The 72089-nt window shown below is 42.7% G+C and overlaps 1 protein-coding gene across 1 annotated transcript; it reads right to left on the reverse strand.

Moving 5' to 3' along the window:
- Positions 1 to 24359: 24359 nt before the first annotated feature.
- htr5ab (5-hydroxytryptamine (serotonin) receptor 5A, genome duplicate b) lies at positions 24360 to 53819 on the reverse strand. The gene is made up of 3 exons (XM_056248391.1): positions 53716 to 53819; positions 34728 to 35847; positions 24360 to 25037 (listed from the first exon to the last, which is right to left on the reverse strand). Exons 2-3 carry the CDS (start codon positions 35433 to 35435, stop codon positions 24705 to 24707), a joined length of 1041 nt encoding a protein of 346 aa, XP_056104366.1. The 5' UTR covers positions 35436 to 35847; positions 53716 to 53819; the 3' UTR covers positions 24360 to 24704.
- Between the last annotated feature and the right edge of the window lie 18270 nt (positions 53820 to 72089).

Below are 72089 nucleotides of genomic sequence, written 5' to 3' on the forward strand. Positions count from 1 at the left end.
ACAATTGTAATAGACCGAATTAAGATGCAATTCCTGTAGTATATTTGCCCTGTGAATGAGTGTGACATGTGTTTGTTCCTTCAGGGCTTGCTGTAGAAATATGCTTTTGCCGGCCTCAAGGGAGCAAAAAAGATTTACATTCAATAAACAATATTTTGTCTCCTCTTTGTTTATAAGTCATTTACATTTAGGCAAACCCTAGAAAAAGGCTTGGTTACACATCACATCAGTATAGCAATCCTTAATGTAGCATTTATGTGTCTTTACGCATTCAGAACAAAATTTTGGACAACAACACTATGAGAACAATAGCTCATCAGCATGAAAAAGTAGCTCAATTGTCACTGCTAATGCCAATAAAATAAAACCTGTTTCTTGGAAGCCATTAACTCAGTTGAGTCACTGGGGCTGAGGCACATAGTTTTGTTCAAACCAGTTTACTTTAACTGATTCAGAATTCTGATGTGAATTACTACTCCTTTGAGTTTTTCAAAGCTTTGAAAAGCAGGTATATTTATAATGTGGCATGAATCTGAAAATGATCTTTAACCACATCCAGAGTATTTCACACCCTCTTGATGATCAGCCATGAGATGAAATTGTGCAAGAACTCTATGCTGACTTTCATCTTTGTCTCTCATGACCATTATGCTTCACCATAAATACTGAGACAGAAGCTGATCTGTCTGCTGCAGTGATGACTCTGACTCTAGCTTCTGACTCTTCTGTTCCAGAGCCTGATATTTTGTCTTCAGCCTGCAATGCAGGTAAGCTAACTCATTAATGTCTCACTTTTCCTGATTCCTTGGCACAGAACTAATTCCAGGATCCTATTTACACTTGTATTTTGTGCCCGGACAAGCCTAGAAATCTAGACGCACCCTAGCGGCAGCAAATTTTATTTTGCAGCCAGGGTGGTCGAGTAACCCCAGAGTGCAGTCTGGACGATTGGGCGGGGTGACACTTTTAGGCGGGGCGACACGTGTCGCTCCGCCCACACCCGATTTTATTGGCTTATAATACAGCAATCTTATTGGCGTAGATGCTTAAGGCATAAGCATGCACATCCCATTATGTACGAGTCTATGGTAGGAGTTTATGGATGATCTACGACGCTGTTTGGCCATAGCCTACTACAGAAATATTAAGTTATAAGTCAAGTCAAGTCACCTTTATTTATTTATTTACTAACTAGAAGGCTAGCTAGACAATATTTTTCCGCATGTCATGCAGGGCTCTGGAATTTTACATCATTCGTAAATGCTTCTTCGTTTTTCCATTAGGATCAGTGAATAAACACAAACTCCGGATTTTACACAAATGTTTTGTGCGCCAGTGCGTAGGCTACAAAAGGAATAAAAACTGTGCAGTGCTGAAATGTGAAAATAAATAAATAAATATTTATTTACTAAAACAGATTTATTATGTCGATCTAGGCTATAGCAAATATTATTATTTATGTGCTCAAGAGCGTATTTAAGAAATATGCCTACATGTTCATATCACTTCTCTGCTGGGTATTTTATTTATTTTATTATAGGCCTATTATAATTGCACAGATTTACAGCAGTGTTTTTTTTATGGTTATGCAGCTAGCCTATATTTGAGTGTTAATATTTGAAACCATTTTTATCCCGTAGCCTATACTACGCAGATTAAAACATGGACACGTAATGCGGGGGTGGATAAATAAATTATAGGATTTGTATAATGTCACAGTCACAGATAGTTGTAGCTACATGTTAACCAGTTGACACTTATTAGAAAACATGAATCTTTTAAAACTATAACATAGGGCTTTACAGAACCAATAGGCCCTCATTTTATTAACAGGTAAACAACAATAAAACATGAGTTTGCCATTAAACATTTTATTTTGCACTTTGTAGCCTACCAAATAATGCACGCATTGGACAACATCTCGTTAAAAAATGACAACAAAAACGGTCGTGCTTTAAAAATTAAAATCAGCTGCTATTAGGCTACATTCTTACAGTGAATTATCATCCTTTGCGTAAAATCCCGAGTTTGTGCTGATCCACCGATCCTGATATAAGTATAAGCCAAGTGAATGACACGCTATAATGTAAAACATCTCACTGAAGTAGGCCTACAGGTGCTGTCACCAAGCGTTCGCACCAATCGACAACTTAATCTATTCTGTGTCTTAAGTACAATAAAACAGCAATAGATCTTAACTAAAATTACCATGGTAAACCGATAAGATAGCCATACGATTAAAGTAAGCATTTAATATTTCTTTAATACGGCCAAATCATTCATAAAATCGTATTAAAAGGAATGCGCATGCTCAGACCTGAATCGTCTACACCAATAAGATTGCGGTATTATAAACCAATTAAATTGGGGGTGGGCGGAGCAACACGTGTCGCCCCGCCTAAAGGTGTCGCCCCGCCCCATCGTCCAGACTGCACTCTGGGGTACTACCATAGACAGTAAAAGAAATGGACACAGCGACCCCATAGACTTCAACGGAGAAAAGTGAAGTCAATTAGAAGCACTCACTTCCTGATTGCCAAGCGAACTGCGCAGGCTCAAACTGAGCTGGACGACGTAGATGTGATGTGAGCAACCTGTCTCACAGTTGTACGTCTTCTAGTAGCTGTGCCAAGCGGAATCTGAATTATGCCCTTCCGAATCTTGCAGTGCCGGAGATCGTGAGTATTAGCTGTCCATGAGCTCGTAGCAAGATCAACTTTACAACTCTCTATTGGCTTCTCCCTTGAGTTTATGCCTCCACGTCTCCCCGATTGTGCGCGAGCTTCTACTTCTGTCTATACGGTAATTTCTGTACTGTGCGACAGAGAGTCGCGTGTTATGACGCAATCGTTAGCCTATTTTTACAAAAACTGCTTCTACGGGGCCATAACGTAAGATACAAGGTAATGGAGCCTTTTATACATTGTCGTGTTTCTTTAGAAATAAATAATGGACAAATTGAGTCTTTAAACGTCTCAGATGTAAAGTTATTCGCTGTCAAAGTGACGCCAAAATGAATGGGAGTCAATGGAATGCTAACAGCAGGTGAAGGCTTGTTAGCCAATGGCGGCTCCCGGGTAGACTTCAGTTTCCGGCTGATGGATTACCCCCTTGGGTACTACGGGTGGTCTAGCAACTCTCCGTTGGGTTTCGAGCTGGAAAAACCCAACTCTAGTCAGGCCAATCACATCGGCGGGCGGGCTTAACATAATGACGACAGAGTTGCGACGGTTCCTTGCTACTTGAAAACAAAGAATGGCTGCTAATGGCGAACAGCGGTCTTTCGAATTGGCTTTGGCCGCGACTCTGGAGGACTTGGAGTTAAGCTTTTCTTTGAGAAAAGAACAAAGAACGGCACTTAAGTCATCCTTAAGTCATTCACCAGATACGGCAAAAGTTTAATCCATCAACTAGCTCCGCTGGTGGGAAAACGCTCTGGTTGGTTGTAGTGCTATCCTATTGCGTGCAGAGGGAATTTGAAAGACAACTGGGGCACATTCAAGTTCAAAATGGTGCGCAACTTTTTGCTACGGTTTCCGGGTTGAACGTCATGTTTCCTGGAAACGGCGTGCACCGGTGTGCAACCATAGACAGTAAAAGAAATGGACACAGCGACCCCATAGACTTCAACGGAGAAAAGTGAAGTCAATTTGAAGCACTCACTTCCTGATTGCCAAGCGAACTGCGCAGGCTCAAACTGAGCTGGACGACGTAGATGTGACGTGAGCAACCTGTCTCGCAGTTGTACGTCTTCTAGTAGCGGTGCCAAGAGGAATCTGAATTATGCCCTTCCGAATCTTGCAGAGCCGGAGATCGTGAGTATTAGCTGTCCATGAGCTCGTAGCAGGATCAACTTTACAACTCTCTATGGGCTTCTCCCTTGACTTTATGCCTCCACGTCTCCCCGATTGTGCGCGAGCTTCTACTTCTGTCTATACGGTAATTTCTGTACTGTGCGACAGAGAGTTGCGTGTTATGACGCAATCGTTAGCCTATTTTTACAAAAACGGCTTCTACGGGGCCATAACGTAAGATACAAGGTAATGGAGCCTTTTATACATTGTCGTGTTTCTTTAGAAATAAACAATGGACAAATTGAGTCTTTAAACGCCTCAGATGTAAAGTTACGTTTGAGATACCTTTTCTCTTGTTTGGTGGGTGTGTCAGAACTGCAGTCCAATCTGCAGCAACATGTATATAAAGCACGCGGTATTAAAGTAAACTCGCACAATGGGTTCAAGGAAAGTTATTTACAAATGTGTTCGATGCAGCTCGATATACACAACAACTGAGGATATTAGAAGACATGTTTGTCGTAAGTTTTATTGTAAAAATATAGGATATCAACATAATGATGTAGTTGTTTATATTTTTTAGCTTCATTGCAAGTGTATGACATAAACTATGGTAATTAAGTGCTTTTCCTAAAAATGAAAAAGAAAACACAGGGTATTAAAACAGTATGAACTACAAATAAAGTCAGTATGTGAGGCTAAATAGATGTGTTTTAGTCTGAATTAGGTAAGATGTGCTTCCATTTCAGTTTCCACAAATCTCTTCACTCGATTGGGATGTTCCCTTTCGAGGGAACTCGCGATGCGTCACTTGACGCTTTGGGAACGCCCCCAGCGTGAATGCGTCTGAGCATCAATGTCAACTAGTCCAATGGAAAGAATGAGCGTCACGGGCGGGTGACGTCATGACCAGGAAGGCATAAGAGCACATCCGGTGAAACGCGGCATTAGCTTCTGTGTCTCAGCAAGCGATCTGTGTTACTCTGTCTCTGTCTATTTATTGTTGTCTGTTCGATATTATTGGGAAGAGTTGTGGCGAAACAACTTTACAAACTCTGTGCTTCTCCCTGCCCGCGTTATTTAACGGGTGGGGACACACACGAGCTTTGTGTAGTTTGTTTGGGAGTGGAGCATGCGGTATCAGCCTCCGAGGGGGCTGATTGCAACATTGTGAGAAGCTTTCGCTTCGCATGCTCCACTCCCGCCTGTCACTTTTCGAGGAAAGTGGCCAGGCTCGCGATCCTCGGGGTGCAGGACACGCGTCTGCCGAGGCAGCGCGGAGAATGCATTCCTGTGGATCGCGAATAGGATCTCGTTACGGGGTTGGAGACGGGTCCGCGGATCTTATCTCCTCCCTTTCCACGAGGGATCCAGTGCTCTCTCTCCGGTCTCGGAAGCCCGCGCTGCGGTCTCTTCCGCCCGGGGAGAGAAATCAATGCTTCAGTGCTCTACCTCCGAGGAGGTAGATGTGCTGGGCATTGAAAGTGTACACAATCATGGGGGAAGTGGATTTGCCATCTCTTCCCCAGCGTATGAGAATTATATATAGCCTATATATATATATATATATGATAGTTTATATATTATATATAAAATAAAGTGTATATATATAAAGAATGTATATAAAAAAATATATATATAATAATAAGCTGGTGGAGGTGTTTACTGAGGCTGTAGATGAATTAAATATTTAATGGCCAGCAGAAATAAGGGGGCACTCGTCCTTAAAATAAATTGAACGAGTTTCCTTCCCTCTATTTTTCCACCTCCATCACGGGGCCTTCCATTTTTCCCGATCTGCACAGCGAGCTGTCTAGATCATGGAAAAAGCCTTACTCATTTTTTAGCACCACATTCATGTATATTCAGATATTTGGGGGTTAAGAGAGTATGGCTATGGGGCAATACCCCGGGTAGAACAGACACTTGCGAGCTATGTCTCCCGGTTCAGTATCGTCCCTGAAGGCGTCGGCTTCTCTCACTAAACCATTAAAGAAAACTATTTTTTAATCTAGTGGGAAAAGCATATATGGCAGTGGGTCTAGCACGAGCCTGCTTGCACACTATAGCAGTGCTGCAAGCATATCAGGCTGACCTGCTGTGGTATTTGGACAGAAGTGAGGGAGTTTGGCCCGATGGGGTTTGAGAACCCCGTCGGGCCTCAGATTTATCTCTCAGGGATGGCAGCCAAAGAAATGTGGTCACTGAGAGACACCTCTGGCTCAATTTGATGGGAATCATGGAGAAAGATACAAGATAATCTCTCCCTCGCTATGTCCAACCCACTGGGGCTGCTGGGCGTGAGCAGCTCCAGCCGGCTAGTTTCTCATACACAACACAGCAGCCAAAGCCTTCAAAGCAGAAGCCGGATCCGAGGACCGTTCTTCATGCTGAGAAGGCTGCGGCTCAAAAGAAAAGGTCTGGCGCTACGGCGTCAGACCGGTGAGGGCAGCCCCAACCGGGGTGGAATGGTGTACACCTCATTATACGGTGCCCTTTCCATCTCTGTGCCCTCAGGGGACCGTTCTGCCAACCCCGCCACCCTTGGTGCTTCGGGGCGCAGCGTTCTCCAGCGAGCTTCTGGCGCAGCGTCAACTCGACATTGCGTCGGACTCGCGCCCTCTGAGGGGGGTTCGAAAACAGTCAGTTCGGGTGGTTCCTGCCAGTATGTTTCAGGTCCCCGAACTGGCTGTCTTTATTACACCAGAGGCCAGCCTCGAGGGGCTGGTTCCCTTGGTAGGTTCTCTGGCAGCGCGGAAGCTACTGCCAAATATATCTCTATGGGTAATGGTAATCTCTCTGGTAATGGAGCAAGGGGTAAAGGCCCTGTTAGCAAAGAAAGCTATAGAGCAGGTGTACTCACCCGACATTGCGTCGGGTCTTTACAGTCGTTATCTCATTGTTCCAAAAAAGGATGGAGAGCAGCGTCACATACTAGATCTTCGTCTGTTGGAGTGTTTGGTGCTGGAACTCAAGTCCAAGATGCTGACACTCAAACAGATCGTGACTCAAATCAGATCCGAGGACTGGTTTGTCACGATAGATCTAAAAGACGTATACTTCCATATCTCCATCCTCCCTCAGCACAGGAGGTTCCTGAGGTTTTCTTTGGGGCAAAGAACACCAGTATCAGGCACTTCCTTTCGGTCTAGCTCTATCACCCCGCACGTTCACGAAGTGTATAGACGCAGCTCTGGCCCCGCCAGGCTGCAGTGTATACGCATTCTGAATTGCATAGATGACTGGCTGATTCTAGCGGAATCAGAACAGTTAGCGGTTCGGCACCGAGGTGTCGTTCTCGCTCATATGCAGATGTTGGGGTTGAGGCTCAATGCCAAGAAGAGTGTTCTTTCTCCAGTACAGAGAACCACTTTCCTTGGTGTGGTATGGGTTTCAGTGACGATGCGGGCCACTCTATCGCCCGTTCGTGTAGCTGCTATCCTGACAGCCACCATAGAGCTAAAGCTAGGCCAGTCACGCACTGTAAAACAGTTCGAGAGACTGTTGGGTCTTGTGGCAGTAGCGTCCAACGGGATACCTTTTGGCCTGCTGTACATGAGACCTTTGCAGTGGTGGCGCAGGACCAGAGGGTTCTCCCCGAGGGGAAACCCACTTCGTATGATCAAGATCACGCGGCCGTGCCTTCGTGCCTTGGTTATATGGAGGAAACACTGGTTCTTAACCCAGGGTTCGGTGTTGGGAGCTCTTTGCCATCGAGTTGCTATCTCGACAGATGCTTCCCTCACCGGCTGGGGAGCGGTATTGGAAGGCCGCTCAGGGCTTGGGAGGAGTCATCATCTCGCTTGGCACATGAATTGCCTAGAGATGATGGTCGTCTTCAATGCGTTGAGACATCTCCTCCCAGACCTGAGGGGCCATCATGTGTTGTTCTGAAACAGTGACTGTTAGGCCTCAGGGCAGCAGCGTTCAATGTGATACCCTTTGACCTGCTGTACGTGAGACCTTTACAGTGGTGGCTCAGGACCAGAGGGTTCTCCCTGAGGGGAAACCCACTCCGTACGATCAAGATCACGCGGCAGTATCCCCGCGCCTTGGTTATATGGAGGAAACTCTGGTTCTTGACCCACAGACAACACGTTGGTGGCCTATTATTTTGGTCCCTCAGGAAATTACGCTGTCTGCGGGCAGTGTATATTCCAGGGGGGGCAGAATATTGGAGCAGACACCCTGTCGAGGCAGGGGCTGAGGCCAGGGGACTCCACCCCGAGGCGGTGGAGCAAATATGGGAGTTTTATGGCCAGGCAGAAGTGGATTTGTTCTCGTCTCAGCAAAAGTACGACGCACTGTCCACTCTGGTTATCCCTCACTCAACCAGTCCCCACGGGGCTGGTTGCTATGGTGCAGACGTGGCTGAGGCTACGTCTGTACGCATTTCCCCCTGTTGCTCTGCTCCCAGGAGTTCTGGAGTGATTCCGCCAGGATGGAATAAGCCTATTTAGTAGCACCACCCTGGCCGAGCTGAATTTGGTTTGCGGACCTAATTTTTCTCCTCGACGGACCTCCCTTGGAGGTCCCGATCAGGAGAGACCTTCCGTCTCAGGCAGGGGATGCAATATTGCACCCCCGGCAGGGGATTTGGAAACTGTGGGTTTGGCCTCTGAGGGGGCCCAACTCATAGAGAGTGGTCTCTCAACCGAGGTTGTTGAGACCATTCTAAGCTCCAGAGCTCCCGCTACGAGGAAACTATATTCACTATTTCGAGAGTTTTTCACTTCTTGGTGTTACCAGCGTCAGTGGGATCCGGTTAACTGTTCAGTAAACACAGTATTCGAGTTTCTGCAAGAACGCTTTGTATCAGGTCTGTGTCCTTCCACGCTTAAGGTATACGTGGCGGCCATTGCGGCTTTCCACGCCCTGGTGGGTAGTACATTTTTGGGTCGAGACCCCCTGATCACTCGTTTCCTTTGTGACACTTTTGAGGCTGAGGCCTGCAACTTGCACTAGGGTGCTGGCTTGGGACCTTGCAATAGTTCTAGAAGGCCTATCTGGGGCTCCCTTCGAGCCCTTAGATTTGGTCTCAGAGAAGTTCCTTTCTTTTAAGACTATTTTCTGCTAGCTATTTCGTCCCTATTAGAGTCAGACCTTCAGGCCCTTTCGGTCCCCTCCTGCCTTGAGTGCACCGGGGATGGCCAAGGCATTCTTACCCGAAACATGGATATGTTCCAAAGGTGCCTACCATTATTCCGAGGCCTATTGTGCTGCAGGTTTCTGTCCTCCTTTTACATCTGCGGACCAGGAAAGGCTGAACCTCTTGTGTCCAGTGCGAGCACTGGATACTTATGTTCATCAGACATCTTCAATGAGGAAGTCCGACCAGTTATTTATTTGCTTTGGATCACCTAAGAAGGGTCTTCCTGCTTCTAAACAGACGGTCAGTAAGTGGATAGTTGAGGCTATTTCACTTGCATACGAGTACTCTGACCAGCCGTGTCCTTTGGTGGTCAGAGCTCACTCTACGAGGGGTATGGCGGCCTCCAAAGCCTTATTATTTGGAGTTTCTCTTCAAGACGTATGTGATGCGGCAGGCTGGTCCTCACCGCTCACGTTCGTCAGGTTTTACAGTTTGGACCTGGATGCTGCCCCAGGTTCTCAGGTGCTTAGTGCTTAGTTCCAACAGACTAACACTCAGGTACTTGGAATTCTGGCGTTTTGGGTATTCTCGTTCCCAAAGCGTCAAGTGACGCATCGCGAGTTCCCTCGAAAGGGAACGCCTCAGGTTACTACTGTAACCATAGTTCCCTGAGAAAGGGAACGAGACGATGCGTCACCCTGCCATACTTCCTGCATCCCTGTGATCGGCTTGCTTCGACTTTTTGAAGCTAATGCCGCGTTTCACCGGATGTGCTCTTATGCCTTCCTGGTCATGACGTCACCCGCCCGTGACGCTCATTCTTTCCATTGGACTAGTTGACATTGATGCTCAGACGCATTCACGCTGGGGGCGTTCCCAAAGCGTCAAGTGACGCATCGTCTCGTTCCCTTTCTCAGGGAACTATGGTTACAGTAGTAACCTGAGACGTTCTCTTGTGTTCTGGGCGGCAAGTGCAGTAACTGTAACATCGGGCATATTTTGTAGTATTAAACACATTTATACCGACTTCATCAGGCTCCGAAAATTCTTCACAAAGAACACAAAGAATTGCCTTCTCAGCTGCCATAGTTGCAACTCTTGCATCATCAGAACAGTGTGTTCAACGCATCACCATTTCTGTTTAAAAAACGTTGTGCAATGTTTTGTCGGGGCTGAACGCAGCCCTGTTTCTCCCGCCCCTCGGATTGAGCTCTGCTAATGGTGAGTTCCCAGACCCAACATCTTGATGTGGGTCTGGCTTGCCAGGCTATGCCCGGACAGGACATCTTGTCCATCTTTGAATATTATTACATATTTAAATAACACAAAACATGGAAGAAACAAAAGCAAAATGTGTAGATAAAACCACATCAGCATCAGGCACTTAAAGGAGGCACTTTTCTCCAATGTGCAGATATTTTTAGTTGCAGTAGGCCTACTTTATGAATTACATAAGTTAGTGTGACTAAATCAGCACATTAGAATATAGTGCACTCAATTAACAGGCAAGGAGGCAGTAAGCACTGTTACATTATATCACTTCACAACAGTTTTATATGAGAGAGGTGTACAGTCACATTAATGAAAAAAAAACCTCATAAAAGTAGCTCATACAACTCATGCTGTAGTCCAAACCTTATGAAGACCATACAATGGCTTGGTATGAGGAATAATAATCGCAGTATAGCTCTCAAATCTTATTTCACATTTCAATACGTAAAATTAGCTTCACAAAACTTGCCGTCATACATTAGTGTGGCACATGGATAAAAGTAAAGTGACTTTCCTTATGAGAGTGTGTTGGATCACTCAAGTCGGGGTGATACTTTTCGACTGTCTCCTTTTGTGGCGAGACAATGGCACTATTTTGTGTCCTCCAATGAAATTAAGTTGCTGTCGAGTGTTATTTGTCTTCCCCACTCCACATGCAACTCGCATGTTTTTGTGTATCTGGTCTCCTGTGAATCTCATGCTCAAGACATAAGTTTTGTAAATATGCAGTTTGAACCAGTGGCGGAGGCAGAAAGTAGATGATGGGTGGGCCTCTAAAAGTGTGGGTGGGCCAGAATAATTTGCATCATCCAATGTTTTTCAACTGGCTTAATTTGGGAGAAAAAAAAAATGATGGGCCAATTCAGTTCAACTCAGTGGCGCCAATTCACTTAAAGTCAAGGTATGGCAAGTTCAAATGATGTTATTTAATCTAACAATATTACGTGACAATATCAATTCAAGTAAGTCAAAAACGACAGATAAGAACAAGACACAACTGCACAACATTAAACAACAGCACCAACCGATTTAAAAACTTAAAAAATATATTTAAAAAAATAATCCCATATTTGGAAATAACCTGGTAACAGGCAGCTATATGAATGAATAAAAATTCCCTTATGATTCTACAAAAAAAAGGTGAAATAGAGATCTCATAAATTAGTGATTTCGGTTGGTTTAAAAGCCCACGTCTCTTAGCAAACAATGTATTTTATCTGTTTAAAGTTTATTTACCCCGTCACTATTTTTCTGTGACTGTCTTTGGGACAGTTCACACAAAACTGGAAATTCAGTAATTATTTACTCACCTTGATGTTGTTTTAAAGCCTTATTAGGCCTACCTTATTTTTTTTCGGAACACAAAAATACATTTAAAAAAAATCCCTTTCATGAAAAAAGAGAGGATTCAAATGTCATAAAATAATCCCATGCAAATCGTGCTATATTTGTTGGTAAATGGACTGCATTTATATAGCACTTTCACAGACCCAATGGCCACCAAAGCGCTTTACATTTTGCCTCACATTCACTGACGGCGGTGTCAGCCATGCAAGGCGCCATCCAGCTCGTCGGGAGCAGCTGGGGTGTCTTGCTCATGGACACCTTGACACTTGGTCAGGTGGAACCGGGGATTGAACCACCAACCTTCCGGTTTGTAGACAACCTACATGAACCACTGAGCCACTACCGTTCTGAATGTATGACGAGAAACAAACCAAAAATGTTAGATCTTGGCCACGCCATTGCTACATACACACGAGCGCGCAGCAGTTCGCGCCAGTGCGCCCAGGAAAAGTTAGCCTATTGCTGCGTCCCAATTCGCCTACTTATACTACCCCCTAAAAGTATGTATTCTTTTTGTGAAGAAAAAGTACATACATTTGAGTGTGTAGCAAAGGAGTAGGCAAGCTTTGGGACATACTACTTCGTCATCTTTAACGGACAGATCTGTCGCGTGCATCCTGTCACCGTAAACTGCCCTGTCAATCATCTCGTCACAGTTAAAATCCTCCATTCAATCTAATATAACTTCTTACCATTTCGGAGAGAAATGTTGTCGCACATCTCTCCTCATGTGTTTGCAATTTGAATATAATAATGCATTTAAAAGTTAATGGCTAAACGTATCTTTGCAAAAGTTCACAATGCTGCTGCAGATGCAATATAATGTGGACAACATTGAATAAATACATTTTTGTCAGGTTAGATACTGATAATTAATCACTCAAACCCCTTTATCTAAACCTCTCTACATAACCTTCGGACTCGCGCGTCCTCCATGTCTGTAGTTTTGTTAAACACTTTTCACTCGTGTTTGTAGTTCTAACCGAATCCTCGTCCAACGTGCGATGGGTTTTGGGCAATATTAGCATTTAGAGTGTGCATCGATCTGCACTTTGGATTCTGATCGGATATAGTAGACCATCCGGGTCTCTTTGGAACACTCATTTCAACATACTACGATTTGGGACTTACTAATTCTATTTTCGAATACTATTTAGGACGGATAGTATGCGAGTTGGGACGCAGCATATGTTTTTTTTTTTTTAGGATTTCAGCTTTAATACATTTTAATTACAAAAGGCTACAGTATAAACCTCAGAAGAGTAGGCCTATATGTGTATTTATCTCTGTTGTGCTCAGTTCGTCAGACAGTCAGAATGACAGTTTCTTGATGCATTTTATTTATAATTATTTTTTTAGCACTTGGGTATGGCAAGGTGGTTTAAGCCCAATTTATACAACTCACGCCGTAGCTACGTCATAGGCTGTGTGTAGCACACGTACCCTTCGGCGTACCCTGACTTCCACCTCTCCCAAAAACCAACGCGTAGTCTATAGCGTAGTAGATGCTCCGGCGTAGGTCCGACGCAGAAGTATAAATCAGCCTTTAGTTAACCAGGCAAAACCCCTTGCTCACAATTCACATGCAAAAAATATTGCATAACCATGCCAAGGCGGGCCAGACTAAAAACCCATAGCTTACCTTGTATGGATGATGTTTGTTCTAAACAAGTCAGAGTCGCCTGGGTTTTGATTTGAAGATGTTGATATCGTCATAAACTAATTAGCCTATCTGTTAGTTCTCTTTTCAAACGACAAAAGTGTCAAGTTGTTACGGCGTCCTGTCATCTTTGTCAAGATTTTCTTTATTAAATGCATCATAGATAATGGTTTAGCCATTTTTGTAATAACATAAAAAGGGCGCTGCTAGTTGAAATCCGGATATTTAAACGAAGAAGAACATTAGTACTGGGCGCTGGCGTGTGACGTATAACTGAAGAGACGAATTACCATTTTCTTATTAATATTAGGATAGAGTTTTAATGCATGAAAAAAACAAATCACATTTACAATAATTATTGAAGAATTGTTTAACATTAGAAAATAATCATTATCAAAAAATATATATTATCAAATTATTATTATATTATTATTATCAAAAAAATGTATTTCCCTGGATCTGACTGGGTGGGCAAGCTGTCAATCCCTGGTTTGAACTTATTATTATTTTTAGGGCTGTCAACGTTAAAGCATGCGATTAATTTTTGTCCAGTTTAATGTGTTAAAATGTTTAACGCAATTAACGCAGCATCCATTAATTTTTGTCATCCTTTGGCTAGCTTTACATTATATGTTCCCGCTCTTATTCATGCAAATACTTTTAAACCATTCAAGCGTGTCAAATCAAAAGAGGCCGTGCTGTCTGTGAATAGGCTTGTTTGAGTTGTAGGCAAGAGTAGGCGGCTGCAGCGAGGGGAGGAGTGTAAAAAGTGCAGGCAAGCCGGACAGTTCTCTCTTCTCGTAGTGGATCAGACCTGCGAGGTTAAAGACGGATATCGCGGGATTTACACTCATGTTGATGTAATTTAAGTTCTGTTGCTTTTATATGAAAATAAATATAATGAACAAGACAACCAAAGTACTGTTATTTCCATTCAAAAGACATGTTTATCAATCAGTTTGACTTTAATTACAGACATGTTTTTATATACATATATATATATATTTTAATAAATATGACTACAATATGACTAATGGTCAAATAACCCATATGAGATCGCACTGTCAGAGAGTTTGGGAATATTCACACTCACACATAATTTATACACATAAAAACATGATATCAGAGTTTTAAAATCAAACATTTTAAAAGAGAACAATACATCACGGTTGTTTAAACCAATGAGCATTAAGCTGTGTTGTCAGCAAGTCGTTTCCCATCGTCCTTTTGATCAGCCCAGTCGGTGGAGAGCAACTGCGCTCGAATGCAGAATCCGACACGTCAGCATGACATCAGAGCAAGGCGGACCACACTCAGACACATTTCTAACCGGCATGCATCTCGCGGTGATCACCGGTGATCGGTTCTGCGCAAATTTTGCTCATCTCAAACAAGCCTAATGTCCTCTTTATGTGATACACATGACGCACAGAAAGATGCGCGTCAGTATCGTGCGCATTAGACAGCGCACCAGAATACAGTTCTCTTTCGTGCTTGAACGAACAATAATACACAATTATGCCCAAATGTCCGTTTTGCCAAATATCCTCATAACATAAGAGCAGTCTTAAAGAGATAGTTCACCCAAAAATTAAAATTAGCCCATGATTTACTACCCCCCTGTCAGGCGTAATTACAACTAGTGTAAAAAATGTAGGGTTTGTTCTGGACACCGATTTAAAAATGGACAAACAAATAAACTCGGTTGTCAGATCTAGTTTCTTTTACCTTCGTCTCTTGGCCAAAACTAAACCTTTTTTATCAACTGTTGATTTTGAGAAAGCAATCTCGGCGGTTGTCTTCTCACGAATGGACTACTGCAACTCTCTTTATTTTGGAATTGACAATAAAGCATTGGCGCGTCTTCAAAAAATACAAAATGCTGCTGCAATGCTTAAGTCTGTCAAAAAATTTTAGTCAATTTCTCCAATTTTAAAATCGTTGAAATGGTTGCCGGTTCGAGATAGAATTACCTATAAGATCCTGTCACTTTATGGAATGAAGACGGGTCGAAAGGGATGGGGAAAGGATGTGATGATTCTTCGTCTGGCTGATCAGGGAGTCTAGTCCAGGGAGACTCAAAGTGGGGCCTTTGTCTCGGTAGGTAGTAAGCTGAGTTACTTGAACACCCCCAAAGGTTTGGATGAGCTGATGCGGGCTTGAGCTTGACGGAGATCGTTAAGATTATTACGGATATATAAGCGGTATGCTTCGGATGACCAGCGGGCTAGGACTCTGATTGTCTCGTCCGAGATGCCCATGCTGGCGGCCATGGTGGCTGCTCCGATCAGGATGGAATGTATGGAGTAATGTTCGGGAGATATGCCAGAGGTGCTGAGAATGTTTTGGAAGTGTTTGTTAAACCATTTTTTTTATTTTCTGCGAGGAAAAGTGGTTCTTGAGGAGATGAATGGTTGGCGTATCTGGAAAGAACGTATTCCGAAAGTGGCTCAAAAGGACTGAGGAAGGAGTTGAGGTGAAAAATGTGGATTGGAGATGACTCTCTGAATTGGTCGGTTTTGCTTCTCTTTAGGGTATATATCAGAGAATCTGGCGTATGAGCGGTGATGTCTGAGAGGCTGGGATGAATGGCTGGATTGAAGACTGAAGTCGACGGGGCAAATTCCGAGCATCTCAGGAAGCCGAAGAATGCGAGAAAGAACATGCATTCTAAAGTTTGGTCGATCGAAGGGCTCAAGTAGCCGGAACGTAATGTGTGGATGCATTGGTTTAGGAGGTCAGAGGTTAAGGGCAAGTGTTTAATGGTGAGGACTGGTTCTTGTTTTCATAGACCTCTAATGAGCATAGATACGTGAGAATGAGAAATGGAGTGGCATTGGTCGCCAGTGGCGAGTTTGTAGACAAAGTTGATTCCGGATAGGTAAGTCTGAATGGAGTAGCATGAGTAGCGAAGTTGCAGGTAGACCAAACGTTCATTAGAGGAAATGAGAGTTGGTAGAAGGAGTGGTAAGCCTTAAAACAGTTCCAACCAGTCAGGTAAGCAGAGAGGGTACTCCGAGCGAGGCCGTTGAGGATAACTTCTCGTGAAGCGTATGAAAGGTCTTCCCGCTGTGGATTTAGTTGAAGATGGTGGCTGAAAACGGTGGGAGTGGCGGTGGGATGGATTTCTGATTCTGGAGACAAGATTCTGAACTTCTGAAAAGAAAAACGAGACAATGAGTCAGCTATGCTATTGTGGTATCCTGGAACATGTGCTGCTCGGATGATAAACTGGCATTGCGCAGAAATTAGTGTCAGTCTGCGGACTAATTGCATGATAGCCGGGGAACGGGATCTGTCTTTATTTATGATTTCAACTACTGCCGAGTTGTCTGAGTGGATGAGTATGGAATGTCTGGACCATTCATGCCCCCAAAGGATGGCTGCTATGATGACGGGATACATTTCATAAAGTGCGGATGATGGAAGGTTTGACTGCTGAATTAGACAGCTGAACTCTGGTGGCCATTCAGAAGCGAACCAGCGGCCATTGTAGTAGTTGCCGAATCTGGTGGAAGGCGCTGCATTTTTGTGTGATGTAGTCGTTATAAAAGAAGGAAGCCCTGCGTGTGGAGGTGCGGATGTAGGTGTGATGATGAGGAAGTCGTCAAGGAGGTGGAGGACGTAGGGAAGCCTGTGGTTATTGATGAGAATCCAACATCAAGCCTCCGAGAGGGAGTCGAAGATTTTGGGGTTGCTTCTGCAGCCAAAAGTGAGGCGCACTGAAAAATAATAAGCTCCTTTCCAGAATATTCCGAAGAAACGCCAGAATTCTGGGTGAATGGGCATGACTTTGAAAGCACTGGTGATGTCTGCTTTTGAGAGCCATGCTCCGTGGCCTGCCTTGCGGATGAGAGTGATGCCTTGGTCGATGGAAGCGTATTTCATGGAGAAGTCTGGGGCTGGAATGATGCTATTGATACTGGGAATGTGTGTGCCATGGGGGGAGGACAGGTCGATGATTAATCTCTTTTTCCCGGAGTATTTTCTGGTGGCGATTCTGATGGGACTGATGCGAAAGGGAGAAAATGGAGGTTCTTGAAATGGGCCTATCATGAATCCTTCTTGGATTTATTTAGCTATTAATGTGTCAACGATGTCTGGTTCGGAAAGCGCGGACTGGAGGTTATGGGAGAGATGTCTGGGATTATCTCTATGCCTGGAAGGAAGCCATTTTTTAATCCATTGATAAGGAAATCTACAAACTCTATGTCGGGGTGGTCTAGTAAGGCAGTGGCTAATGCTTTTACCTTGACTGGTGTGCCGAGATACTTTAATAGTCAGTCGCGTAGAGCAGTTGGGTTGTGGGGGCAAGAGGCTCTTGAGTGAGCGCCTCCGCAGAAGGAGCAGGTGTGTAGGAATCTGCAGTTGGAAAGAGAGCAGCCGAGATGGTTGAAGTTGTTGCATACCATTCTGCCTCCTTGGTAGAGGATTGGTCGTCCTCCTTTGTCAATGCCTTTGGGAAGTGGAACATTGGCTGTGGGGTGTATGTTAAGGGGTTTTGGAATTAGAGGAGGAGGTGGGGCTGCTGTGGATAATCTATTGAATACGGATGTTTTGCGTGAGGAGGAGGGTTAGGATTGAGAGGTTGTGATGGTGCATCCTGAGGCTGGATGTGATGGTGCTCCGCATAGTTCGCAGGACATTGAAGTGCATGCTGCGAAGATCCGACAGTAGAGTTCTGCATCAAGAGTGCCACAGTATGTCCCCTGATTGAACTGCTGTAACCGACCTGCTACTTGGGTGGCGAAGAGGACGTGGTAGTTGTAGAAGCCTGTTCCTCCGAAACGTACGGCCATGTCTAAGATGATTGATAGGTAATCGTCTAACTCGGTTCTTCGGTCGGGATAGACGGAGCAAATGATGTCTCTGTAAATCGAGAAAGCTCTCGAAAGGAGGGGAAAAGAGATAGATTAGTTGGGAAAAAGGAAGGAATAGGAGGGGGTTGAAAAGGTCCGCAGAGAGGTAGAGGTCCTGGGTTTGCTGCATGAGGGACTTGATTTGGGTTAATTTGTAGGGAAGAATCGGAAATAACGGGAGCAGTGTGGCTGTTAATGCCAGAAGTAAGGGTAGAGGAATGGATGAAGGGATGAATGTCCGTGAGGATTTGGAGCTGTTTGTGAGCTTAATTATGCAAGAAAAGATGTCATGAAATGGGATAAGTCTGAGGTAGAAGGGATGTTGAAGGTAGTAGTACTTGGTCTCCACTAGGTGGCGCAGATACTGCTGGCTGAGGCTGTTGTGGAGGCAGTGTGGTGACGTCGTTAGTCACGATGGGAGGATCGCGTGTGAATGCCGGATGCGTTGGAGGCTCGGGATTTAGGGTTAAAGTGTTAGTGGATGTTGTGTAAAGCTGAAATAATCTTGATTTATTGTCAGATTGGCTGAAGTGGATACCTTTATCCTTTAGAGCTCGCTGAAGGCCAGCCACGGTCCAATTCCTAATGTTAGTCTCTGGTCTGTGAGACGTAGCGTAAGTGCGCTGAGAATGGCTGCGGTTTGATGAATGATGACGCGTTTGACGAGGAGAGCAATCGCGCCGGCTTTCGTGCCTGTGGCGATCGTTGATGGTAGTTCTCGTTTGCGGAGGAGAGTGATCCTGAAGTCGAGTTGGGGTTGGAGAAATCTTCGATGATGAACTATGATGTGAATGCCCGCAGGGCTGAGGGATTTCCACGGCAGAACGCAGCCGGTGTGAATTTTGGCTGCCTAGGGATTGTTGTGGAGACCTTCTCTGTGACGGAGGAGCGATTCGGGAATAAATCGTCTTCGGAGTTAGAGGGGTTGATCTGCAGCTCGGGATCCATGTCGAGAAACTGAGACAAACAGTGCGGTGAAGGTGGGTTCAGTGTATATATACAGACGGGGAACGAGCTGATTAGTTGAGGCGTGGCCTTTCTCCCGAACTTCAGTTAACTACATTTCAAGTTTGCTGGCATTTTTTAATCCATCTAAATCTTTGAGATTTGAAAATCAAAATCTTCTCTGTGTTGTCAGAACAAAATTCAAACTCAAGGTGCGACAGAGCGTTTTCCCATGTCGGACCCAAACTTTGGAATGATCTCCCGCTTTCTATAAGGTCAGTAAATTGTAAGGCCATGTTAAAAGCACATCTGCTAAAAACTTCCTGGGCATCTTCATTATGGGTGTTTGATCATTACCTTGTCTGCTCTGTGCTTTTCAACTTTTCTTTTGTAATCGTTACTTTTACTCTGTACTCCTCTTATTTGTGTGTTTTATTAGTGATTGTGAAACACCTTGGGCAACAGCTGTTGCATTAAATGTGCTATAGGCTATAAATAAACAAATGAAATGAATGAAATAATCATGAATAGATGCGCTTTAATGGACTTCCAAAATCAAACAGCCATTCACTCTCATTATCAAGCTTGGAAGAGCCAGGACATTTTTTAATATAACTCTGATTGTATTCATCTGAAAGAATAATGTCATATACACCTAGGATGGCTTCAAGGTGAATAAATCATGGGCTAGTTTTAATTTTTGGGTGAACTATCCCTTTAAATTAGTTAAATAAAGTCTGAAATGAACGTAAAGAGTTGTGAGAGAATGAGGCACATATGAGATCCGTGTCATGTGCAGCAGCAGCTGGTTTTAAAGGGACAGAAGCCAATAATGCTGTCTGTCAGTAAAGTTAATCAAAGAACAAAGTGAACAGAGAAAATTACTCACTAAAGAACTTTTGTAGCTTTAATAAGGATTAGTCTATATTTAATCTATACTTTATTCAATTTCTGTATATTTGTCTGTATATGTTAGACATGTAGGAAGGGCACAGGTAAATATGACATTATGGGTTTATGTGAGGATTGTTTGAAGTTCACTTTTTTAAAGTCTGTACTTTTACAGGTCACTTTTCACAATTTAAAGTTGTTATATTTTTTGAAGCCTAATAAATGTTTAAAAAAATTGATAGCTTTCAATTATACTGTAATGTTGAATGGCTATAATTAATGTAGGAGGAGAGGGGGGGGGGGTCATTTGTATCCTGACATCAGCAGCTGTATTAGTATCAGTGATACTGACCTTCATTCATAAAAAGATGCCATTTTATGCCAAATTATGCCCGTATTTAAAATTTACTGTCTTTATTTTGTCTCTTTAATTTGGAGATTAACTGTGAAATGATTACATTATAAAATATATAAACTAAATATAAACCTATAAAAATGTACGTGTTTTTAATTTTGTGATTAATCTAGTTAATTTTTTTAATCGATTGACTAATTATTTTATTACTCTATTGTTAATGAAGCTAGTAAAACTGACAAAAGTAATACATTTTTTGTATTGTTTTGTTTTCGTGATGTTGTTTTAATGTAATTGTGGTTGGACAGGAGGACATAGTCACTGGCTGATTTGTTAGCTAAATAACAAGCATATAACATTTTCCATCTTTCTAGATTTTTTTATAGCTGTTTTGAAGCTATTGAGTTGAATGATTGATTTCATCTTGAACTTCATAGACATATTAGTACAAAGTTAACCTAATGAAGTGAGAGGAGTATCATATAACCTAACATGAAATGTAATTTTTTATTTTATTTGATCTTTTAAGTAACTGTTTCTAATATATTTTTCTAAATAAGTATTTAAAAAATCACCTCCCTATACCTTTAAACTGTAAAGCAATGAATAGTAAACATGTTTCTCTTTCTCAGCGAATGTCTCTAAAGAGCATAGCGCAGATGATTAAACAATTTTACCATGAAAGCACCTTTTCCTACAATGCATTCCACTGTGAATAGCATGCCTATTTACGACACATTTCTTCATTGCACCAGGGTACAGACAATAACATTATGTGATGTGCCTGCAAACCACATGACACAAGGCACAATTTTGTTTCTCTTTCATCTTCTCAAACACAACTCATAGGTACAAATTTAAAAGCAAATATATGTTAATGTTCCATATACTTTTTTCTTTCCTGTTGAAGAAAATAATATATTTGGCTGGTTGGAAAAAGACAAGGAATTTAACATTTCCATATGAGAAAAGTCTGTAAAAATAGACACCATGTACTGTCTTAATGCGATTTTTCACAGGTGTTTTACATTATTATGTATTTTGAATTATGCATTGGATTGTGTTGTGTTTTAGGTTTGAAGGAAATGTCTGTAAACTTAACAACTACTTTCCTGGCAGAAAATTGCCAGTACCTTTGTCGTTTTTCTACAATTTTTTTATTCTTACAGTGTGCATTCCTTTTGAAGGCATAGCCTTGACATTGTAGTTTTAAATGAATACATACACAACAACAACACAATGTTACAGTATAAACTACACTGTGCACCACAGGCTTATATTTCGTTGAAGCACAGCTGACATCACAGCAGATATACCGAAACAACATTCCAGCTTGTGTTAAGATGGAATTCAATTAAAACCTTTACAAGATCAGGTAAGAATTTTAATCAGAGAAGCATTGTTTTACATAATATCACAGTAGGTTAAATGTGATGAACCATGTAGTGCTGTTACACATTTGAATGTTGTGCATTCTGAAATTCTATATTTTCTTTAGTTGGGATTTTCACACTGCGTTTAATTGGGTTATCCAATTATAGGCATACAGGCAATGAAGCAATCGCATTTGTGCGTTTAAAGTCACCATGAAATCAAAATTGAAAATACTTGTTTTTAATGGGATATTGCAGTGTTTTTTTAATAAATGGTTTATCTGTGCACATCTTCTTTTTTTATTTATTTAGTGCTCTCGTAATCTTACGACATCTCTTCTCTGATGATGTGTATACTGGTGCGAGGGCGGGACAACCTGTTAATCACATGAGATCGACCGATAGCAAACCACAACGATCCAATCAATCAAATCAAGTCCCGTCCTAAATTTTTTCTAGGGGAAAAAAGACTATTTCAACTTCAGTTTCATGTCAACTTTAAAACGATGGTGTAAACAATGTCTTGAAAAGTTTAACTTAAAAAAAAAAAAAAGAGTTTTGCTTATTTGAACTTGAGTGCCGCATTTTAGAACGGCGTGTTTTACGCAAGACGTGAGTGCTGCAGTTACAGAAACTTTCACATGCTGCACCTCAGTTGTGGGTAATGAGTGGAAGAGAGTGTGTGTTCATTCACTTCCCCCCAGTACTGAGACTTGAACCCGTGACCTTCAGGTTAAAAGTCAGACTCTCTAACATTAGGCCACAACTGCCCACAACTCTAAGAAGAGACTGTTTTATTCTTACTGTTATTTCATCTGTTTAGGGCAAACTGGATGTACAGTCAGAAATACCAACGCATTCTCATCCTTTGGCGTCATATAGGTGACGCCATATGACATTTCGCCGAAATCTTACGCACATGGGATCCTTTGGCGTCAATATAACACACACTGTTATGGGTAGGTTTAGGTCTGGGGTAGGGTACGGTTATGACGCCTTGGGATCTGCGTCTCATATTCACGCTAAACGATGCCATGTGCGTTGGATTTAGACGAGCGTCACCTGTATGACGCCTTGGGTTCTGCGTCTCATATTGACGCTAAAGGATGCCATGGGAGTAAGATTTCAACGAAATGTACAAAGCGTCACATGTATGACGCCAAAGGATGAGAACGGGCTGGAAATTCATACATTGATTTGAAAGAGCAAGACAAGCCATCACACAGGTTGCAGTGTCCATATTATCGTCCAGTCAATAATATGGACACTGCAAAATTTACGAAGGTACAGTGTGATTGTGTCAGAATTTTCAGTGTGTCCTCTCTCAAGTTAAAATTAAGCATATCAAGAGAGAGCACATTTATGTTCTCACTCTTTGCCTTTCCATTTCCTTTTTTATGTCTCAGTATCTGGCTCTCCTTATTTAAACTTAGAGAAGCTTGAGTACTAGTCTCACCACAGATGTTATTTTATTCTCATAGACACATGCAAAGTAAAATTTTGTACTGCCCTGAAGCTGAGTGTTAAATGGATGAGCTGACAAATTGATGAACAGATCTGATACATGGACAGTATTTCAAAGAGATGGGGTGAGATCAGTGCTCTCATACTTATTGTGATTCTCTGCACATGCATTGGAAGCATTACAATAAGCTGTCACAGACCATCTTGTTCAGTTTAGTATTAAAGGGATAGTCCACTTTGAAATTAATTTTTGGTATGTTTTAGCTTACCTCAAGGGCATCCAAGATGTAGGTGTCTTTGTTTCCGCAGTAGTTTCAATTTTGATGTTTAATTTGGACTTCTCTGTGCATGCTCTTTGAGGTGGAGACCTGCATTATATGACTGACAGACAAGAACGGTTTGACCTAAAAATATCAAAATTGAAACTACTGCGGAAACAAAGACACCTACATCTTGGATGCCCTTGAGGTAAGCTAAAACATACCACAAATTAATTTCAAAGTGAACTATCCCTTTAACAAGGTATTTTTGCAAATAAAAGCAGCCATTTCAGTGAGGACAGCTTTCACAAACCTTGGGACATGTGGACAGGCTTCTATGGCAGTACAAAATTAGATGGTTTCTTTTCAGCATCATTTATAAAGACGAAGAACTGCAGAGAGACATTCAGCTTTTAACATTGTATGTCTTATTTACTGATCCTCCAATTATTGATAACCAACAGAGTGATCCTTTTCTGAATCTTTAATAACCTTGAATGCATGATCAATCCATATCTATCTCTAGCATAGCTCCCATCACACAGGAATTACAGGCAAGTTTACATTTCGTTCCATGTAATGTCCCAGTTTACTTTGCTACAATGGTAGCTTACAAAGAGGAAAGCTGAATCCATTCATGATAATACATAAATGCTGAGATGTGCTGTCTGGAAACGAAGGCATTTTTGAGTTCATTTATAACCACTGTTTTGTTCAAAATATCCATGGAGTCTTTCTTTGCATCAACGCAAGTCTGTTCTATTTAATTTAATTTTACCATGTCTCTATGTTTTGCACATCGACTTTCTTTTCTTGACTTTAATGAAAGGAAATGTGATTGAAATATAAATTGCTCCTTAGCCATGAAATTTTGGAAGAAGTGAAAGGATGTGAATTAGGCCAGATTTTCATAGTGTGCAGGTACTTGTGTCTTCATTGACTATTAGACGAAAAGTGGCTTTGATGTTTCACCACCCTTCAGAACAGTCATGGTTTCTTTCTCAAGAGTTCACAGTGATGGCGAGGGACAGTTAGTTTCAGTGGTTCAGCTTTGCTAAAGAGAACACTTGCATTATCTCAGCACTGCTGATTTAACAGATGGTGGCCAACTTGTCTAACCATGAAGACATCAGCAGCCGCCACATATTGACAGATATATGACCAGCAGGTGAAGATGTGAACCCTAGAGTCATCACTTGACCTGCAGTTTCTTGATGTGGGTTGGCAATCCCCCCTTCCTCCTAGAACAGCGGTTAAAGCCCGTGCATTCATGGCCTTGCTTTTGTATCGCTTATGTCTTCTGTGAGAGAAGATGGCTTCTTTTGATATTTTTCTCACTTTCTACTCCTAAAATCCAAAGGTTATCATTACCCTTGTTCTTCTTTCCGTTCCTTATCGCTGTCTGGAAAAGAGATTTCTAAATGCATTGTTGTAGTTCTTGTTAAAGGCTGTGTAAATGAGTGGGTTGAAGAAGGAGTTTGAGTAACCCAGCCAGAGAAAGACACTTTTCCAGACAGGGGGGATGTCGCATGAACAGAGCGGAATGATGAGCTCAGCAAGGAAAAAGGGAATCCAGCAGAGCACAAATACACCAATCAGGATGCCCACCATCAGAGCCGCTCTCCTCTCTTTCTGCTCTCGCCACGTCTCGCCATCCGTCTGGAAAGATACAGTTGCGTGACGAACTGTGAAGGCCATCTGTGGCTGCCGTTCGGCCTCCTTTACCTAGCAGTAAACAAGTAAAAAGATTAAATGTATTAGTAGTGTTAGTCAAGTACACAACTATAAGGTACTTCATTAACACTATTGGTGAGCAGAATGCAGCAACTACATATTTTGTCAAAACTGAGGGAGTGAAATTGAGTCTCTGTGATCTGTCCGGTGCCGGATCTGAACCAATATGCACAGATTCAGTAGCCTGGGAAAACCCAGACAACTTCCGGCAAATTTAGATTTGCTCTGAAAGTTAGTCTGGCAAAGAGCTCATTCAAGCTCATTTCCAATCCGTCGAAATCGAGGCACCAATCAGAAACGTTGGGGCGGGCTTTACACGATGACGACAGCGCTGGGATTTCGAACATGATTTTGAAGCAGATTTTGTAGCCTACATTACAAAGATGGATGCCGCCGTCGAACATCACTCGTTCGAATCAGCTATCGCATCTGTTTTAAGCGATTTGAACGTTTCCTTTTAGTTAAAAACCGAGCAAAGAACAACACTCGGAGATGTTTTTTCCGCCGCTCTGCATACGTCATCTCCTTCATCGCTCTGATTGGTTTTAGGTCTATCCGCGACGTCCGTTGGTGACGCCCCTCTGGAAATGATTTGTCAATGACGCTTTGCCAGACCATAACTCAGTTACAACTGAGAATGGTCTGGTTTTAACCAGGCTACAGATTCAGAGAAAAAGGAGTGAAAAATTAATATTAAGTTCTTCTAAAATGTAATAAAAAATCTTTAAAGCAGTGTAACTTTGAAAGGCAGTGCAATTTCTTTTGTAACATATTTGTGTCTAGACATCCCATTTTTCCAACTCTGATCTTTAAGCATTACTTACAGTATGTACAGGTCTCCATTCACTCTACCTGTTACAGAATATTTAATTTATTTAACTCAAACTATATCTTTTACATAAAGGTGTTACTGGACTAATCTGAGACTATTCCACATACAGTACGATACATGCATTAAAGGCACAATATGTAAGTTTCCTGCTAGAGGTCGCTTATTCAAAACTATAACAAAGGCGTAGCTTGATGACGGCATGAATGAGCATGGAATCGTGGGAGTTGCTGTCTTCACCTCCACAGCTGAATGAAAGCAATCTGATGGGGCTCAGCCAGAAATCATGTTCATGTATGAGCGAATGTATTAAAGTTGTATTAACGTTACTGTGGTATGAACAGGGCGCAGACGAGAGCCTTTCAGTGGAGCTAATGCTGGTTGATGCCAAAATGCTAAAGCTAAAAAGCTGGTTGACTTGTGTTCTTAAATGGCATTCAATTCATTTTAAAATATATTGTATGGCAGAGAAAATAAAGCTCTTTCTGATTTTGCTATGTTAAGCCACTTGACAAAATAGTGTCTCTGAGTCAAGAAAACAAGAGATTCAAACAATAAGACTAACCATGTTGAACTATATAACAATTATTTTCTGTTGGGTATCTACATTTATGGAAACATTTGGGATAGTACAAGTACACAAGGCAACCAAATATATAACATTGTGCTAGTGTTTTTTGAATATTTGAATCTAAAAAAATGTACACGTTGTGCCTTTAATGTTTGAAAATGTGAAGTGTCTTTCCCCACTTTGCTTCTGCAACACATGACATTGTGTGACAAATCTCACATCATTCCCTTGAAAGCAGAGGTGTGAATTTTCTAAATCAAGATAATATATTTATATTTTCTGTATTTTCTCACAAAGTTCCCTATGATAATGTCACCAACTAAGAAGTCTGCATCTAGCTCAATGTGCCCCACACCAGCCACCCTTTTGGAAAATAGTTTTTAGTAATATTCTAGATTAATCTCTATGTTGGCAAATCACCAAAATGTAATTAAAAAATATCACACTGTGCCAAGAAAAAAATTAAGTTTTAAAAGAAGCCAAAGCATCATGCTTTATGTGTTGCCAAGCAACACACTGAGGGACAGCATGTTAAAATCACACCATTTCACTCCGCTTCCATACCGCTCACATACTATAGTCTGGAATGCTGATATAAACTGTGAAACTTCCTAGTGCTGTTATATGAACTATTGGCACTTCTGAACTGTAGCTATCCAATCAAATTAGAGTACCGGAACTAACTTGTATAAAATATATTTTTACCCTGAAAAATTAGCTTTGACATAGAATCTTACACTACAGTATAAACATTGTTTGGCTTGTCTATTGCATCTTGAATCTTTAAAATAGGTATTTAAATTAGCTTTTGTTTGAAAGGCTGTAGTTGAGTAAGCGGAGTACTGTGGCAGAACAAAACAAAATTACAGCATATGTGTGTTTGTTTGAGCATTTCAACAGATAAAAGAGGCAACGGGGCTATTAATTGATTTTTGGATCAGTGCACGTTAGTGAGAATAATGGACTCAAGTATTTTTTAGATGAAAGAAGGGAGTGTGTGTACAAGAGGTAACAACCCTGTAAACGAGATGATGGAGAATTTTTGGAAAACATTCATTACATAAAACGTTAACTGTCTGAGGTGGTTGGACAAATTTAAAGATAAATATGCAAACTTTTTTTTTTTAAAGATTGTTTTTCAGAGGAGAGTTACTGTTGGTGTTATACGACACTACCCAAAGGTACCACATTCTCTCATCAAATTCTCTGCATTGAATGTAGAGAATGTTGAATTTATCAACTACTAGTTTTTTTGAAAGAAAGGAGGAGAATAGAATTAAAATGAGAGACATGATCAAATTATTAGGCCTTAATTACATGTCTACACTGCCATGTAAGATTTTCTCCATGAGGATATAGGATGAACACAGAACATCCATATAAACACACACAGAAACACATACTTGTTTGAGCTAGTAATTAGGTAAATCAATCAATCAATCAATTTGTGCTTACTGTGATTAATATAAAATGTATATATGGAGAATTTAATGATATGCCAAGTTAATGAAGAAATATTATTTTATATTATTTCTGTTTTAAATTACATAATATAGACATGAGGTGTTATCTGATATGAAATGAATTACTGAAATTGAATTACATGTGGAAAATGATTGGAGAGCCCTTTAAAATTAGAACATGAATATTATCTGGGAATCTAAAAACTGAAAAAGACAATAGAGAAGTGCATGTTTCAAATGGTTGTTCTTTGTGAGCAAGCAGTGAGACGTTGCTTCCAATTATACCTCTCTCACTCGGAGCATCTGTATTGGGAGGGAACTGTGTGTCAATGTGGGACCAGATGTCAGCTCCTGTCCTTAAATTAATTAAGGACATCTGGCCTGACAGACTGTCAGTCTGTGCATAGTGGTGGCAGGTGGGTATTTTTAGTAACTATTTTTGCAGGTTACATTGTTCTGCCATTTGGCTGTCTTTATAAATGTGAGGCATAATTGAACCATTCAATCTATTCATTCATAAACCACTGAAAATTAATTTGTGAATGGTACAAGTGTCTGCCTTTATGAGTGGCTTATTGAATTATTTACTCAATCAATTAGTTCTTTCAGGAATTAAACAAGTGACTAGCTGCATCTGAATAAGCATACTTTCACCTCTATAGTAGGTGAAAAACAGTATGTAAAAAAAAAACAGTAGTACTTCCAGTGAGATGCATGTACACTTTACTATCCCACAAGGTCACGGGAGAGGATTTGGGAATGGCAGTATATACAGTACAATGGCAAAAATACAACCCCAAATCCAGAAAAGTTGGGACATTGTGTAAAATGGAATAAAATCAAGAATCTGTGATTTGTTCATTCGCTTTCAACTTTATTTAACTGACAAAAGTACAAAGAAAAGATTTCCAATGTTTTCACTGAACAACTTAATTGTATTTTGTAAATATTAACACATTTTGATTTTGACTGCTGCTATACACAACGTTGGGACAGAAGCAAAATAGAAAAACAAAAAGTGAAAAGCTTATAGAATATCAAAGTTAAACTCTTTTGAAACAATAAGTATAGGTGAATTGGTAATAGGTGAGGGTATCGTGATTGAGTGTAAAAGGAGCTTATCTGTTTTTGCAAGCAAAGATGGGTCATGGCTCACCACTTTGTGCCAAATATCATGAGAGTATTGTCAAACAATTCAAAAATCACATTTCTCAATGCAAGATTGCAAAGAATTTGTCTTTCACCTTCTACCATACATAGTATTGTGAAAAGATTTAGGGAGTCCAGAGAAATCTCAGTCCATGTAGGGCAAGACAGGAAACCTCTGTTGAATGTGCGTGACCTTTGAGCCCTCAGATGGCACTGCATGAGAAACCATCATCCTACTCTGTTAAATATAGCCACATGAGCTAGGGTGTTCTTTGGAAAACCGTTGTCACTTAACACAGTCTGCTGCTGTATCATGAAATACCACTTGAATCTCTTTTTACGCAAGGAGAAAGCTATACATCAATTCTATGCAGATATGCCTCATCTCAGATGGTGCTGCGGTCAGATGAGTCCACGTTTCAGGTTGTTTTGGGGAAAAATGGACATTGAGGTATCAAAAGGGAGCATCCAGACTTTCATCAGCAACAGGTGCCAAAACAAACATCTGTCATGGTATGGGGGTGCATCAGTGTAAATGGCATGGGTGACTTGCATACAGTATGTGTGTGTGAAGGTACCACTGACGTAGAGGCATATCTTGGGATTGTACAGAGACATTTAATGGCATCAAGATGGCATCTTTCCTTGGAAGCAAGACAATGACAGGCCTCATTTAGCATGTGCTACAACAGAGTGGTTTATTAGATACTCTACACCGTGTAGTGGATGTGCTTGACTGACCTGCCTGTAGTCCTGATCTGTCTCTTATTGAAAATGTATGGCACATCATGAAGAGGAGAATCAGACAATGATGACCACAGACTGTTGAGCAAGTGGAATTTTTGCCCAATCTTGCCTGATACAAGACAGTTTTGTGTCTTGAAAGGAACGGTGATGTGACACAGTGGTAAACATGCCTCTGTCCCAACTTTTTTGGAATGTGTTGCAGCCATCAAAATCAAAATGTGTTTATATTTACAAAAGACAATTAAGGGTGCAGTAAGCGATTTTTGAAAAATCAGGCAAGTTACAGGCAAGGATTACGATCAGGCAAGAGGTAGCACCTGTGTTAATATTGGAGAAGCTTTCCAGCGCTCGAGAGACCTTAAAGGGTTAGTTCGCCCATTTAAGACATGAAGTTGTATGCAATCCTTACCAGCACTACAGTGCATACACACTGACCCACTCTGTTGTCACCTCCCTGGTCAGAGTTCTGGCCGATGGAAGTTTTTCAATAAAGTACTCCGGTTATTTTCCGGGGCCACAAAACTGTGCGTTTTTACGTGAAAAAATGATTTGCGTTTCAAAGCTTGATTAATTTACCACACAAAAAACACGCCGGTCAAAATTCATGTACCTCAGTTTTAATCGGCACTATTTTCTATCCATTTCTATCAATCCGCGCTGCTGTCAACGTCAACAGTGCGCACGTTCCGATCAGCTGTTCCATAGTGTTTACACAAATGATTTACAACGACGTAAAAAGTATTAAATTAACAATGGTGCGAACTTGTAAATTCCCAGGCTGTGACCACAAGGATGTGCCGCGATCAAAGTTCAGATTCCATCGTATTCCTGTTTCGAATATAACTATGAGACAGCTTACCGAGCATAATCTCCATCTGCTGTTAGTCGATCTCACCAGCAGGGGGTGCAAGCGCGTGTTGTTGATTTGGCTGGTTGCTATCGGCTACTCTGCGGGAGCTAAAATATCCAGAATAAAGGATTTTCGTGTGTGTAGTGCTCACTTCAGCGAAGACGATTACATCCCCAACCAAGGAGGAAAAGGAAAATTAAAGAGTTTTGCTGTACCAGTACCACGGGTAAGCTCTATTTACTAACTTTATGATCCCATGTCTAAACTGTACGGTAAACAAGCTGATGTTTAGACTCCATTATAAAACACGTGAATATAAAATATATATATTCTAATATAAAAACAGTATATAGGGATATTGGTACAATTTGCTGAGAAAACTATTTGATTGAACACACACACAATTGAGGTTTTGTGTTGCAATCAATAACATTGTCGTTGTGCTAAAATTACTTTCATCATCTGATCCGTCTGACATTGTGCTAAAATTGGTTTCATCATCAGAAGTTTCGTAGTCAGACATGTTGTCAGCGAGTCGCGCTATCAACAGCTGATCGGAACGTGCGCACTGTTGACGTCGACAGCAGCGCGGATTGATAGAAATGGATAGAAAATAGTGCCGATTAAAACTGCGGTATGAATTTTGACCGGCGTGTTTTTTGTGTGGTAAATTAATCAAGCTTTGAAACGCAAATCATTTTTTCACGTAAAAACGCACAGTTTTGTGACCCCGGAAAATAACCGGGAGTACTTTATTGAAAAACTTCCAGCGGCCAGAACTCTGACCAGGGAGGTGACAACAGAGTGGGTCAGTGTGTATGCACTGTCGTGCTGGTAAGGATTGCATACAACTTCATGTCTTAAATGGGCGAACTAACCCTTTAAGGAGTGGGAAGGCCTGAATACTGACACCGAGGTTGCTTTATTTCTTCTCGATACGTGAGTAACGTTGGTTTTGCTGTGTTTCACAGAACTAAGACATGTTGTCTTTTGCTTGAATGTACTCGTATGCCATCTTCATTTGTTTGTTCATTTGCATTATTATTACTATAAGCCTGGAACGTCTAAACCTCTTCCACCGCCCATTTCAAGCATTGACTCCCAATGTGTGCCAAAGTGTGTTTTTTGGCTCACCTTTTAGTGAGTGATTGCTATAACCCCTTAATCTTGTCACATTTGTAATATTACTTGGACTATCGTGGTATGTAGGGAGCTGTTCATGAAAACTGTGTTTGTTTGTTTTTTGGGATGTAAGGGATGACTTTGCCATTTGAAGGAGTTGAGGAGCTAAATAGCAAATAGACATTTGACCTGATTTAACATTATAGTAACAGAAATTGCTTTCACTTATTGATGACATTATACCCCCGGGCAGCAGGCACAGCTGATTCCGCCATAGTGGTTGCATAGCGTGTACCTGAATGTGGGGGCGGAGGCATCGAGATTGGGTTTTGATCTTATTGGGTATGGGCATGTTTGTTTTGGTGATATCAAATATCAACAGCGTTTACCAGAAGTCACTTACTGCACCTTTAAGTTGTTCAGTAAAAACAATGGAAATCTTTTCTTTGTCCTTTTGTCAGTTAAAGAAAATTAACAAATCACAGATTCTTGATTTTATTGCATTTTACAAAACGTCCCAACTTTTCTGGATTTGGGGTTGTATGTTTGAGAACCCTTTGGAAATATCTGAATTTCTAGTAATAATTTATAAAATGTGGTCTGATCTTCTAAATCACAATTAAATACATAATCTGACTAAACTAATAACACACAAACAGTTGTACTTTTCAATTTTTTTATTGAAGACATTGAGTGATCATTAACAGGGCAGGCTGGGAAAAGAAAGTGAAACTCTTGTGTTAAGACTTCTTTAAAAGCTAATTGCATTCAATTAAGGAGATGAGATTGGAAGTGTGGGTTACACACAATAAAGGCACACTGGTTACTGTCAAATCTGTTCTTCAAGACAGATTGGTTAGTGTGGACCATGCCTCAATCCCAATTTCTTAAAAAACACATTACAGAGATGCACAAAGATGGAAAAGTCTATACAAAAGCATTGCTAAAGTGGTAAGTGGTAAAGTGGTCCATGGTAAGTGACCCTGTCTTCATGGGTTTTATTTTGACATTGGTGAGGACATAACAACAGTTCCCGCTGAATTGGAACAGTGATGATTCTAAAAGAAAGCATGCACAGGTCCCATATTTCTATAGTAGTAGTGAACAACTTTCACGCTCATCTAATAAACAGCATGCTCTTATTTCAGTGTTGCTTTTAATTTTGTGGATATTTCAGCGAACAATTTGCACTCATATTGTACATTCAGTTTAACAACATTAAAGTTAAAGAGGGTAAACTTTAACTAAACTGTGCACATGTTTTAAACACATACCTTACGTTCTTACTCCGTCCATGCAATAAATGCACATCTTTGAAAAAGCAGTTTTCTAGTATACTTGAACTTCTCAGGTCATGTCAAATGCGGATAGAATTACATCAACAGTGATTACATATAAATATATTTTAATTTTTTGAACTATATTCTATAGTCTATATTGGTAGGGACATGTCACTAGTGTCCCTACTAAATGTCTCTGCCCTTGCCATCTTCAAATGTAGAAAATTCTGGATTGATGCTATACTTTCCCTAGGAGTGGGCATCATGCAAAGATCACTCTCAGAACACAACAAGAGGTGTGAATGAACCCAAGGATAACAACAAAAAGACCCCTGATAACTCTACAAACTGCAGAAGTCTTTGTTCATGTGTACGTTATTTCAGAAGCACTGAACAATAATGGTGTTCATGAAAGGACAACACATAGGGAAACCAGTGCAAAAAAAAAAAAAAAATGTTGAGACATGTCTCATGTTTGCCTAAAACCACCAGGTTGTTCCATAATGCTTTTAGCAAATGTTCTTTGAACAGTGGAGACAAAAGTTGAACAGTTGAGACAAAAATGCACAATGTTTTGTTTGAAGAAAAAAGGGATCTGCACACCACCTCTAAAACCTCATCTCAAATGTGAAGCATGGTGGATGGTTTAATGCTGCTTTGCTGCCTCAGTGTCTGGACACTTTGAATTAATTAATGGAACAATGAATTCTAAAGTCCATCAAGACATTTTACAGGAGAATGTTGGGACAGAAGCTAATGACTTCAAGCTTTAGAGAGGATGGTTGATACAACAAGACAATGATCCAAATCACACAAATAATACGAACCAAAGAATGACTGAAAAAATGCGACATACCCTAAAGAGGGCTGTGCTCTCAAGACAACCTAGAATTTAATAACTGAAACAGATTTGTGGGGAGTTGCTAATGGAGGATATAAGGCCTTGTCCACACGGACACGGGTATTTTTATAACCGTGACCTTTTTTACGCGGTTCGGCCGTTTGTCCACACGGAAACACAGTACCAGGTTACTGAAACCGAACATTTTTGAAAACCCCTGCAAGGGTGAGGATCTTCAGAAACGCTGGTTACAGTGTTGTCATGTAGACCTTGCGACGTCAGAGTGTGTGCCGTTATCCGCTGTGTTTGACGTTAGATTGTGCGCCGTTATCCGCCTACCGGTAATAACTTTTTGTTAGGCTTCTGATTGGCCAATGTGGCTTTACGGTTAGGGTTATATTGTCGCCTACTGGTGTGGCATGCTCTTGACAGTGCTTGATAGCGTGTTTTTGCATTTTCATGTAGACGGAGATTTTTTTTAAACCGAGCATGTGTGGACGTGATTTTTTTTTTAAACGCAGGAGGAAAAAAATACCCGTGTCCGTGTGGACAAGGCCAAAGAGTTACAAAATGTTTCACTTACTTTTTGCGCAATGTATTTAATAAAAAATTGAACAATTACAGTTATTTGTGTTATTAGTTTAGTCAGATTGTGTTTATCTATAATTATATATAATATATAAAAATCTATAATCTATAAAATAAGATTTAAAGATCAGACCACATTTTATGAGTAATCAATGCAGAAATCCAGGTATTTTCAAAGAGATCACAAACGTATTCTTGCCACTGTGTATACATAATCTTATATAAACTTTTTTCTTTTTACCTCTATGACTTCAGCCATTGGTGTGATGGTGTTGGTCTTGTGAGAGCCAATGCGGAACTTGGCAGCCTTGTAGATCTTCCAGTAGACAAAGAGGACCACACAGAGGGGCAGGTAAAAGGCTCCAAAAGTGGAGAAGACTGTGTATGAGGGCTCCTGGCTTACTTGACAAGCCAGGCTGACTTCTGAGTAGGTCTCACCCCAACCAAAAAGCGGAGAAAGCGAGATAACAGAGGAGAGTAGCCATGTGAGGCAAATCATCACATTGGAGATTCGTTTACGTGTTTTTAATGTGTACTCCAGGTGGCGTGTTATGGACCAGTAACGATCTAGGGCAATGGCCGTCACATTCCAGATACTGGCTGTGCAACAGAGTACATCGCAGGAGATCCAGACCTGACACAGGGCCCGACCCAGAATCCACCGCCGTCCACAAAGCTCCCTAACCAGACTTAGGGGCATAACCAGTCCTGCAACCATCACATCCGAGATGGCCATGGAGGCAACCAGATTGTGGGGAACACGATGGAAGGTGCGCACCCTCAGGATGGTCACCAAAACCAGAAGGTTCCATACAAAGGTGGCCAGCACAAGCATGGCCAGCAAAGTGAGTGTGAGAACACTGAACACAGAAAATGGACGGTACAGATTACCCAATTCAGATCCTCCAGAGATATTAGCCAAGAGTACTGTAACATTGGGTTGAGTCATGGCAGCATGTGACTGTATGCAAATAGATATCTGGCTCTAATTAGAAGGCAAGGTGAAAATAAATGAAGTCACTGTAAGAGTGAATGGATTTTTCTTTTCTTTTTTTACTGTTTTTTAGGTCAGGCATGGTTTTCTTTTTGGATGTTTTTAAGTTAATTCATTTGAAAACATTTGCAAGAGTTTGCTTTCTGAGTGGGTGTTATTTTCTTGGCACTACAATTTGTGAGCTTATTGTCCTTTAGCTCACAGTTTTGTATGCCGGTCACTGAAAAGGTAGGCGTTTTGAAGTGCTGCCATACTGATTATAGATGACATTATGATTGCACATATTGATAATCGTGAGTTTATAGCCTTCAGTAATTTAAAGGTTCACAGGACACACATCTGAAGATGGGAGAAGCCATCCTCCATCCTTCATCCTAAAAGACAAGAAAAAAAAAGCATAAATGAATTTTATAGTTCATCCCACAAAATCGTCTTATTCAGCTACCACCTGAAATAGAAAATAGCTCTAGGCTATGGAATGGGTTTCTTTTTTCCTATATATATATATATATCTTATGTGTTTGTGCCAGGACATTGTAAACACATCCTGGCTGAGGATGTGCACACTGTGAAGGGTTTTATTCTGGCCTTGAACAGTGCAAACTATAAGCTTTGCCTCACTTCCCAATCCCATGAATGTCCCATCTATACGTGCAAAATCAAGCGTAGCGTTAGTTCTGGCAGGTCACTTCAGTCAAGCTTGCATCAGCAGACTCTCACCTATGACATCCATCCCTATATATAAGGTCCATTCGGTATTATCAGCAGCTTTATCGTGTTGCTCAGGAGCTAATTACCCTCCTCTATCCCCAGCTCCTCCTCTCGTCCAGTCAGGACTTGGCCTTCTGATATTCCTCTTAAATCAGACTAATTTTTCTTAAATTATGTTGTACATTAAATTATTGAACATTAATGATATCTGCAATACATGCTAGTTCTGTTCTGTTTACCCTAAGGGTGTTATCGCTGCTCTCCCTGCTCTTATTCATGCTAGGCTGCATGGATGGGCAGGGAGTTCTTGCCCACAATAGAACCATATCGCCAATCCAAACTGTATGCTGCTAATTGTCAATCATCTTTGACGATATTGGTCCTGACAGAATTCATGTGTTGTGATGTTCCATTGTGCTGTATTAATTTGATAAAACAACAAGAACAAATAATGACAGAAAACTGTTGGGCTGAGGATTTCCCTGGATAAGTATTTCATTTGACTGTGTGGATTTACTGCCTTTTTGCCAACATACTTTTGAATGACTTATTCTTATTTTAGTTGCTCAAGTCCTCTGTAGAAACCTTTCGACAAGTTTGTAGAAAACGTCTCTGGTTACTTACGTAACCTATGTTCTCTGAATAGGGAACGAGACGCTGCGGAAAGCGCAGTGGGATATCCTCTGGATGTGCCGATTGCCTGAAGCCCTATAGAATCACGCCAATTCATTGGCTGATGGCGCTTGCGCAAAGCTGGCTCCGCCCCGACGCTCTTACGTCGTAGCATGATGAACGCGCGCGCGCCCTCTTCTCAGATTTCTCTGCCGAAAAGAAAAACTGTCAGCAGCGCGAGGAGCTTGGCAGCGAACGCAGCGTCTCGTTCCCTATTCAGAGAACATAGGTTACGTAAGTAACCAGAGACGTTCTCTTTCATAGGTTCACTCAACGCTGCGGAAAGCGCAGTGGAAACGAAATACCAAACTCGCCAAGCTAAGCGCTGCCATAACTGGTACCAGACCAAATAATAATAACAACCATGATAGGTTCAAGCAGATAGAACCTGGGAACCTGGAGTCATGTCAAGATCTAAATTATAGAACCTCACAAAGGTGTGCGGAGAGGACCAACCTGCCGCCACACAAATGTCTTCCAAGAGGGCCCCTCTAAAGAGAGCTTGAGAGGAAGCCACACTTCTGGTGGAATGTGCTCTGATGCTAAGAGGTGAAGGCAAACCACGCACCTCGTAAGCCAGCGAAATAGCGTCCGTTACCCAGTGGGAAATCCTCTGCTTTGATGCTGCAAGCCCGCGGCGGCCAGCACCAAAACATACCAAGAGCTGGTTTGATTTCCTCCAACCGCCTGAGCGATCTACATACAACTTCAAAGAACGGACCGGGCAGAGCAAGTTAAGTTTCCTTTCTTCCTCAGAGGCAAAAGGAGGAGGGTGGAAAACGTTAAGGTTAACAACCTGAGAGCGGAACGCCGTGGAAAGAACCTTGGGTACACACCCCGACCTCGGCCTCAAGGTAACCCTAACCAGGCCAGGAGTGAAGTCCAAGCATGACTCACTAATAGAGAGAGCCTGCAAATCCCCCATCCGCTTTAGTGAAGATAAAGCTAACAAAAGAGCAACCTTAAGAGTCAGAATCCGCTCAGGGGCTGACTCCAAGGGCTCGAAGGGAGCCTCTGTCAAACCCTCCAGGACGACTGACAGGTCCCACGAGGAAACACTAGGGGGGCGAGCCGGTTTCAGGCGCCTAACCCCACGCATGCAGGCCGAAACTAACCTCAGTTTCCCCAAGGGAATCTCATCTGATTCTCTATGAGCGGCAATAGCTGCGACATATACTCTGAGAGTGGTAGCGGCCGCTCCGGAAGCAAACTTTTCCTGCAGGAATTCCAGCACTGAGCCTACTGGGCAGCTAACTGGGTTCCTATCATGTGCTAAGCACCATGCCTCGAACACCCTCCACTTGGAGGAATATAGCCTCCTCGTCGAAGGGGCTCTAGCATTCGCAATGGTCTCCTGAACGTCGGTTGGGAGATCAAAGCTTAAAGTGCGTATGTCAGGTTAAATTTGTAATTATGATTAACACAAAATAGTAAGGGGAAATACACGTTTGACAAGTTGATGTATTGTTTTGTATGGGTTTCGATACCTAAAGGCAGAATATAAGATAAAAAAAGGTCGTTATTTTCAGTCCTCACTGAAAACTGCTCCTCCCCTCAAACGGATCGCTTGACGTCATAAGAGGGAGACGTCTCCTCAGGTCGCTGAGAAAGTGAGTTTGTGAGCTGTGTTCAGTGTGTTGATAATTGTACGAGTGATAGAGCAAGAGAATTAGTGATTAGGACATTTATTTATTTAGTTAGTTAGTTAGGTATTTATTTATTTATTTATTTAGGTTAGTTATTTAAGTTAAGGTAACGTTAGTTAGTTAGGTATACGCAGGCATATTTTCACGATGGTGAATTACTGCGTTTGTGCTGGGTGCAAAAACACCGTTAAAACCGGTCACAGAGTCCACTTTTTCCCAAAAAGCAGGTCTGTGTTCCGTGCCTGGGTCAACTTTGTTCGGACTAAACGCGCTGACTTCAGTGCTGCTTCGGTATCTAAGACTTCGGTCATTTGCAGCGCCCATTTCACTGAGAAGGACTACGCTGTTGGAGATCTCATGAGTTATAAAATGGGATTTAAAACCCGAGTGAAACTGGTAGCTGATGCGGTGCCTACGGTATATGCTACTGTAGAAGCAGTCGACGGAGGACAGCGAGCCGGTCAACAACGAGCCGGTAAACAACGAACCGGACGATCGAATGCCCAGATGAAGCGGGAAGTGCTCACTGTAAGTGTTGTAAGATAATTGCTTGGTTTATGTGAAAACACGATTTGTTGCCAAAAATACGTATGGGCTTACTCCTATAAATACTCATTTGATTCTAGCAATTACCTAGCTAACGTTAGCGTTGTGATCATAGTCAGCAACCTTGTCATTATGTTGTAATTTTAGAGTTTCGCATTATTCTCTTCCTGTTTTAAAAATGCAGTAAAATAGCATTAGTCCGTTTGTTCAAGGATGTATTGTTGACTGTTGTATTTGCTTCAGCTTTTGGAAGATGCAGCGGGACCGTCACGGAGGGATGCACCCACAGTCAGCCATGCAGTGCATGTTGACCTAGAACCAGAGGTAGACCCAGAACCAGAGGCCCATTACGCACCAGCATCTGTTCATCACAGTGGCTCACAGTGCAACATTAGACCTTTGCGACGTTCAGCAGGTAGGATATAATTGGTCTTATATCTGAGGTTGACTTGTCACTGTGGTTGGTTTGGTTGTGTCTTTTTATAATGCAAGGCCTTCATTCAATCACAGCTGTTCAGGTAAGGCCGAAGATGGTCAGTGTGGGGACACAGACGGTAACACCAAAAGTCAAGACCACTTCAACCCCTCTGCCCAGTCCTGTTGATAGTGATGATGAGACCAGCTCTTTCATAGACATCGACAATGATATGTCATGGATGCCAGAGGAGGAGGAGGAGGAGGAGATGAGTTACTCATCACTGCCACAGGAGTCTAACCCAGAACTCAAGTAAGGAAATTAGATTACTTTGGTTTTAGATTTTGACTGTCAAGAAATTCTGTTGTGGTTCGAAGGTTCTGTAAATGTGTGCTTTGTATATTTGTTGAGCATTTTTGCCTTTATTGTGATAGGACAGTTAGAGAATAACAGGAATGGTTTGGTTTTTCAGCCTGGCTGATAAGTTTATTGTCTGTGAAAGCCAGTTGATGTCTCTTTTCACAATTTGCCCTGCATGTTGTGGGGAAAGCAAGGGTAGCATGAACCAGAAGGAGGGAACTTTTATCAAAATAAAGCAAGTAAGATGATGTTTGTAAATTCCACTGTTTATACAATTTAAATAAACTGTATCGTTTTTAGTGAATTTGAGTTATATATTTCAAGGTGTAATTGTGACTCCTAACATAGTTTTGCTGTTTTTTATTTTTGCGTATTCTATACATCTAGGTCTGTGCAACATGTGGCTATGAGCGTTATTGGCAGAACCAGCCCATGTTGCATAGAAATATGCCTGTTTGCAACCTTCTTCTCAGTGGGGCCATACATTTTTCGGGTTGTATGGCCACACAAACGCTGAGGATGCTGACACTGTTTGGTCTTCAGTGCATCAGTGCGAGGACTTTCTTCCGCCACCAGCACCTCTACACAATCCCAGTCATTATGCAGGCCTGGCAGAATGAACAGACAGGGGTCATTAGGGAACTAAAGGAGATGGGCGGCGGACTGGCAATCTCGGGTGACTGCAGGTAAATGCACGGTTGGCCTCATCTAAAATGGAAAATGTTTACATTGCAACTCATTAATTCAATTTTTAACATTCTTAGGTCAGATTCCCCTGGGCATTGTGCAAAGTATGGCACTTACTCCTTAATAGAGGAGAGAACAAACAAGATCATAGATCTTCAGCTTGTCCAGGTGAGTATGATGTTTTTCAGTTCCACTACCAGATTTCAAGTGTTACACTGTCTGTGACATGTTACAGAGCTCTGAGGTCCCAAACAGCACCTGGTGTGAGCTTGAGGGTCTGAAGCGCAGCATGTTTTTTTTAAAGAACCAGAACCTACATGTGTCGACCCTCACCACAGACAGACATCGGCAGGTAAAGTTGTATATTTATAGTAATACAATGTCTGTAGTATTGTTTTCACATTTGGACAAACTCCTGACAGACTGACAAAACCACAAATAGTTATTTGAGCCTTGGTAGAGGTGCACTTTTTGAGTGAATCATTAGTTTTTATTTCTGTATTTGAAGGGTTGTGTCTTTCTACACAGATTGCCAAGTGGGTGCGAGAGGAGCTGTGTCCTGAAGGAACAAAACATTTCTTTGATGTCTGGCATGTTGGAAAAAGTATGTATCCTGTTGTTGGTAGCCTTTTATAAAGTTGAGTCTTGTAAATACATTTCCATATATACTTTGTTTTGGTTCTGAAACAGCTCTAGGGAAGGCTTTGGATGCTGCCGCTAAAGAAAGGCACTGTGAGGACCTGAAGCTGTGGAAGCCAGCCATTGTCAACCACCTGTACTGGACTGCTGCTTCAACTCCTGATGGAGATCCAGATGTGATGCAGGCCAAATGGCAAAGCCTGGTGAACCATGTCCAGGACATTCATGAACATGACACCCCTGCATTTCCCTGCTGTTCACATCCACCTCTGCAGGGGGAGCAGCGAAACAAGCAGTGGCTAGAACCAGGTACACCATCAGTATGTTAAAGAATGCAATAATGCTCTGATATTTAAGGTCGTGGTTTATGCTTGGTATATTTTGCTACAGGTTTACTCCAGCTATAACATATTTGTATGGTTTTGGTAAATGTGAAGAAAGAAATTATACTTCTATTCCTCATCTGTGTGTACAGTCAAAGAACATGTAGTAATATCAGTAAAACATGTCCATGCAGGCTCAACAGTAGCAACGAAATTGGAGAGTGTAACTACTAGGGCAGCACTACTGAAGGATATACGGCAGCTATCCCCACAGTACCAGACATACTCGTTGGAGGCATTTCACTCCCTCATCCTCCACTTTGCACCCAAACACACTGGGTTTTCATATCTTGGAATGTACAGTAGGTCAGTGCTATGCAATGGAATAACCTATGTGTCGTTATTTCATCATTCTAGACATGTCAGTCTCATACTCTGTTTTTTTGCTTTTCTTCAGGCTTTTTTTGGCAGCTCTACATTACAATTACAATAGTAGTCGAGAGGTTGCGCGAACGGCTGACGGTGAGGAGTGCTATGCTGTGAGCTACCCAAGGTTCCGTAAAGGTGGCTGGGTTGTGCGCCCCATCAAGCAGCAGCCTTCATATGGTTAGCAGTTTCAATCAGTTCTGTCATATTTTGAGATGTACTTGTTTTAGTGCATGAGTCATTGGTAATGTCACTGAATATACATGCTTTTCTATAACCCAGGTTATGCATCAGCACTCATGGAATCTCTCCAAGACAGGTACTCTAGATCACCAAAGGCTCTACAAGAGTACAGTGCTGCCTTGGGTTCTGATGCACCTGCTCCCCTCTCCAGATCTGGCCACATCATTTCAAAGGAGGAGGCAGTTAGTCTTCACCTAGCTCAACAATCACGCTTTAGCAAAAGCCATTAGATTTTTTTTACAAATTATTATTTTGATTGTATAAATGTTTGTTTTTATTGTTACATAATCTTGCTTACTGCATTCTTCTGAGTAATCTCCCTATTTTCACCATCTCTAATACATCACTGTAATTTTGCAAAGGTGACCTTTTAAAAATCTTTCTGTTTGAATAACATGTGTTTATAGTTATGATCCATGACAACGTCAAGATTGGGTATGTATTGTGGATTCTTTTTTAGACTCTCTAACTTTTTTGGTGTGCTGTTCTGTGTAACTCAACTGAGTTTGTCTGTGTGTGCACTAATCCTGTCTGCATGCTGCATGTTTTGGTTTTGTCTACTTTTGTTTGCACATAATTGTTGGTGCCTAATTGTGGGTAACTGTGGGTAGTGCCTTATTATTACCTTTCTGTGTTTCACATATTATTTTATCAGATTTCTCTTTATGCACTGTGGTGTGGTAAAGTTTGTCTGTGTGTGCACTAATCCTGTCTGCATGCTGCATGTTTTGGTTTTGTCTACTTTTGTTTATTTCATAACCTTCTGTCAATAAACACATTTTCTGTAAATAGACTTGTCTTCTGTGTAGAGTATTTAAACTTCTGTAGATATTTTTTTGTGTCCTGACTGCCAGTATGGTTTATTTTATGCTTGTCAATGTTAGGACGAGTAGGAAGTAAGCCTTGCTATATACAGTACGAGTCATACTCTATGACAGCTTGTGATCAGAATTATTTTTTATTAATATTCACCCAAAGGAGGCCAATCAAAACCTTTGTATGTTCCACCTTCTTGAAACTGTCTTCTGATGTCTGAAACAACACAAGAAGGCAAGGGCCTCCGGATGTGCCTCCCCAAAATGCCATAGGCCCAACGTACCACCTGTCTGTATGCTGTGTAGCGGTATTGCCTAAGGATAGTGATGTAACAGTTAAACTGGATATGGATAACTGAATTATTGTATTATAATGCAGTTGCAGAACAACTTATTATTGTGGTTCACTAGACATATTTTCTGCTGAAAATGAAACTAATAACTTTAAAACAAAAAAATAATGTAAACGTACTCGTGACTGCTAGCCTCTAAAGGACCATGTTCCTGCCTGAAGTTCAAGTAGGCAATCTTGAGAACAAAGGGGTTCAGACAGCATGCCTCAAAACCAGGGTGTTGTGTGAGGCAAGTTATATGATCTGGCAGAGGGGTAAGCTGTTCAACCAGGGCCCAGAATGCACCCACCTCTCTGCAGCACATGCTCTCTACAGCTGAGGCCATGGCCTGGCAATGCCCACATAGACACCTACGAATCAAAACGATAAGGTACGTTTTTATGTTTCCACTGTTCGATCGCGCCTCTCACTCACTCTCTCTCTCTCACACACACACACACACACACACACACACACACACACACGCGCGCGCACACGCACACGCACACACACACCATCTCTCAACACTACAAGAGTTAGGTGGCTACAGCCGGTCATCTGTTCATTATAGCCACGGAGCTAAAGAGCTAAGGCGGAGCTACAGATTAGGTGTCCCTAAAAACCCGCGTATCTAACAGTAGTTCCGCATTAATTAATTTGCACGCGAGTTTTATTTATTTTTATACCGTGTATTCTCCGTGTATATTCATGAACTGTACCATTTCAGTTCAATACGAATACATGTACTAGTCCGTTCCACCTCTAAAGTATGCCTATACTTACCAAGACACCTGACCAACTCTCCACTGGTTCTCTTCACACCAGATATCTATGTTTCTTCGATGGTAATTATTAAAAATTCTGTTTGGCTCCTCATCCTCACGCCTGGGAGGCTCAAAATTGTATGGCTGTGGGCCATCGTAGGTTTGAGGGGGATTTTGGATCTCCTCAGACTCAAAACTCTCCATTCTTGAATAGAACTTTTCTGCCACGTCTCCCTCTTCTGACGTCACAGCTCAGCTGGGTTTTAAAAATATGATCTTGACAGAAATGGCTATAAAACTTACTGTAGGGCAATTACAGTAATAATTTTAATGATAATTGCTTTTTCACACAGACATCTAAACATTATTTAATATATCTAAAAAAAAATTTTTACCTGACATACACACTTTAAAGCTAACGGCCTCTGATAGGCCAAACATACAGCTTCCAAATGTCGGGGCGAGGATGCCATATCCTGCCCTGAAGCTGGGAAAGCAGGTCCTCCCTGACCGGTATCTCCCAGGGGGAGGATTCCAACAGAGGGAACAGCTCCGAAAACCATGGCTGGGACGGCCAGAATGGGGCTACCAGAAGGAGGCGGACTCCGCTCTCCCTCACTCTGGACATAACCGCCTGGATCAGCTTGATGGGCGGGAAGGCATAGAGTTTCTGCATCGGCCAAGGGTGGGCGAACGCATCTATCCCCAACGGAGCTGGAGGGCTCAGAGAGAACCAAAGCGGGCATTGGGACGACTCCTGAGATGCAAAGAGGTCCACTTCCGCTTTCCCGAACACCTCCCAGATCAGGGCCACAGTCTGGCGGTTCAACATCCATTCCCCAGACCTGAGCTTCTGCCTCGACAGAAAATCTGCTGCGAGGTTCAGAATCCCTGGGACATGAACTGCTCTCAGAGAGAGGAACTTGTCCTGGGACCACAGGAGAAGGTGACGCGCATGCCTGTCTAGGGTGCGCGATCGTGAACCCCCCTGTCTGTTTACATGGGACACTACTGCCATATTGTCCGTTCTGACAATGACATGGTGTCCTTCGAGGAAAGGGAGAAAGTGGCAAAGAGCCAGGAAGACAGCCCTCAGCTCCAAGCTGTTTATGTGCCACGAGAGGGTCTCGCCAGTCCAAACCCCACACGCTGGCCTGCCCTCGAAAACCGCTCCCCAGCCGGTCAGAGAGGCATCCGTCGTAACCATCTGGCGACGGAATACCGCACCCATACCGACTCCTTTCTGAAGGAAGAGGGGGTCCCGCCAGATTGACAGGGCGCGAAAGCAACTGCGCGACACCTTCAATAGGCGAAGGGCTGGCCCCGTGGGCCGAGCCCCTGAGAGCTTCATCCACCACAGAAAAGGTCTCATGTGGAGTAGCCCCAGAGGTAGCACAGGGGAGGCCGCGGCCATAAGGCCCAGAAGTCTGCGGCAGGTGCTCACGGAAATATGCTGGCCTAGTGCAAAACGGGACAGACATGTCACCAGACTGGAAATCCGTGCAAGAGCCAAACGGGCCTGCATAAGAACGGAGTCCATGCGTACTCCCAAGAAAACCGTGTTCTGAGCTGGAGTAAGAACGCTCTTCTTCGTATTCAACCTCAAACCGAGAGACTGAATATGACGGAGGACAATGTCCCTGTGGTGAGTCACCAACTCTCTGGAGTGGGCTAAAAGGAGCCAATCGTCCAGGTAGTTGAGTATATGGATGCACTGGAGCTGCAGCGGGGCCAGAGCAGCATCCATACACTTTGTGAACGTCCTTGGCGCTAGAGCGAGGCCAAAGGGGAGGACCCTGTACTGGTACGCTTTTTCTCCAAAGGCGAACCTGAGGAACTTCCTGTGTCGCCGTACGACCTGTATGTGGAAATAAGCATCCTTGAGGTCTACCGTCACGAACCAGTCCCCCAGCCGGATATGAGATATGATGGCCTTCAGCGTCAACATTTTGAATTTTCCTTTGTAAAGAGAGAAATTCAACCGGCGAAGATCTAGTATCGGCCGCAGGCCGCCCCCCTTCTTCGGGACCAGGAAGTAACGGCTGTAGAAGCCCTGTTCGACTTCCCCCGAAGGAATCTCTTCTATCGCCCCCTTCAGCAGAAGGGATGAAATCTCCTGCTGTAGTACAGAAGCCTGAGCGGCGCTGTCGACTACAGTAGGAAAGACCCCGTTGAAGCAGGGGGGGTTGCGACAACACTGAAGCGTGTAGCCGAGCCGAACTGTGCGAAGGATCCAAGGCGATACCCCTGGTAAACGCTCCCATTCTTGAACGAAATGTGATAGAGGGAGAGGAGTGTTGCAGTGCAAGGGACATACCTGAGGTAGGGTGTCGCGCTGGTTCCCATGGGGAGGCGCGGTTGACCGTGGAGGAGAGCGCTTGGCGTCCTGACACGTACTGGGGGGTACCACCACCTGGATAGAAGTAACTGGGTCCGCCTGCTCCAGAGGAAAACGAACTGTGCCTCCGAGGAAGCGATTGGCGGGTGTAACGTGCACCGGGAGCGAGGGGAGAAAGCAAGACGCGTCTCCTTCCTCCTGAGCCGGACTGGGTGAAGAGAGTGAAACAGGACCTGAACTTCAAAACACGCTGGGTGGCGAAGGTGACAGGGTTGGATGAGGAGAGCCAGCTGGAGGAGGGCAGAAACGCTTGCGCGGTCTGTCCCAACCTCGTAGATCTGGTGAGGCTCTCCTCCTTCTGACCTGCGGGTCAGGAACGGCTCGAGGAGGCTGGAGCGGCCGATTTATTGGACCGCTTCAGCTGAAGGCGCTTGTGAGGGCGCTGGCGGGGAAATGGACGACCTCCGGCTCCCCAGACCGTAGTTGGTGGGTGGTGAGCCGGGTCACTCCTGCAAGTAGGGAATTCAGCCCTATGAGCAGAGCGTTCTCGGGTTTGAGAAGTAGGAGGGTTGGAGTCTCTTGGCCCTCTGACCCTCCTGGGCATAAACTGCCTGAACGCGGCCGACTGAGACTTAGCGGCGCGGAACTTCTCAACCACCGTGTTGACCGCCTCCCTGAAAAGACCTGAGTGGGAGATAGAGGCATCCAGGAGGAAACTCTTATCCTTGTCTCGGATCTCCGTGAGATTCAACCAGAGGTGGCGCTCTGCAGCAACCGAGCCCGCCATAGAGCGACCTACAGTCCGAGCAGTGTGTTTGGTGGCTCTTAGGGCCAGAACTGTGGCTTTGCGAAGCTCTTTGACAGCTTCGGGCGTCAGTCCCTCTCCTTCATCCATGTCCTTCAAGACGTCCGCTTGGTAGGCTTGAAGGATGGCCATGGTATGCAGGGCCATGCCTGCTTGACCAGCCGCCATGTAAGACTTCCCAATAAGGGAGGAAGTAGTCCTACAAGCCTTGGAAGGAAGAAGGGGACGCGCCTTCCAGGACGGTGCAGACGACGGGGCGAGGTGGTTAGCCAGCGTTGGAATAGCGGAATAACCCTGCTCCACAAAACCCACAAGGTTGGTGAAGTCAGCGGCTGCCGCATTAGTTAGGCGTGCGGAGAAAGGCTGCTTCCAGGATCTGGAGATCTCGTGATGCAGATCGCTGAAAAAGGGCAGCTTTCTTCGCTCTGGCCTAGAATTAGGGCCACGTAGGAACCTCTCGTCGAGTTTGGACGATTGAGACTCGCGGGGCTCATCAGGCCAGTCAATAGAGAGCTTCTCTGTAGCGCGCGACAGCACGTCAATAAGCTCAGTGTAGGCCGGAGTAGGCCGCGCGTCCTGGCCGCTAGGCGGGATAACGTCATCAGCCAAAGCAGGCCCGAAATCCTCGGAGTCGGAGGCTGCAGTGTAAATCCCGTCATCCAGACCGAAAGAAACCGATTCGCGGGCTCCCGGGCTGGGGCATAAATAATCATGCGCGAATTTAACCGCGCCGCGTGCGTGCTCGGGAGAGGGAGGGAGAGAAAGGGCGAGGCCCGTCTGCTCATACTCAATATCCTCGAGCTCATTATCCGAGCCCCAGGCCGCGGATCCACGAGAGGCCTCAGCAGTCTCGGGAGCGCGACAGGGGGGAACGAATGACTCCTTCTCAAAAACCGCGAGTCTAGAGCGGAGGGTTTTGAGAAGGAGATTGTCACAAAATTTACATTTTGACAATCCTAATACAGCCTCACGCGCATGCGAAAAACCCATACATTTAACACACTTACTGTGAGGGTCGTCGTTCGAGATAAAACGAACACATGGCGGAGAGCAGCAGCGATAATCCATGACACTTCACTGTAAGGAGAACAGAGTTCCACTTATACCAGTCGCTGAAGTGTCGAGACGAAAGCTGAAGTTGAATTTGAAGAATTCGGGCTCAGAAAAACCGAACGAAGGGCGAGATGTGACCGCTTCGTGAAGGCAGAGAAATCTGAGGAGAAGATGGCGCGCGCGCGTTCATCATGCTATGACGTAAGAGCGTCGGGGCGGAGCCAGCTTTGCGCGAGCGCCATCAGCCAATGAATTGGCGTGATTCTATAGGGCTTCAGGCAATCGGCACATCCAGAGGATATCCCACTGCGCTTTCCGCAGCGTTGAGTGAACCTATGAAAGAGAACCAAATTTTTAAAACCAATTTTTAAAACTTCATTATCAGACAATGAAGTTTTACATTACATTTACCCCGTTACACTTAAGTATTTTTTTGGAAAATTTGTACTTTCAAGAGTAGATTTAACTGTGGGTACTCTTACTTTAATTCAAGTACATTTCTAATGAAAAAACTGTACTTTTACTTCGTTACGTTGGGCGACGTTCCTCTCGTTACTTTATTTTAATGCAATAAATGTTAAGAAATGCATAGTTTATTATAAGCGTGCTGCCTCTATTTTCTGGAGCACGAGCGATGCCCCATTCACAAATGAATCACTCTTTTGAGTTGATTCTGTTCAAAGACTTGATCAAACAAGTTGGCAAAACTGTCTAAATTGGTTCGCGAATCAGTTTGAATGTTTTTGTTCAGTTTTGCATGCACTGAATCATCTGAAGCGGTTTCTCACTCTGAGTCGTATCAGGAAATTTAAGAACACCAAGAGCGTTGGATGAAGTGGCAGTGGACCTACAGTCAATTGAAAGCAAATCTGCAAATACATCCTATTGTTTGCCAGCGATGAAGATCTTTATTAGTTGAACATCTGCGTGTGCTGTCTGTGAACGATTCCACAGGTAGCCTATAGCTACATTCGATTTCATTTCATTCAGGCAATACATTTTACAACAAACAGATTATTACACTAAGTACACGATACCACTACTGCAAAGTATGACATTACCAGTTTTTTGGACATATACCTTAATTTATACATTAAATATGCTACCAATTTGAGTATGAAATGAACACCCGCCAATCCACAACTTGTGGTTATTGGGCAATGGCAGCAACCTGCTTGTCTTGAAAATGAATGCCTTTGCTTAGAAATATACACACCTGCAGAAATATACATTTCATTACATTTTGGAGAACAGACGGAAGAAGATCCGTCAATGTGCATTTGATCATTGTTTATGTTCAGATGTTCAGTAGCTCGAGCACATGTGAAGAGTTTTCACTCTTTCTTCTCCTTTTCAGTGATTCCCTTTACATGCATTTGAACGTAAAACTGTACGTAGCTGAGCGTAGCTGTATTCATTATTATTATACAAAGCAAAGGATAAATCTAAATAATGTTTGTTTCTTCTGTCTTTTCAGATATCTAATTATTATAATAATATAATCATTTAAATTAAATATCTATCTAAATAATAACATGTTATTGTATTGTTGTATATATATGATCCGAAGTAACTAGTTACTTGAGTAGATTTTTCATTGGTTACTTTTTTACTCTTACTCAAGTAACCATTAAGATTATTACTTTTTCTTTGAGTAATTATTTCTATAAGTACATGTACTTTTACTTGAGTAGTGTTTGGATACTCTACTCACCTCTGGGTAATTTGTTCTTGTGTGCTTGTGAAACAGATTCAGTTCAGTTATTTGTAGCAATTGAAATTACACAGGAGACTTCAATTGACTACCTGTCTTCATATTGACCTTCCTGCAATAGTGTCAGCTGCTAAAGATCCATCCTCCAGGAAGAGCATCTTTATCCCAGAAGCACAGAAAAGTAGACATTATTATAGAGCTAAAAGGTTTTGATTTTCATTAAGTGTGTCAAAATGTAACCTCTGTTGGCTTTCAAACCCCTATTAAGGGTACAAAGGCCAGCATGCTTGTCAAGAGAGCTCATAGGTAAAATAATCAAAACATCAAATATCTGTCAGCAGCACAACAGTGCAGGGAATATTACAAGCTGTCATATCAGTATTAACAACAATGAGAGGCCTGAGTTTTCTGCTCTGATTGCTTTGTGTCTCTTTTCAGACAAAATAATACATGTGTGATTTTTGTGTTAGTTTAATTCATTTCAAACAAAGCATAAAAATAGAAAATAAATGGGATTGGTGACAGAAGGGCACTGAGGTGTCAACAGACATTGCGTCTTGATTAACGCACCTCTGATTGCCCATAGTGCACCTCATTACCCAGCATGCTCATCATCAGTAAGTCTGGAGTCTGTCCTGTCAGGAGGAACAGAGAGGAAACACACAATGTCCACACTCAACAGGCTCATTACCACACACAAGCACAGAGGAACACTGATTACAGATTCATGCTCATTTTCTCTCGGTGCTGCTGAGCTCTGTTTACTCTGTTCGTATGACAAAGTCACTCCAAAGAAAAAATTATATTTATGGAAAAGATCTAAGATATACATCAAAAAGTCTTAGTGTCTTAGTGACTGGCCAAAAATAGTCTACCCTTATTTTTGATAATATTCCTCCTTTTTACCCATCATTTCCTCTACTTTCATCTTCCTTCTCTATCTTAACTACTCTTCATGTCATCTTTAAATCTGTCCCTACTATCGTTCGTCTCCATCTCTTTTATTAGCTTGTGCCCAGCGCCATGAAATTGGACACACATGCACCTAATCATGCATCTAACACATAATCAGTGGCAAGAAAAGCCCTCAGCATATTGTCTTGGCAGTGTTTAACTAATCATCCCTGACAGTTACACATCAGCAAATCAACCAGGGCACTGGACACATCCTTAGAGATAAAGAGACCTGTCATTTAATGCCATTCCCACGAGAGTGAAATATAGTTTCTAGCTACTTTTTTTAACTATACTATTCTGAGGATAAAAAGTATTCTGTTGTGTTTGAGTTTGTTCTGACATAAATAGACAGTAAGAGATTAAAGGGATAGTTAACTCAAAAATGAAAATTCTGTCATCATTTACTCACCATCATGTTGTTCTGAAACTGTATGACTTCATGTCTTCTGTAGAACACAAAAGATGATGACAAAATGTTCATATTAGAGTGAACCATTCCTTTAAATAACAGAAAAAGATGCAAGGAAGAGAAAAGAGAATGCATACAAATATACTGTTTTAAACATATGCTGTGCTCTATAGGGACTCTTAAATAGATTGCTCACTACTCTAGATCAATATTTAACAATGTTCTCAGGATGATAAACGCAAGCAATTAACCTGCATAAACTTTATTCTTAAATGTTTTTTTTAACCTTTTTTGTTAACATCTAGCTTCTCGACCTGATGAGAAAGACAAGGAGCCGGTTCCCAAAATGGCTGCAGATAAATGGTTAAGAGTCCACCAGCTTCATTTCCAATTAATATAACGCAAGAACTGAATAGTTACCAAGATCACAATCCTGTGCTGACAATATTGTGCTCTCGAGCACAGCACATAACCACAGGCTGCTGCAGGGGGTTGTCTCTGCAATCAGTGTACAGTGTATGCTACTTTGCAAAAGTCATATTAAATAATATATCTGACTTTACTTAAACCAGTACATTTAGGTGTTACCACATGAATCACATTTTGACAAAATTTTTACAATGCAATTTATCTTGTGAATGTTTACTTCCTGTTACATTGGATATCACTCACTCACTCACTTACAATAAAAGTGCACTGAATTGTCAATTTCCTTCATTAAAGCCTGACCAGCAACTGTCAATGATCACATTAAATTCACATTTATGACATTAACAGACACTCTTAATCAGACCCTGTTAAAATGAGAGCTTAAACATGCTGATTTGATGGTTTTAGCTGGTCCTCTAGCCTGGTCAGTTTGCTGTTTTTAGAGGGGGTTTTAAGACATTTTTGAGCAGGTCAGCCTGGAAGACCAGCTAAACCACAAGCGACTTAATGTCAACATGAAATCAAAATGAAAAAATCTTAATTTTGCGGAGTTTTTTTTTTTTTTAAACTAACTTTCCCTCATACTCTTTAATCAAAATATCTTCCCCTCCCTCTTGCAACAACATATCTTCTCATCTTTGATGACGTGTTTACTGGTGTGAGGGCGGGACAACCTGTCACTCATATGAGATCATAGCAATAACAACCACAACGATCCAATCAATTCCCAATGGATAAAAAAACATTCCTACATTTTTTTTGTTAATAAGCTGTTTCACTTGGATATACATCACAAAACGGAAGAAAAGACTATTACAACTTCTGTTTTATGTCGACTTTAAAGTATCACATGATGATTAAGAGATCAATGGAAATCGTGGAATTTGGGTAGCTGTACAAATACACAGTGCTGCGATTCCCTACACCTAACAGACATACAATAAAACAGTGACAAACCGTCTAGTAATTTTTTTTACTATAAAATTATGCAAATGAATCACGCATGATTGGTCTGTGCTGTTTAGATAAACCATGTAGTAGCTACTTCATGGCGGCAATTATGACAGCCATTGAACAGAACTAATATATTATACTACAGAACTATTATTATATTCTGTGTAGTAGGACAGTGCTTTTTGGGGGGTCAAAAAGGCAACCTTGATAATAGTGCACAATTAACACACAGTGATACAATTAAATTCCCAATTATATTTGTTATATTAAAAGAATCTTTCAAACGCATCTCACCTCTCACTATTGTATGTATTTTTGTAGCAGAGAAATTATATTTATACTGCGCACGAACGCAAATCATGTAGATATAACCCCGCATGAGTGCAAACTCTCTGATTTGAGCACTTGTCACCAAATGAGGGTCTCACGGGGTGATGAAACATCAGTCGCTGATTTCTATGAAAATGCGCGCGACTCGTAGCCTACCAGTCTAGCAATATCGCCTGAAAGCTCCTGTTCGGTACAAAGTGCTGAAAAAGCATCTCACTTCAACAACCTGTCAAGTTCAAATTAAATGTCTGAGTAAAGCGAGAGCGATCATGAAGCAACGTTGAATAACGTGTGGTCACTTCACGACACGGGCTCCTCTTCCTGTTCATGGGGACAGAATATATCATTCTTTTTCTCTGATATCTGGCTTTAAAACATAACATTTAAATCCCAAAGGCTTTAAATGTGCTGCATTAAAAACGCTGTGTCTACACTTCACTTCAAGGAACCCGATTTTTTCAGTGCTACATCGTCTAGTACAGGACAACCATAAATAAGATTTTTTTTTTTTTTGCGACGACCACCTCTTGCCACTTATTTTGAAATGGATATGAAAAGCATTTCATTCCGCTTGTGTCTCGATAAATGTCGCTAATTCAGCACACTTAACATAGCGTTATTTACACTTTGCACACAGCAAACGTCTGATAAAGCTCTTAATACTCACCCTTAATCACAATAGCAATACGAAGATGCCACTAAAGTGCAGGATTTATTCGCTTTTTACTGTCAAACGCAACTGTTCTGCCCACCTGAAACCGTCTTCATCTAAACACATTAACGTTATACTTCAGCCAAGGCTTCTTCAACATCGCATGTGGGTTGAACCAATGTGTGGCGTAGGGGTGTTGCATCAATACGGAACGGTGAAGTATAGTTTACTTGCGATAAGAATCACATATTCAGTCGATTAAGGACTTTATAAGCTGTTGGCAATGACCGACTCCTGAAATTCGTGAAAATATCGATAAGTTATAGCCTACTGTAAATAACAGATCAAGAGCACGATCATTAGCCTGCATCTTAAACTTTTTTTTTACTTGTCTTGCACTAGTTGTCAAACATTATGTTACAGTGACCGGCAGTTTAGATCACGTTAACGCTCTGTTCCACACAGTGATCTATATTAATATTTAATTAGTTCAATCTGAAACCTATTCAGATACAGCTGGGGGGGGGGGGGTTTCACGCTGTCTAGCTTTTCCCTGAGCGCATTCCTTTGGAGATACTCTTGGGGGGTCAACGCGTGCATAAAACTGGAAATGATAAAAATCCTAGTGGGCACTCGGCTTAATTAAATGGGGAAAAAAGTCTTCATGTCTAACAAAGACACTGTCAGAGATTCCCAAATTTATATATGGAGAGGAAACGATTTCTTCAATGCTTTGACCCAAGTCCGTCTGGTCCAATAACAAATCATGTTGTTGGTGCTGTTTGGTAATCACAATAGCAATACAATAGAAATGAAATGAAATGTAATAGATGAAATGTAAAGGTCCTTGCATCTCTGGTCGATGCCATAAATGATTTTACTCCCTCATAGACTGGGCCAATGGAAGAAACTAATTAGACCTACTATTTAATTTATAATAGGCCTAAATCTAAGGAATGTTTTTCAATGGTAAGTGAAATCCTGTAACTGTTTGACATTATTGGGGAGACTTTGGTATGTAATGTGTAGCCTAGTACTGTATGCTTACTGAAGACTTTCATGTTGATCACCACATCACCATTTATGTTCAAATTAAACTAGCCTCTCTTGTGAGTGAGACATTCATGCATATCAATGTGCATCAAGGTCAATTGTGGAGACCATAAACCAGAATAACAAAGGGACAGTTTAAATAGAAAGAATTAGCTTGTCCTAATGCATCTATTGTTTGTCTCCTAGACTTGTCACACAGACAAAACTTTAAAGGGGTCATATAATGGTGCATGCACTTTTACAGGTTGATTGTACTGAAATGTGTGTTGGCAGTGTCTGTACACAACCATCATATAATGATAAAAATCCATCCAGTGGTTTTGTTTTAATCTCCTTATATGTTTTCCCCTGCCTTAAATCGAGCCGTTCGACCATGTGACGTCACACGCTCGGAAGCCCCTCCCACGATTGTTGATTGACAGGAGCGTCTCAACACAGACCCGCCCTCGGGGGTGAGATCAGCTCCATGAGAGAGCTGTCAATCATAGTCTGCGCGGACCGGCGCGGTCATTGTTGATATGCTGGAGCACTGTCTATGAGCAGAATGGCGTCTAAGCGATTGTGGTGTTCTGTTCTTGGGTGTAATAACGAACACAGCAGTCATTTTAATGTTACTAAATCCGAACCGCTGAAGATACGCAGTGGCTGTGTTTGTTTTCGAAGGGAATATTCCCCACGAGCAACGTCAATGCGTTCATGTTTGCGCGAATCATTTCTCACCAGACTGCTTTATAGACGAGGATCAGTATAAAGCTGGATTTGCTAAGCTGCTGCTCATGAAAAATGGATCGGTAGCTGCTACCAGATATTCGTGTTCCTGCTGAATCTCCAGAAGAACGGAAGTGAGTGTAACGTTTTATTAAACTTTATATTAATATATTAATCTTTGCAAATCGCTAGCTGCACGCTTCACAATGAATGCGTCTAAGGTTTACACTCAGGGTACATTACGGCATGTTTCCTATGTATGACGTTCTCAATATAATTCATAATCCCACGTTTATACTGAACAACGCGTTATGGTTATTGAGTTACAAATGGTGTACGCCAGAGCTCTGGTGTACGCACAGAACAGAGGGGCGGAGTCAGCAAAGCTCATGATCATTTAAAGTCATATGCACTGAAACGGCGTGCTGAAAACAGAGCTGTTTTTGACCAGGTAAAATAAGTGTTTTCTTACAATACTAATGAGAATTTTTAATTAAAGTATATTACAAACTTTTAATTTAGACCCTAAAGAATCATATTAGCTTGTACAAAAATGGCATTATATGACCCCTTTAAGTTAAAGGGGTAAGGGGATTAAAGTTCACAAAAAAATAAAATTGTCATCATTTACTCACCCTTATGTTGTTAGAAAATTGTTAGCACTATTTCATTTTTGGGTGAACTATCCCTTTAAGATCTAGAAGGTCATACACAACAATCTTTAATACTCTTTTCTCCCAAACAATTTTGTCCAGACATTTGTATAGGCTGTTTGAAGAACACTGGCTAGTGGCTATCCACCCAACAACTACTCAGCTTAATACAGGAAAACCACTATTGTCACGATCCACACTCAAGGAAACAGAAGATCCAATAATGCAGTATAATTTATTAGGGAAATCCGTTACTCACACAACAGTCCAGGCAGGGGTCAAAATCCATATAAGCAATCCGAAACACAATGAACAAAGAACAGACAAAACTCAGCATGAACAGACCTCAGAACGTGGTGTGATGAAAGACAAGGACTCCGTAACAAACACTAAAACAGACAGGGTATAAATACACACAGAACTAACAACCATGATGGGGAACAGCTGGGTACAATGAACAGTGATGAGTGCAGACAAGGATTGTGGGAAATGCAGTTCTGAATGTGACTGACACCTGGTGAACAGAGGACCTCTAGTGGACACCAGGGAACATAAACCAACACTGTGACATAACCCCCCCCTCTACGGAGCGGCTACCAGACGCTCCACGACAACAACAAAAAAACACAGAAAACACAACACAAGAGGTTCAGGAGGGAGGTGGAACGGTGGAGGATCAGGGGGAGGGAAGGTGGGCCAGGTCCATGAAGGGAGACAGGAACAAGGGGTGAGGGTTTAACCGGGGACCAGGGCAAAACAAAAAGTCTATCGGGCATCCAGAGGGAAACAGAAAGTTCATCGGGAGGCCAGGGCGAGACGCAAAGTCCATCGGGAGGCCAGGGCGAGACGCAAAGTCCATCGGGCGGCCAGGGCGAGACGCAAAGTCCATCGGGCGGCCAGGGCGGCGAAGACCCCTCGGGCGGCCAGGGCGGCGAAGACCCCTCGGGCGGCCAGGGCGGCGAAGACCCCTCGGGCGGCCAGGGCGGCGAAGACCCCTCGGGCGGCCAGGGCGGCGAAGACCCCTCGGGCGGCCAGGGCGGCGAAGACCCCTCGGGCGGCCAGGGCGGCGAAGACCCCTCGGGCGGCCAGGGCGGCGAAGACCCCTCGGGCGGCCAGGGCGGCGAAGACCCCTCCGGCTCAAGAACAGGCGACACCGGCTCCGGCTCAAGAACAGGCGACACCGGCTCCGGCTCAAGAACAGGCGACACCGGCTCCGGCTCAAGAACAGGCGACACCGGCTCCGGCTCAAGAACAGGCGACACCGGCTCCGGCTCAAGAACAGGCGACACCGGCTCCGGCTCAAGAACAGGCGACACCGGCTCCGGCTCAAGAACAGGCGACACCGGCTCCGGCTCAAGAACAGGCGACACCGGCTCCGGCTCAAGAACAGGCGACACCGGCTCCGGCTCAAGAACAGGCGACACCGGCTCCGGCTCAAGAACAGGCGACACCGGCTCCGGCTCAAGAACAGGCGACACCGGCTCCGGCTCAAGAACAGGCGACACCGGCTCCGGCTCAAGAACAGGCGACACCGGCTCCGGCTCAAGAACAGGCGACACCGGCTCCGGCTCAAGAACAGGCGACACCGGCTCCGGCTCAAGAACAGGCGACACCGGCTCCGGCTCAAGAACAGGCGACACCGGCTCCGGCTCAAGAACAGGCGACACCGGCTCCGGCTCAAGAACAGGCGACACCGGCTCCGGCTCAAGAACAGGCGACACCGGCTCCGGCTCAAGAACAGGCGACACCGGCTCCGGCTCAAGAACAGGCGACACCGGCTCCGGCTCAAGAACAGGCGACACCGGCTCCGGCTCGGGAACAGGCGACACCGGCTCGGGAACAGGCGACACCGGCTCCGGCTCGGGAACAGACACTGGCTCCTGCTCAGCGGCGGCCATCTTGTCCGGAGACATAGGCTCGGCGGCGGCCGGCAGGGGGACGGCCTCCCGGACGACATCGGGCTGTTCGGGCACGACCTCCGGGACGATAGTCCGGCGGAACGAGACTCTGGCCTGGCGGCCTGGGGAATTGATACCCACTGAGATCCGTGAAATTACCAGGCTATCAGCTGTTCGGACAGATGACAGCGGCTGATCGGCCAGCTTGGACACCAGTCCACTCCACCCTCGAACGTGTCCAAAGGAGGCAGCCGTGCTGGCTGATGGTGCGGTCCGCGGAGGGTCTCGCTTTGCGGCCGATGGAGACACTGGCTCGATGGTGGCCATCCTCTCCGGAGACACAGGTGCCGGGTCCGCCCTCCCGTCAGGAAACGCTGATGTGGACTCAGTCATCCTGTCAGAAAAACCAAACCGGTCTGACATAATCCTCCGGCTACGTCTCTGCAGATAATTAGTGAACCCCCAGAAGTCCAGAGTCTCCAGCCCCATCATCTCACATCGAGGTAATGGGTTATCAAGGCAATTATTAAAAAGGTCTTTTAGTGCCGCCTCATTGTAACCCATACCTCTTGAGAGAGTCCAAAAGAATTGAGCTAGTCCACCCACCGACTGTCCCTGTTGGCGTAAAGCCATTAAATTACTGAGTCGTCCCCTCCTTTCTTCCTTGGTGGTAGGGGGACGGATTCGGAAACCCGTACTGCTGGATCCTTGCATGACGGAGTCCTTCTGTCACGATCCACACTCAAGGAAACAGAAGATCCAATAATGCAGTATAATTTATTAGGGAAATCCGTTACTCACACAACAGTCCAGGCAGGGGTCAAAATCCATATAAGCAATCCAAAACACAATGAACAAAGAACAGACAAAACTCAAGCATGAACAGACCTCAGAACGTGGTGTGATGAAAGACAAGGACTCCGTAACAAACACTAAAACAGACAGGGTATAAATACACACAGAACTAACAACCATGATGGGGAACAGCTGGGTACAATGAACAGTGATGAGTGCAGACAAGGATTGTGGGAAATGCAGTTCTGAATGTGACTGACACCTGGTGAACAGAGGACCTCTAGTGGACACCAGGGAACCTAAACCAACACTGTGACAACTATAATGAGACAACAACTAATATACAACGCTTCTAATGTTGAAAATAATTTATTTCACTTGGGTTGCTGTTACTCATACTGTATCAGCATAGAACTTCAAATAAGCATAGCAATTAAAAACTTTCACTTGAAAAGGGTTAATTTAAATGGTCATAACAAGGGTAATGTTTGAGACCAGCAGTGACCTTTTCATTCACTGTCCTTTTTAATGAATCTGTGGCAAGAACCCAAGGGAAAATCAAGCTATTCATGCATTTTTAGCTCATTCTCTTAACTCAGTGGGTGATTATAATGTCGTCAGTGATAATATCATCTCTATCTTATGGGGAACACTTTCTTTTTAACAATATTATTGATCTTACTCTGACTGTACTACTGACGCTGTTGTATGAGAACTGAACTGAGCTGGACTGTGACAATTTGTTGCAGAACTGCTTTATAGATGAAATGAAAATTTAATAATTGATGATCTTTAAAACGGAACTGGATCCACACTGAACTGACTTCAGCTGAACAACAGCCGAAATTCATCTTTTTTCTGTTATCACTGTATAAAGCTGCTTTGAAAAAAAATCTGTATTGTATAAAGTGATATATAAATAAAGGTGACTTGACTTGACTATCTGAGACCCGTTTTGTACTGTGTGGTGTAAAAACATTATCTATAAACAGATGATGAACTGGTGTTTGTAAGAAGATCAACCTAAACATTGATTTTTGAAAGTATGCAGTATCAGAGGCATGTGAAAATATTTAATGTTCAGTCAACATTACTGATATTTCAAATGCAGTCCCTCTTTTGAAAATTTTGCTGAACTTAATTTGAGTACACATATTCACTTTTAAAGTGAATTTATGATCTGACTGATGTGACTGTGTGGAGGCAAATAATATGTATAAAGATGGTTCACTCCTATTACTTATGAATGGGAGAAACTCCAAGTGTACAGCTTACTCAGGGTGCGGTGCTAATAGGGCAGAGTCCATCGGCAGTTTTAAAAAAAAATGCATTAACAAGAACATTAACATAATATACACTTACAGAGGATCACAATGTATTCAATTGTTACATTCATAATAGCATCAAGGAAACAACAAAAGAGAAAAAAAAGTAAATGAGGATAATTTACAAGAAATTACCAAGAGAAAAGGATTAAAAAAAATTCTATCCGTTTTGCTTTTCCATTTCTTGCATTCTTTAGGGCCTCAATATAATACATATGTTCAGTTTTGAATAATATGATGTTAAGTCTATTATTGGTCTATTTGTTTTTTGTGTGTAAAGGGTATTTTCCATTCATAATTATTAAATGAATCACCAAATTTTGCTCACCAAATCATAGATATTCAATGTCAATCCCCAATAATTAGGTAAACACACGAGTCAGTCAGCAGTCGTGGGCTGGGCCTGTGCAATGTGACGTCACAGTGCATACAAACTGCAAACGGCTTATTCTGAGACATGATTTATGGGAATTTAAAAAAAGGAGTGGGTGGATTTTTACCATGGTGGTTTGTGTACACACACTGCCGACACACATTTCTGTTCAAACACCATGTAAAAGTGAATTTTGCACAATAAGTCCCATTTAAATCTTGTAACGCCAAACTATTATTAATAACAATAATTTCGTAACTGAAGAAAATATGCTATTTCTCCCAGATTGCTTTAGCAGCGCAATTTTGACCTAATTGGTCAAATTAACATAATTGTGAAAAATCAACTTTATAGGAATGACAACACTTGTGCTGCATTATACAGTAGTTCCGGTCCTCTAATCTGAATGGCCATCCAACAGCTGTTCCACTCTTGCGATATAGAGGGAATGCATTAACGTCACTTCCCCGCCGGAACACGCCCCCCTCAGCGGGACTGAGTGGCAGAAGAGCTGCTGCGTGACTGGAGTTAATAGGGGAAACTGCGTTAACGCGAGTAAAACAAACTATTATCAGTTTAAACTAAAAGTTGGACTCGATATAGTGTTCCTTACAACTTATCAAAGATCCAGTGATCCATGGATATTGACATGCAGCCAGGAATCGTGTTTCCTGACATTTATATGTGCCTGATTTCGACGCCGGGGAAATAAATGAAGAAAATTTGCCTGTAAACGTTTTATATAAATACAATATAGATAGGTCTAAATCCGAGTGATCACTTACATTAATGTTATACTGTATATCATCATATCGTCCAGCCCTAAAACTTGTATAGTTTTTTGTCAGTGTTTATTTAAAAACATCCAATTATGCAGAATATAGTCTGTTCTGTAGCTTTTTGCAGTCTGTAAAAATATACAGTACCTCAAATCTAGTTGTACAGTCAATCGCAAAGCTCTTTCCCGTTTTAGATGTGTTTTGTGTGATTTTCACGGCATTCACGCTGAAAACAAATGCTGCCGCTCAGTCTTTTTGCCACTTGTGGGCGTGACCGCATTCACTCCGGCCGACGGTGACGTCATGCGCATACCCTCTATTGCTTAAAGCTGCAGTCCGGCGTTTTTCCTCTTTGTCGCCATCTCTGTTCGAAATCTGCAATTGCAGTTATTCGCGGAATTATCAACTCTACGTGAGTTGTACTTCAACACCCTCGACACGGCACAGCGCGGATGAACACTTATGTTTGAGGAGAGTGCAGCTGTCAGTCACCGGTATTGTCATTCAGAATCACAGATTATTATTTTTGGAAGTAAGACCAACATTATAATTTTCAACGGAAAATGTCTGAACTAGTAAGAAACATCCACTTTTGTTCTGGTTCTGACATTGCAGTAAATTGTGCTGATTAAATCTAACAATCGCTTATAAGTTATCATATCACGCAAAACCGTGCAAATTATACTTTGTTCTCAAATTGTTAATGTTAACAACGTAAGCACGCATTGCGTACATGTAATGTCCTTCCGATATGTATCCCTGTTTTCGCATGGGCCGGTTGCAGTCTCTGTAGCCACTCCGAAGTCCGAACGAAGTCTTTTGCATTTTACAGCGGGTGAATCTGTTGTCACTGGTGACTGTCGTTTGAACCTTTCTGGGTCCGCCATCAAATTGATAAGTTTAATTATATCAAGTGCTGTGAGAAAAGGCTATAAATCTCCACCTCCAGCATCCTCACACGCAACATAGCTTATACTAGCCCACAATATATATATAGCCCACTAGCCGAGACTAGTTGTAGGCTATTTTACAACTAGAATATGTATTTTGTGTAATTTTTAACCCAAAAAACGCTACGGACTGCAGCTTTAACTCAAGCTCATTTTTGAGTTCTCAAAAGGGCTAGAAGCGTTAAGAGAGTTAAGAGAGTCTTGCAATGATATCTGAAACGGGTGGTTCCTTCTTGATTGATGTCTTGTCTTCTCTTCAGTCCAGTTTATCGTGTGAGAGATAGTTTATCGTGTGAGAGATGGTTCATATAGGGGGAAAAAATCACTTTCCAATAAGGCAGACAGTGGCTCCATCTACAATCTATTTCACACCTGTAACTATAGACAGGCCACTCACATTTTCTGGAGCAGAAGTTGTTGGTATGGCCTTCCATGACAGCACCATCTAACATAATTTCACAGATTAAAGCCATGGGACCACATCTGTGCATATATGTGATTTATTTTGAGACAAACAGGCTGATGAATATGTGTGCTCTTTGAAGCAAACATTGTCTGTGATCAGAACAACCTTCCCCTTAGCTGCCTGTTCACACAAACTTGTGGAAGAATGGGTACGAAGGCCATGTCAAAATACTGTCTGTATAATCAAATGCACAATGGCTGAAAGGGAGAATGTATAGACTTTTTGTACCATGCTGATTTGTATTCTGTTATAATGACCAACTGACTGTTCATTATCTCACTTCTACGTCTATGTCTATGGCTATGGACAGCAACAAATATAAAGAAATTCAAAACTGCCAAATGCTGTGATTGATCAATTAGAATTAAGTATAACTACAGTGGCGTATAAATTCCCAACTAAATATCTGAATACTCTGTCCTTCAAGGGAAATCAGAAATATTGTAATTACGAGTTCCGAGCACATGAATGACTGAGAAAAGTCGCATATCCAACTCAGAAATTTAGATGATACACAAGTTGCCGAATTGTGATGTTGGAAGGGGCATGTTGATTTGAAACATGATAGAAACATAATAATTATTCATATATTCATATAATCTAGATATTGTCATAGGACACTGAGGCAGAGACAAAAAAAATTAACTCCAATGCGGGGCTTTATTGAAATGTTGGTGACTGACAGGAATACAGGAGAGTAAACAGGTGACTGTTATAACAGACTTCGTATTGCAGATGCGGACAGACATGGAGATACAATAGACAGTCAATGAAGATCAAAACTGGAGAACAGATGATGGAGAATCCACAATGAAAAATCAAGATTGAGAACAGACAGGTAATTAATCCACAGGTAAGATACTGTACATGGAAGTCTGAACAGTCTTTGTGTGTAACACAGCACTCACACTAACTCTTTGTCTGGTCTTGTCTGAGTATAAGTCCTTGAGGTTAACAATGTCCAGATGTGTAGCCTGGAAAATCATCTGATTGGAAAGGAAGGCTGTCAATTCAATTCTGGAAAGAAACTGTAGGGGGCATGTCTGGGTGACAGGATCCAAACACAAAGGTTACCTCAATGACCAGTTCCTCACATTGACTGTCTCAGTAACGACAAGCTTTTTATTATTTTAAAAATGGAAACATACTTGAAGTACCAAGGACTTTAATTAATTTAATTTCTCCTCAGGGGAAGAGAAGCAAATGGCTCAGAAGCCGCTATTTCACATCTTTGACTAAAGCTATTTCCTGCCAGTAAGTCTTATCTTCTGCTTCCGTCTCTCTCTATCTCTTACTTAAAAAACACACATGCTCCTACTGTCGGCATCCCACAGCACAGAGGCAAAGATAGAGTGACAGAGGGTGCTTCAGGTGATTTCCTGTTAAGGCACCTGCTGAGAGAGCGGTTCTGCTGGGTTAGTCTATACAGATTTGCCATCTGCTAAATTATAATTTGTGCTGCACCGCTCTCACGGCTATAATGGTATTTTCCTTAATCCCTTTTCTCACATTTAATGTTCCAACTCCCCCTCACCTCGCAATATTTGCTCTTTCAAGTATCAAACCTTTCTGGTCGTATCCGCTCTTTTTTTTTCAAAACATTTTAGCTTTGCTTTCCCCCCCCCCCCCCCCATATTTATCCTCCAATAATCTAGAAGTGCATTTATATGTTTCTTTTGATAACTGAGCCTTGTTTCTTATGTGAATAAGAATGAAAACAAAATAGCTAATTAATTTAGAGTAGTTTATATATCAATAAAAAATACTGACAAGTTCAAACTCACAATGCAACAGTTACCTCCCTCCAATATTCTTAATAATAAGATGAACAATGGACAGAAACACGTGCCCAATGCCAGGTAAGGGACTCGCCCCTTACCAGAGTGTATAAAGCACCTGCATGCGATATCTTTCCTCAGTAAGCATATTTGCTTCTCGTACAGCAAGTGGGGCAAGTTTGGTGAATCTCTCCACTCGATGTTTCAGAGAACCAGGGTTACGAACAGTAACGTATTGTTTACTTTCATCATCTCGTGTTCGAGATCCAACAATGGGAGATATGGACAGCTCCCCATGTAAGTGGCCACTGGAGACCGCTAGAGGTAATGCATTCACAGTCAGGTCATTCATGTGACTGGGGTTGAGGCTGTGAGCCCAGGAACCTGTATAGCTGATCAATAGTTTGCTCATGCCTGACTTCTCTCATCTCAGAAGATCAGGGACATGTAAGTTAACTCAGGTTGTGGAATCCTGGTGCTGTTCACTCTACAATATTAATTAGTTTGTAATTCCGTTTTTCATGATGTTTTTGTGAAGTTGCTTTGTCTTATATCCACACATTTGTGTGCTGTTTTAGTTCAGAGACCTTCAAGCTAGCGGCTAATTCAGGAAAGCAACAAGTCTAAAGTTTGCACCCTTGGTGAGCGGAGCGAGGTGTGTATTATTTGGCTTCATGTATAAAAGGCTTCAAGGATGTAAAATGTCTATATTGACTGTTACTGGAAATTGTTTTGTTGTGTATCTTGTACCAGGAAAGTGCATGTGTTAAGTGAGCAAATTATTGTCTTGTGTTTTTATTTATAAATAACTTTAAAGGTCATTTGATTTACATTGCACATATACAAAAATGCATCATGATGCACTGTAAAAGAGGTGAGGATTTATTTGTAAATTTGTGTCCAAAGGTTCATTAACCAGCTATTTGTGCGTTTACTTCTAGTTTTCACGGTGTTCATGCTGATTCTAGAAGAATAAAAAAATGATTGCACCCGTTAGAGACTCTCTGCCATTATTAAGGAGCCAAGGGCTGCTACACCCCAGTTTACACTCACAACGAGGCTTTAAAAGCCAGAGGTCGGTCACCTGGAAAGGCGGTGCATGACACGTCACAAAGTAGCAGACCACACACAAAGTGAGGATGCAACACCAGCAATGGAGAAATGACATGTGGTAACATGCATTCATGAATAAACCTGACCACACACATAATGATGAATTCTATGGTGCCAGGTAAGGGTACAAATAACATGCTTAAAGGGATAGTTCACCCAAAAATGAAAATTAGCCTATGATTTACTCACCCTGAAGCCATCCTAGGTGTATTTGACATTCTTCTTTCAAACGAATACAATTGGAGTTATATTAAAAAATGTCCTGGCTCTTCCAAGCTTTATAATGGGAGTCAATGGGTTTATTTTTTTGGAAGTCCATCAAAGCGCATCCATCCGTAATAAAAGTGCTCGAAATGTCTCTGGGGGGGTTAATAAAGGCCTTCTGAAGTCAAACGATGCGTTCGTGTAAGAAAAATATCCATATCTGTTTGGATCTATTTAAACATGCATTAAATATTGAAGAACATTAAATAGTATAATGAATATGTAATATGGTGCATATATTTAGCAAAATGCTCCTCTCTAAAATTCATTTTTCTAGCTGACTAACATTTTTTTGTGATCAATGTTTTTATTGTTTACGGAGGGGCGGGGCGGTTACAGACATCTCCAAAATCATATGTGTCAAGGTCGGTTTACTTGGCGCCATGACCAAGTACTGCGATGTTTGGCTTTAGCACTGGAAGGCAAGCGTAGTATGACCAATAAGTTGCCGCCTGTTCTAGCAAAACATTACACGCAGAAGACAATATTCCTCCGCCCAGGCGAGCAACCACCAAGAAAAGGTGTTAACACCAATTCTCGCCCAGGACAACTGGAAGCTGCTAGGGGCTGTAAGATGCTGGCTGATCTTGATCAACGGCTTATTTTTCCACCTGAGATTGCCACCACTAACCTACGACCAGATATTGTTTTGTGGTCCGGATCAGCATGCATTGTTCAACTGATAGAGTTAACAGTGCCATGGGAGGATGCGGTAGATGAGGCATATGAGAGGAAGAAACTGCAGTATGCTCAGCTGGCCACTGAAGCAGAACAGCGAGGATGGAGAGTCCAGGTTTATCCAGTGGAAGTGGGTTGTCAAGGTTTTGTGGCACACTCTACAACCCGGTTCCTCAGAGACGTCGGATTCAGTGGCCAAGAGTTGCGTCGCACAGTAAAGAACTTATCTGAAGCAGCAGAAAGGAGCAGCAACTGGCTGTGGTTGAGACGGAAAGATTCTAGCTGGCTGTGTACAGGCCGCCACGCTACGGTTTCGTAGAATTCTTGAAAACTTGAAGAGTCTGTTGGTTTATTTGGATAGGTTGTATAGTATTTACAGTCATTACGTTCCTGTGTATATTGCGTGAATGATGGGTGGTTGGGCAGATATTGTGTTTTTGCGGTAGGTGGTATGCCATACGGAACCGTTGCCACTGAAACTGCATATTAACGCACCAGTGGGGCTCGACAGCCTTAGTCAAACGGGTTGGCGCGTATGGTTGGGTTGCGGAGAGATTGTGAGATTGTGGTTAGGTCTCAGCAGCAGGAGGGATGTAGAGGTCAGTAAGCTGGGCTGAGTTGAGTGGGGGACGGAGGGGGGTGACTCTGGGACGCCAGAGTCACTGTCGAGCCCTCTTGAGGTGTCGTGGGCTAGTCGACGAAACACTGAGGACAGAAGGTGCCCACTTGAAGACCCTAGAGATGTCCCCTACTCGGCTCAATCCAGACGGTTGTCGTGCTGGTCCACTAGGGAGACCACACTGTAGTTGCAGCCGTCGTGTGTGCTGACGCGCCAAGTACACTGCAGCCGTTAGCGCCGGACAGAAGGGGAGTCACACCACCACGTGGAAAGAAGCGTAAATGGATGGAGAAGCATAGTTTACTGTAAAGCTACGTCTTAGTGTTGCTTATCTTGGCGAAAGCCGAGTACAAATCAGCATGAAGTTTTAACATCTACTCTCGTGTAATGGAAATCATGTGACTGAGGAAAAAAGAAAGAGAAAAAAAAAGAAAACAAACAAGGATAAGATAATACATAAAACAACAGAAACATGTCCGGCAGGTAGAGTTCACAACAATAATTGCCTAGCTGTTGTCCCTGGTCCAAGAGATTATCCTAGATGAGAAAAAGTTCCAAGCTTGTACAGTCGCTGGTCGCGCCTTATTTGCGTAGTTGTATGTTCAAGGTTGACAATGTTGACAAGGCTATCCAGATTTATTTCATACAGATATCTGAAAAGAACCAGTTTTTCAAAATTGTTTTCTTTGCAGAGGTAAACCCTGCGAATACCATTTTGAGCTGAATTTGCTTTAGATTTATATCAGAATTATCATTAAGGAGACAGAAACCATGCTGAATCAGTGCACTATATGTCATGACAGAAATGCGAGGAAGCAATACTGCGAGTGAAATCTCTCTTTATTAGTCAACAAAGAGTGAAGAAATAATCAGCAACAGGAGGGCGATGAGTGGCGCAGGGACCTCGACGGACAACACAGGTGAATGGTGGTGACGTGATGAATTCCGATGGTGAGAGTGAAGTAATCCAGACACTGAACGGAAACACCGACTCACTAACACCAGACAGCAGCACGGAACAGGAACGACACCAACAGGAACAGGACACAAGAGACAGCACGCGGAGATATCAAACAACGATCTGACAATGGAGAGGAGAAACCAGTTAACCATTAATACTGGCGGATTAATAAGAGACCGAAACAAGGGTTTGACTTTAGACACATGGAAGATGGGATGAATCCTCCTGTACGCCGGAGGAAGGTTGAGGCGGACTGCCACCGCACTAATGATCTTGGTGACAGTGAACGGGCCAATGAATTTGGGAGCAAGTTTATTAGAAACAGAGCGGAGAGGAATGTTCTTGGTTGAAAGCCACACTTTTTGACCAACGACGTATACCGGAGGCTTAGACCGGTGGCGATCGGCTTTAGCCTTGGTGCGCACCCCCACTTGGAGTAAAGTCTCACGGGCTCTAGTCCAAGTGCAATGGCACCTCTGGACGAAGGCGTGAGCGGAGGGAACCGCGACCTCGGATTCCAGACTGGGAAAAATTGGTAACCTAAACTAAACTCAAATGGAGATAGGCCCATGGATGACACTGGTAACGCGTTGTGGGCAAACTCCACCATTGACAGTTGTTGGCTCCATAAGGAAGGATTCTTGGAGACCAAACATCGCAACACCCTCTCCAAGTCTTGTTTGGCTCTCTCGGTTTGGCCATTGCTCTGGGGATGAAACCCTGAGGACAGACTGACAGTCGCCCCCAGATGACAAGCCACGTTGGAACAATGCCCCCACTGAATGACGTCAGACCGTAATCCCTCCGGCACAAATAAACGATTCGATGGGCACCCGGGCGGAGGTGTTACCCCTTCTAAGGCCGTCTTGACCTTCGATTCGACCTCCCATGTGAGTGTGGAGACAAATAGGGTCTCGGGTAAAATGCACTCGGGAGTAGACGGGCGTTCGGAGCGGTCAAAAATGTGCGATAAAGAATCGGGTTTGATGTTCTTGGAACCCGGGCGGTACGAGAGAGAAAAATCAAAACGACCGAAAAAAAAAAGTGCCCACCGAGCCTGCCTGGAGTTCAATCTTTTGGCGGTTCTGATATATTCCAGGTTCTTGTGATCGGTCCAGACGATAAAAGGTACCCCCGACCTTTCTAACCAGTGACGCCATTCTTCCAACGCTAACTTGACTGCCAACAACTCCGTTACCAATGTCGTAATTGCGTTCGGCTGGGGATAAACGATAAGACAAAAACGCGCAGGGATGCATCCTGTCATCTGCGGAAGAACGTTGGGATAGCACTGCGCCTACCCCCACCTCTGACGCATCGACCTCCACCACAAACTGACGAGCCTCGGCATGTTTGACCACCTGAACGTAGTTTTGGGGGAGGTCAAGGCAGTCAGAGGTGCTGCTAGTTGGCTGAAGTTGCAAATAAAACGCCGGTAGAAGTTAGCGAACCCCAGAAACCTCTGTAGGGCCTTACGGGAATCTGGACTCGGCCACTCTACCACAGCCTTAACCTTCTCAGGATCCATACGCACTCCCTCAGACGAAATTATGTACCCTAGGAAAGGAACAGACTGTGCATGAAAAGCGCATTTCTCCGCCTTGACAAAAACCCCATTCTCTAGCAACCTCTGAAGCACTCGCCGGACGTGCTGCACATGTTCCTGGAGAGAAGAAGAAAAAATCAATATGTCATCCAGGTAGACATATATGAAATGATTTACCATATCTCACAGCACGTCATTGACGAGAGCCTGGAAGATCGCTGGGGAGTTAGACAAACCGAAAGGCATGACCAAATATTCAAAATGCCCCCTGGGGGTGTTAAAAGCAGTCTTCCATTCATCCCCCTTCCTAATGCGGACCAAATGATAAGCATTACGTAAATCCAGTTTTGTGAAGATTGACGCTCCCTGCAAACTCTCGAAGGCTGAGGACATCAACGGCAAAGGATAAGTATTCTTTACCGTGATGCTGTTCAACCCCTGGTAATCGATACAAGGTCTTCCCCACAAAAAAAAAACCTCCCCCGCAGGAGAAGAGGAAGGGCGGATGAACTTCGTTGCTAGAGAATCAGAAATATATTTCTCCATAGCCTCCCTTTCTGGAACAGAAAGCGAATATAGCTTGCCTTTAGGCGGAGACTTACCTGGCAGTAAATCTATGGCAGAGTCGTAAGGACGATGCGGAGGAAGAGAAGCAGCGCAGAGACTTACTGAACACTTCCCTCAGGTCACGGTACTCCGCGGGCACGTTTGACAAATCCACTGCCTCCTCCTGAAACACAGAAACAGGCACAGACTAGACAGGACTCATGACATTTATTGCTCCACGCCACAATAGATCTCTGGTGCCAGTCCACTTTGGGATTGTGACGGATGAGCCAGGGGTGACCGAGAACAATAGGTGCAAGGGGAGAGTCCATGATCAAAAATGAGAGGGTTTCTGTATGGTTGCCTGATGTGATGAGAGTGACTGGTCCAGTGGTGAATGAAATGGTGGGGAGTTCTTGACCGTTAAGGGCGTGGACGGAAATCTTGTGTGTGATGGGTCTGATAGGAATCTGAAGTCTGTGCGCAAAAGTGCAGTCCATGAAATTGCCTTCAGCTCCGGAGTCCAGTAGTGCTTGACAGTCGTGTGAATGTGTTGTCCATCTCAGTCTTACCGGGAGGAGCGTAGATGATGAGGTCTTCTCGGCGGAGATTCCACCTGACAATCCACCTCTTCTGCTGTTATAACCAAGGGCTGGCCGTAGTCCAAATGTTGCCTAATCACATTACGTTCAGTGCAAAAATCTGATGTATCAAATCTAGCATAAAATGTATTTAGATCATTTGCAAAAGTCATATCATCTCCCTTACTGGTAACATATCTTTTCTTCTCCTCTTTCCCTATCATTGTGTACACTCCCTGCCATACCTGCCGTAAATTATTGTCCCTCATCTTTCCCTTAATCTTTCATTTGTATTTTTGTTTACAGTCATTTATTAATTGCCTTATTTCCCTCTGTATAATTTTCATTTGGGACACCTCCCCCTGCACAAAAGCACACCTCTTCTTTTTTAATACTTCTTTAAGTTCCCTATTTAGACTTTAGCGTACTTAATAGTTGTTTCTGGGATTATGCTGTCCACACAAAACTGTATATAGTCTGTCACCACAGAGTTAAGTTCTTCCAGGTTCCTACAAGTGTCAAAAAAGGTATTCCAAGTTGTACAGTCAAAACACCCTTTGAGACACTCCATCGACTCCTCTCCCCATTTCTTAATAGTTTTTTGCTCAGGCCTGCTGGATTTGAGCCTCTGCCTGTAGTGGGGGACCAGGTGGACCACATTGTGATCGGAGCTCCCAAGAGGTGCCTTTGGATACCCCCTATAAGCGTCCTTAATATTTCCAAAACACAAGTCAAGTGTCCTCTCCCGTCTTGTGGGACAATTAACATATTGATAGAAGGTAGGCAGTACATTTTTGATGTTACAACCATTAAAATCCCCGAGTACCAACTTAGGAGCATCAGGTGCAATGCTTTCTAATTTAACCACTGTGTCATAAATTACTCCTGCCGCAGTCTTTATGTTGGCAAGGGGGTGAACATACACTACAGTGACAAACACCTGACCAAACTCCCTAGGCAGGTAGAATGGCCTAAAGGACAAGGATAACAGTTCAATGTCCTCCAAACAATGAGAGTCTCTGAGTGTGTAGTTGTTGCTCCATTTCTCATTTATATAGATACACACACCCCCACCCCGTTTTTTCCCCGTTACCTGTGAGTCTCGATCCAACCTTATAGGGTCGCTTAACCCTGTGACCCGTAGTGTAGAGTTGTCAATCGTGCCCTTAAGCCATGTTTCGGTAAAGCACAGCAAACAACTTTCCCTGTACTCTGAGAGGTATCTCACTGCAGCCTGAAGCTCCGTGAGCTGCTTGGGGAGAGAGCAGGTGTTTGTCCCACTGCGCCTCCTCGTTTCAGTGAC

Source organism: Rhinichthys klamathensis, unplaced genomic scaffold (assembly GCF_029890125.1).
Source record: "Rhinichthys klamathensis goyatoka isolate OS25496 unplaced genomic scaffold, OSU_Roscu_1.1 h1tg000055l_1, whole genome shotgun sequence".
Lineage (NCBI taxonomy): Eukaryota > Metazoa > Chordata > Actinopteri > Cypriniformes > Leuciscidae > Rhinichthys > Rhinichthys klamathensis.

Excerpts from the sequence above, each read along its gene's own strand:
- htr5ab (XM_056248391.1), bottom strand. The coding sequence starts at position 35,435 with ATGACTCAACCCAATGTTACAGTACTCTTGGCTAATATCTCTGGAGGA. Across the intron at positions 25,038-34,727 it reads CAATGGCTGAAGTCATAGAG|GTAAAGGAGGCCGAACGGCA; the intron begins GTAAAAAGAAAA and ends GTTTACTGCTAG.